At 38.0% G+C, this 61,342-nt stretch overlaps 4 protein-coding genes across 6 annotated transcripts in view; 2 read left to right on the top strand and 2 right to left on the bottom strand.

Annotated features, from left to right (window-relative positions):
- Positions 1–6,030: 6,030 nt before the first annotated feature.
- Positions 6,031–24,990, bottom strand: IQUB (IQ motif and ubiquitin domain containing). Its single transcript, XM_062491041.1, is given in 12 exon segments — positions 6,031–6,394; positions 8,613–8,798; positions 9,227–9,475; positions 10,845–11,021; positions 12,407–12,577; positions 16,979–17,154; positions 20,918–21,128; positions 23,041–23,196; positions 23,439–23,614; positions 23,722–23,871; positions 24,715–24,766; positions 24,769–24,990. Coding segments are annotated over 12 exon segments (2,043 nt in total). The 5' UTR covers positions 24,946–24,990; the 3' UTR covers positions 6,031–6,232.
- Positions 24,991–29,645: 4,655 nt separating this feature from the next.
- NDUFA5 (NADH:ubiquinone oxidoreductase subunit A5) lies at positions 29,646–33,819 on the bottom strand. Of its 3 annotated transcripts, XM_062491038.1 has the most exons (5): positions 33,757–33,819; positions 32,847–32,891; positions 31,213–31,329; positions 30,416–30,481; positions 29,646–29,853 (listed from the first exon to the last, which is right to left on the bottom strand). In XM_062491038.1, exons 1-5 carry the CDS (start codon positions 33,775–33,777, stop codon positions 29,752–29,754), a joined length of 351 nt encoding a protein of 116 aa, XP_062347022.1. In that variant the 5' UTR covers positions 33,778–33,819; the 3' UTR covers positions 29,646–29,751. The 3 variants fall into 3 exon arrangements, with proteins under 3 accessions (XP_062347022.1, XP_062347024.1, XP_062347023.1); XM_062491040.1 differs by lacking the exon at positions 31,213–31,329 and having other exon boundaries at positions 33,757–33,794; XM_062491039.1 differs by lacking the exon at positions 32,847–32,891 and having other exon boundaries at positions 33,757–33,794.
- Positions 33,776–46,345, top strand: ASB15 (ankyrin repeat and SOCS box containing 15). The gene is given in 15 exon segments (XM_062492499.1): positions 33,776–33,872; positions 39,738–39,782; positions 39,922–39,968; positions 39,970–40,075; positions 40,481–40,589; positions 42,501–42,607; positions 42,610–42,697; positions 43,264–43,437; positions 43,805–43,934; positions 43,936–44,018; positions 44,020–44,150; positions 44,153–44,273; positions 44,275–44,371; positions 44,952–45,103; positions 46,123–46,345. Coding segments are annotated over 15 exon segments (1,710 nt in total).
- Positions 46,346–55,551: 9,206 nt separating this feature from the next.
- LMOD2 (leiomodin 2) overlaps positions 55,552–61,342 on the top strand; it is a 6,325-nt gene continuing 534 nt past the window's right edge. The window contains exons 1-3 of the mRNA XM_062491037.1: positions 55,552–55,824; positions 59,660–60,973; positions 61,325–61,342. The exon at positions 61,325–61,342 is cut by the window's right edge and continues 534 nt beyond it. Coding sequence (XP_062347021.1) covers positions 55,552–55,824; positions 59,660–60,973; positions 61,325–61,342 — 1,605 coding nt within the window. The remainder of the gene's footprint in view (positions 55,825–59,659; positions 60,974–61,324) is intronic.

The following is a 61,342-nucleotide window of genomic DNA, read 5'->3' as shown; positions in this document are numbered from 1 at the left end:
TCTGAAATCTGATTTCTCAGGAAAAAAAATAATTTTAAGGATAGCAATAAAATATTGTCATGGTCCTTTTCGTCTCCATGTTGCCTTTACATTACACAGAATTTAACTCTTAACTGTACCTTTGCCTCTTCTCAAAAACATATTAGAAACCCTATCTGTTCCCTTTAACAAGCCAGTGTTTGTCTAAGGGTGCATACAGGTAAGACACCAAATCAGACCTCAAAGCCAGAGGTGGAAACAGAAGCACCTAGACAGAATAAAGGAATTGCAGAATTTCCAACAAAACTCAATTTTGCAGAAGGACAATATTTGACACACTAATCAGTTCACACACTGTTGCAAAAAACACCACCCTAGGCCCTATGTCAGATGCACAAATAGTCTGCAGGTCCAGTCACGTTCAGAAGAGCCAGTTGGGTTCACAAATCAGTGGTTTATTGAATGCAGCCTATATGTTTCTTTGAGACTGCCATTGGTGACAAATGCAACTACTGCAGAATATACAGCATTAACAACATGACTGCAATCACAAGTAGAACTTCTTGGGTCAATACTCAGCATAACTGATGACCCAAGACTAAGAACAGGCATCCTTTCTGCGGAGGGTGAGAAAAACAAGCCTGCCAATCTGTCTCTTAAAATTTTGTGTCAAATTCTCATCCCCAGCTGAGGTACAAAATTGAGGTACATTTTATACTTCATACTTTGCACTATTGTGCAAAGTGCTGTCAGTGGGACTGTGGTCAAACCTTCCGTTCCGTGTAGCTGAATCGTATGGAATATTTCCTGGTAGGAGGTGCACAAAACATTCGGTTTGTGCAAAACATTTCTGGGTGACAAGTAAAGCGCAGCCACGTGGTTTCTACCCCCTGTTCCTGTTCCTCCCCACGGCTGTGGCAATGCAAACCACAGGACAGGACTCCTCCTGGGGGCCGTACGTGCTCCGATCGCCGTGGGCCCTGCCGTGACACACCGAGCTTCGCCTTCTCTTCACTGCTGTGTGCTTCCAACACACACAGGAGAGGTGCACAGCTGGTGGGTGTACTCCGTATTCTGCCTTACAGAAACAGTCTTAAAACTTCTTGAAACATAACCACATTGTTTTTTTCTCTCAGATTACCATATCACTTTAGAACAAACTTTTAACTGAAAACAAACTGACCTTTTACTATTTTTCCACAAACCGCAGTTTGGGAACAACTAAAGTGAAGACAGCTTTGAAAAAAAAAAAGGAACATGAAGAATCTATTGAGTGGGACTTTAATTTGCTTCACTAAGTAAATTTAGCTCACAAATCTGCATATATTTTCTGCTTTTTTTTCACTCCTAAAAATTTTGGGTTTTTGCCAAACGATACATGCATGAACCATACATACAAATCATAAAAAAATACACCTACTGCAAAGAGATTTTAACAAAAATATTTTCTTTCATTCAATTAAGATCAAAGAGTTTTTTTAATCTGTGAATAGGAACCTAAACACAGTTTTTAGTAATGTGTGTTGGTACACACAGAAGCACACTGTTTACTGTTATTTCCACAGGACGTTTTCCTTGAAAATTCATATATGATCTTGAATCCAGGTTTAGAAGTGCTTTATTATGAAGATATTTTTAAATGCAACACAGATTCAAAATACTGAAAATCAAATTGCTGTGAAATCAGTATTATAAAATGGCAATGAAGAAGGAAATATTTCAATTAACATGCATCCCCACTTAACTACAATAATTTTATTGAGAAAAGCTATAATAATAAATACTTTGTACCTGCATTCTACTTCTATCCATTTCTCTGGATTTTTACATGCTCTCTTTTACAATTGTATGCCTATCACTAATCATCTGTATTTCTTATCCTGCTGAAGTTGAAGGATGGGTGTCAGAAAAAATAATTGGAGAGAAAAGACAAGACAATGAAACCCTAACGTCTTTTGCTAATGAAGGTCTTTTTAAATTAACAAACAAACAAACAAACAAACAAACAAACCCTCACCAAAACTCTCAGAATTCTACATTCCTGATGTAAAGAAATTGGATTCAAAAAGAAGTGTGAATGATAAAGGTACATTTAGGCGTGCAGGGTTGACTGTTGCAATCAAGATAAGCTAGGAGAACTATCTGTATATAGGTGACAAAATAACTCCCATCCATTTGGCATGCAAATTTCATCCTTAGGCAACAGGTTTGGGAGCTAACATGGTACTACAGCAGCATATTAAAGAACTTGTCCCAGCTCAGCTAACAGACATATTTAAATTTAGGCTCTTTAAAAATAAAAAATAATTAAAAGATCCCAAGACATGGATGATTGTGGTTTTTATCTCAGTTATTACTAGTATAATTTCCTATTGGAAAAGTATTTTCCATATGCCAAGTGGGAGTCAGCAACTACTTTGCTACCCTCAGGTACTTAATTTAGAATCCTGCTTTATCACTGTTCACAATCATTTTATTATCTAACAAAAGACCTAATATTTTGGGGGCAAGGAGGTGGAGAAAACAATTGTTCTGTGTTCTTCTTCCTTTGAGATGTGAACAGGGAAATTTACATCCTGAAAAATACATGGATTTTCCTCTTGAGAGTGGGGAGGCAAAACACAAGTGTTTCTTTGCAAATTACCATACTAATCACTTGTGGGAAGAAAGCTAGAATCTTTCCCTCTGGAAATGGATTGGGAGTGGTCTTGAAGGTAGGGAGAAGGAACATTTTGACTCATGCTCCAAAACTCCTGCTCAGAAGAGTCAGTCCTGTGAGGTAAGACAGGTTTTGGATTGGCCCTGTGCCTCTGCTAGTGCAGAAGGGACCATACCTGCTATGGGCTGATCCCCTTTGCCTGGGAGTGAGAGTCTTTGGGAAAGAACTGAGACAATCCCAGCACCTCTCAGCAGCCCTTCAGGAGTGTTTCAGCAGTATGGACTCCTCACCATCTCAACCTCTAAGCTACGATTTAAGAGACTTGATAAGCATATCACTTCAGCCACTTACCAGAAGTGAATGAAGGTTAGAATTTAACCTCACATTCTGTTCTTTGAACGGGTACAGACACTTTGCAGTCATTTGTTCTCATTATCCTGGAAGAATCTATGCCCCAAAAGGCCTTTTTTACCAACAGATTCTAAAACCATCTTTTGAGTAACTCTCTGAAATACAAGCAAAGATGATCAGCTGTGCTTTTAAAGAATTTACTCAGTTCTATTAGAAACTGACTCTTCAGATGAACAGTTTTCTTTTCCTGATAAAATGAAATAGCTTCTCCTAGAAATGCAGTACCTTTACTTTGATATTTTCAGTCAGCTTTCCCAGTATTCTCTACTGTGTGATACAGATAAAATTTTCATTCTTCATATTTGTCCAGTACCTTTTTTCATATCCTATACAAGGTACATAAACAGGTGAAGCAATACAGTAACTAGTAGAGAAAATTTTAAACTAATTCCTTCTCAAAACAGAATACAGTTATAAATGCTATGGGCAAAAAGTGGTAAAAATGTAATTGGTTTAAAATTCAGTAACAATATCAACAAAAAATTTATAATAATTAAAACTAGCAACTAAAGACCAGTAACATGAAAGATCGTATGCTAATTTCAATTATACTTTTTTTTTAATTATACTATTTAAATTATGTTGCTTTTACTTGGCTTTGCCCTAACAAATAATTCAGCTATCTAAAGTATTGAAAATACTTTTTCTGTCTTGTAACAGCTCACTTTCCATGCAACATGTCCTCAAAAACTTTTCATTTCTGTGCTTTCAAATACCATTTTTGGACAATGATTTGAAGGATGACATTAGTTAGAAGACACTTATTTTGTGGAATAGCATGTTCCAAATATTCAAATAGTCAAGCATCTAACTCACTACACTTCCAGCACAGGTTATTAACTATTTACACAGAAGTTTTCACAGTGTGACTAAATGGCACTGCCAGGAAAAAAGCTAATGATGGTGGTAAGTGGAGTTTTCATCCAGCTGGCACACAGTCACCAATGGGGTTCCCCAGGGCTCAGTACTAGGGCCAGTCCTGATTAATTTCTTTACCAATAATCTGGATGAAGGAATCAAGGGGCACCCTCAATCCTTTTGCAGACAACAAGCTGGGCAGGAGCTTTGATCCAACAGAGGGTAGGAAGGCTCAGCAGAGGGATCTGGAAAGGCTGGACTGATGGGACAAGGCCAAGTGTATCAGGTTCAACAAGGAAAAGTGCTGAGTCCTGCCCTTTTATCACAACAAGTCCACCCATTGCATTGAAATCAATGGACTACTGGCTTTTCACATTTATTTGAACTATTTCCTTACTTTTTATTTAAATCATCCTTCCGGAGTTTTACTTTTAAATTATTAATTTAATTAAAAGGCATTTTTAAAATTACCCTTTTAAAAATATGTTTAAGAAGGAAGGAAACAAATTTTATAAAGAGGCAGATTCCAATCTATGTGACTCATTGCCATTCAACTGACAATTTACTCCAAAAACTCCTTTTATCACTCCGAGAGAAATTCAGACTTAGCAGCCATTCCTATCTTAAGGCTTAGATGCCAGAAAGCACATAAGTCAGCTGGAATGCTCATGTGCTGCAATTCTACAATTACTTCAGTACTAAACTAAAATTCTGAATTTAATGAAACTAAAATTCTGAATTTAATGGTAAAATCAGTGGAAAGTTTCCACTGATGTTAAAATACACTGGTTCTATGGTTCACATTCTGTTGAAGGACTCAGTTCAGTTTCCAGCTGTTTGCTGCCAAATATGTGCTTATTTCTCTTTGCAAATGCTACCACTTTTTCCTAGGTGGTTTCACCTGTTAGAGCAAAAGGCTGGGTCAAAACCACATCTCTAATAGATGCTTCAAGAACCTTGCAACTTTCTGTTGGATTTTTTGATTTACACCACCTCGTGTTTTTCTCTGTAAAACAATGGTTGATCATATGATCAAAAATAAACTTGTTTTAATTATGGGGAGAATCTACTTCTTCAAATAATACAAATGCCTCAAAAATAAACATATTTCAACAGTCTAACGTGTAATTCAAATTCTGATATTTAAATTAAATACTCATAATAACTGCAATAATTTCAACATCTTGGATACAATAATTACATGCTGGCAGCTCCACTATGACCATCTAGATAAGCTTCAACATGTAAAGTTGTTATTTTGCACGAACGTTTGCAGGGAAAAGCAGTTATATCTGGAAAGCTACATCTATTCTGTTGTTCTGTAAGAATCCAGGGTTTGATGGGGTTTATGTGCTTAAGACAAGAAAAATAAATTTTATACAGTGCTATAGTATTAATTTTCTAATTAAAAGGTGACAAAGAATTAATAGAATTTCCACAACAGGAATATTACACTATAGACAGAATGTTCCAAGCAATGCAGGAATACACAGAAAAATAATCATTGCTCTAAAAACTGAGAATTTACAAAGCTCTTTGACAGCATTTTATTTTTTTAATGAGGCTACCAAACTTGAAAAGCAGTTAGATTAATTGATTGAGTGTAGGAATTGAACTGGCTGACATCCCAAGCCAGACCAGTGTTTTTGGTGAGGAGTTGCCCCTCGGCCCCAGACCTTGGAGGGCATTTGTTTAAGTTTATAATAGTTCCTAAGAAGGTTGTCAAAGGTTTTAAAACTGTTTATGGTAAAGCTTTATAACCCTCATTTCCCATTGGTTGCCTCTATTCCCAGTTATATCATCCCTTTTCTCCTCCCAGTTCTGGAAAGTTCTTGTAGCCTTGTACCCCCACTGGTTTATGTTCACCACATTGTTCCACCCCATCCCACCTTATTGGCCCCTGCCCCATATTCCTCCTCCCTTGCACCACTTTTCCCTTTACCCATTGGATTCTCACCCTGGACCCACCTCTCATCATCCCTTATAAATACCCTGGATTTTCCCTCAGCCTTGTCTTCTACCCTTAGCTCTTACAGTGTGTGCCCGTGTTTTGGGCCTCGTCCCACATTTTCTTTTATGGTTATTAAAGGATTTAGTTCCAGAGTGGTGGTGTGGACCCGTTCCTCATTTTGCCACCTTAGCCCTGATATCAGGGGACCCTTAGAGATTGGTCAGGGAGACTGCCCTCGAGTCTTGCGCCTTAAGTATTAAAAAAAACCCCGACAATTGAGATCAAAATATTTTAGCCTTAGTTTATTTTGATCTGTGTAATACAATTAGGGTATTGATGAAAATGTGTATTTCTTTAAAACCTAAGAACTTAGTTCACTTCTTTAACTTCGAAGAACTATGTTTTCTGCAGGAATTTGCATTAGCCTGATTGTTACTTCTATGCAAAAATGATGACATCACAGGAATCTGAGCAAAGTAGTTTTTTGCCTGGATATGTTTTTGTGCCATTTTGTAAATAAATGGAGCTTCATAAGTCTGAAAAGAAAAATAAATTCAAATTCCATAAATACAATTAAAATATCTAAAAATATGTGGTGCTTAATATTTTAGACATTATAAACATTTGGACATCTTTTAGACATTATAAATAGTGACCCTTTAATAAACTATGGCAGATCATTTATTTGTATATATATTTAATATTTTGTAGTTGTACAGTACTATCTTATAGCCCCAGTAATGAAAATTTCTCCTTGCAAAGTATCAGTCATGTTTTAAAACCAGAGTAACTTTTTTTATCCATTCATGAAAAAACTTATTTGTTTCTTTTTTTCAGGTGAGAACATTTGTACTTGTATTGGAAATTTAAATAAGGCAACACTTAGATAGCAACATTTGCCAGGTGAAGACTGGAGGGGCATTCCTTAATAAGAATCAGAGTCGTTATTTTCAACTAATCATGACAGCAAGTATTTTGCAGCATTTCAGTCAGCACTTGCATGCAGTGGTGACATTATCCCAAATTCCTAGTTATTAGTAGTAGTTTGGATGATGGAATAAATAAGCAGAATATTTAATTAAAAAAACCTTTTGCTATTGCTGTAGTCATCACTGTGAATAATCGCTATTAAATAAAATCACTATGAATAATTACTATTAAATAAATGGCTTAAGAGGACTTTTCTGTTTCAGTGAATGAAAAACAAGGATTCAACTTACTACATTTCACCTTTGCCTCATTTGCCTTATTTCACACTCTTTTCATTTTTTTTTTTTAAGAAGAAGGAAGTTGAATACTCATTACAACTGATTCACGTCTATATTTGTTGCAAGAGCTAAAGGAAATACATCATGGTTTTTATGTAGGCTTGTGCAGCTTACCTGTTCTGACCTAACTCCCCAGTCCACTGAAACCCGGGACCTAATCAAGTTAATGGCATTTTTTTAGTATGACATCTAAAATCATGGCATCAAACCACAGAACTGCTCAATCAGGATCTTTGCCTGCTGCAATGCTGGTAACAGAAACTTATGGATGCTGAGGAGCATCAGTAGATTCAGATTGTCTGAATAACTTTCTTGACTCACAGTGAGAAGAGTCAATGAGGGGATTTCCAGCTTGAAACCTATGTTACGTTCTAAAGCTAAAGCTCACATAAATGTGTCTGCTTGAAGACACAAGCTGGGTATTCACACACAAAATATAATGGATGACAAAATTCCTTTTGCCTTTCAAATTCCCTGATATATTTCATCCATAAAGCAAAACTTTAAAGAGAGCAATTAAATTGCTCTGTTTGCTCTTAAGACTTCCAAAAAGAAGAGCAATATTTAACAGCTGAAGCTGCATTTCTGATGCACCTATATTGTGTTAAGAACTGAATTAAGAACACCCTGAACAAAAGAACACTAGGCAGCAATCACTGCAGATCACTACTTACTGAAAGGCTCACTGAAAGGCTTAATAATCCATTATTAAGTAGAGGACAAACATAGCTCACAGGATTCTCCTGTGCCTTACAAAACCAAATACTCTTAATATATGATGTTCAGTAGAGAGGTATATCATAGACTAGCATGTTTGGATATGGAATTTGGGAGGATTGCTGTAAAAAAACAGTTTTTATTATGAGTTTAACACAGTCCTAAGTGGTTTTAATTCAGAAGCGAAATCATGCTTCCATTGCTTAAATGCCAACTATTAGGTTACATTGTAAGGGATACTCAGCTGATATCTATGTAAGAAAGTAGTGACAAATCTTATGACAAATGTTTAAGTTATAGAAAAGGAACCATTCTTCTATTTGATGAGAAATTTAGAAGATAAGAAACAAATGAGGCCAGAGCATGTGCAAGAGCACAAGCACACAATTGTCACAGTATTTATGTTTAGTCTTTAGTATGCTTTTCATCCAGGCTAGCTCTTGTCTGATCCGACCTGAAAGAAGAGCACATGCATTGCACTGCTCTCAGCAGGCAGCATGGATAAGGCCACTCAGCTTCTTGCATTTCAGGAGGAAGAACTGGGGCAAGACAGGGTTCAGGTACATGGAATGAGCTGTACTCGTCAGATGCCTTTTGGATTAGTGTCCATTTTGTTCAATAGTCCAGATGCAATCATTTAAATACTCACAATGAGCCAATTTAAACACGGATGAGTGTTATGACTAAATTTGGCCCAACATAATTAGTCACAGGATTCTATTAAAACATAACACAAATAATGTAAAAAATAAAGTCCATTGAAATTTACCTTCTGAAGGTCACACAGCTTAAGATGTGCATCTGCCTCTTCTCTAGTGAGGAGAATAGTGTTCCATGGAGACCACTCATGCTGCTTATCCCATCTAACCATAACCAGATCATACAGGTCACTGGAGGCACTGAGAGCCGACTGGCAGCTCCATATGTTCTCAATCAGGTACTGCATATCTGGAAGCTGAAATGAAAAACAGGGTTAAAAAGGAAGAAGCACATTTCATTCTATAAGTCTTGCACCCATGTAAAAACCCAAATAAAGCTTTGGGTAAAAAAATAAAATTCTATGCACATGCTATATGATCACTCATTTAAAAAGCATCTTGACATACATATATACTTTTTGCATAGTTGTTGGAACATCTGCAACATTCTTTGACCTGTCATCTAGAATTCTTTTTATTGTATAAATTGCAAACCACCTTTAGAAATACACCTATGCTTAAAGAGCTTAAGGGCTGTTTCTTTATGGTGTGGAACATCACATATCACAGGAAGAAGCTGTAGCTTTTAGCCCATTTCTCAACCTGTCAACAACATACACAAAATAAAGGACATATAGTCAAAGCCAGTGCTTACTACGAGTAGCAATGCTCTTTCCAACAGTACCTGAACTAAGAAAACAATTTTACTATCATCCTGATAATCAACTTCAGACTTTCTGAGATCTTCTAGTATAAGTCTGTACTTCAAATATGCTTCTCGCTGCCGAGCCTCATTATCAAGCCGATAACAGGAGCGACATCTGCCAATGGTGCGGGAATTTGCAGGAATGGGAAACTCAGTAGATGCTAAATAACTTTCACAGCTATGACAGAAGTAAAATTTTTTATAAAGCTTTAGGGGATCTTGTGGAACCTAAAAATAATAATAAAAAAGTTAGTTTACTACAGGGTATCTTTGTATTACTTGGATGTCACTCTAACACTGTCAGGATACCTTTTGCATATCTTCATACAAGTATTTTAATATGTAAAAGCTGGAAGTATTTATTTTAAAATACCCAATAAAGTGCTGTGATTTTTCTTTGATAGGATACCAAGAGTAACTGCATTTTCTTAGTGCATTTGCTAAAATCAGTTATATAAATCAACTAATTCACTTTTAAGCTATAAGAAGATACTAAACATTATGTTCTAGTGCTCTTCCTGGTGCTTTTATGTATGCAGATTGTCAGCTATTCTGGAAAGATGACAACACTGAGAAAACAGAAACTAAATTCTCCACATTTGATTTTTCATGCAGAATCTGCCCTTTATGGTGAAGATAAAACCTTGAGATTATGGGCATATTACTATTTTGGCATAGGAATACTACATCATTGGACCCACATGTCCAGAAACATCACAGGGGAAGAAAATAGACTAAACTCCTCATCTCCATATTCCTTCATAGGTTCTGGAAAGAATGTAATGTAGTCTGTGCAGAGGGACCAATCTGTAACTGGATAGTCTAAGTAGTCTGATAATCTTCAGTCCCTGCTATGGTACATCTACTAATAAACCTAGTGCAAAATTAATTGTGAGTTGGTTCTAAATCTAACATCTGCATCTAAATCTGACAGATTCTCTACTCTGGAGGTAACACTGACCACTGTAGGAGCAATACTCTTCTGACAGATGCAAAACAGACATTGCTACTTAGAGCAGCAACATATGATAATGAATCATATTTTTATTTGTAATCTGTAATCAGAAAAGAAAAACACTCACACAAAACTAACATCTTCTTGCACACAGCAGCAACTGATTCTACAACAGAAGGCCAGAATAGTTTTTTCTTAGGTGCAAGCTCATTGGATATGGGCAATGTTCTTCCTTTCTGGATGCATAGCATGCTGCCTCTTGACTAGTAGAAAAATCACCATTTCCTCTGTCAGTATATTGGCACCACTTTACTATTACACTATTACATTTTACTGATACCATTCCATAAGACCTACCATTTACAGCTTTCATATTTTTTACTTCAGCCACAAGAGTTCCTGGGCTCTCTCAGTGCTGCCAGCCACTTGTCAGGTACTTATAACCATGTCTATGTCCCATGCTTCCTAATAGGACTATATAAATTTATTTGTGTGAAACCTATGTATTTGCTACATTTTACTCTCTGAGGAACTCCACCACCAATTCTACAGCAAAATGTAAAATAAAAAAGCTTTCAATGTTTTCCATCCACCTTCTCTTTAATTCAATGGCCACTATGTCAGGCTGCAAAATAAGAATACCTTAAGTAACCCAGCAACTTCAGGGTTAAACTCTGGAATTTTGATATACTGAAGAAATAATGTACAAATTCTTTTCCTCAGTCCTTCCAAGTTGCATTCTTTCACCTCTCTTGACATAAGATCAATTTCCCTGTCAATTAATGCCACTATTTCCTGTGTTAATTTACACTGATGCTCCTGAAAAGGAAAAAAAAAAAAAAAAAAGAGAGGGAGAAAAAGGAAAATAAACTGTACAACAATAAAGAAGCAAACAAAATCATTCAATGAGACATGAAAGCAAACTATGAATTCTATGCCCATTACCATTCATACCTCTGTATGTTCATATAAGAACAAGTTCACAGAACTCATTAGCATCACAGGGAAAAATCTCTAATGAAACAACTGTAGAACTACAAAAGTGGGAATGCTTACAGATTCTGTTTTAAAGGGCCTGTATATGTATACCAAAGCTGTGAGGAACTGTAAGCCTGGAAGCACTAAAAGATGCTTAGCAAAGGTCCTCAACAAGCAAAATTTTTAGTTTTCAAAAGCCCAAAGAAATATTTCCTTAAGAAGCTTCCTTTGGCTATGAGATTGGAGGTGTAACATGGACGGGTTTAAAAAAAATGCCACAAGAAATCCCAAAAAATCCACCACACAAAAGGCATGGAGGACTTTGACAGCACACCTGGAAATTATTCACTTCAATATTTCAAATGCTTGGCAGGAGATTCACCAGAGAGAGAGACATAAGAGGTGAATGAGTTCAGTGATTTTTCAGGTAAAAGAGAGTGCTAATTTACAGAAATTCACTTGTTCACTACAGCAATATTGACTTGTATTAAGATGGCCAAAAGTTCATAAACCAGAAGTGCTCTCAATGCCATAGTGACTTTAAATCAAATGCTGGCACTACTAAAACAAACAGCAAAATGCTTGTTTGTTTTAATAAGACCAGGAAGCAGCATTCTATTCCAGGCAGATGTCAAGAGTACCATCCTGAGAGGACCTTGAAACTCATACTTTTTGTACATGAGTAAATAAATAAAACTAATACAAAAGACTAAAAAAAATGCAACCAGCTTCTACTTAATTGGGAACACTACCAGCAACAGTGGGGGTGGGGAGTGAGGGGCAAAGAGAAGAAGAAACATCAGTATTTGCTACCCATAAAACTGGTAATCCAAACAAATAGATATTTCAAAGAACTGACAAAAAATAAATTGTAATCACCACATACTTCCCTGCCACATTTCTCAAGATTAAGCAGTAAACTAAACTTTGTACTGAAATTGTATTATGTATTAATATATAAAGCAGTATAAAACCATGAGGCTAAAATTCTAACCCAACCTGAAGACAAATATGCACATGATAAAGTGAAATATGAATTTAGGGTATATCTGGAATGTAAATTACACTCACACACCAGGTAGCACATGAGGCTCCCTAGCTGCCAGCTCACCATCATGGTGCTTGTCCAGTAGCAGCAACATTGCTTATGTGCCAACATAATTCAGTGGCAGCATCTTTGGAAAGTACAGCTTCAAGCTAAACATAAATACAAAACTAAATCTTACCTTCACTGTACATTTGACAGTTAACAGCACAGATGTTCTCTCATCTTTTGGGATGTCCTTTGTGGTAATGCTGTGGTAGATTCCAAGTAGTTCTTTGCCTCTGAGTGTGCTCTGTGTATCCATTTCAGTGATTTTTCCATCAAATGCTTTCCACCTCCTAGGTTGTGCACACTTCAGAAACAATTTGTAGAACTCTGAGCTATTAAAATCTGACCACCAGCTGAACAATTGCACTATGTTACATCAAGTTTCATCAGAGCAAATAAGGACTTAAGGTTAATGCCTCACTAATGCAAAAGGCTAATTCTATTGTCGATATTGATACAGCACCTCTTCCACCAAGGCAAACATTCAATTGCATATTTTATTTAAAGCTGCAGGTCATAACAATTTTGACTTACAGGATATTAAAAGCAAATAATATTCTTCTACAAGGATATGGTCTACTTCTTTAAAGTGAATTTACTGACAGTAGTTTTAGAATACATTTGCTCTGTATTTCACTTTGCAGTCATAAATCCCTTCAAACTATCAGTAAAAATCAGTAGGTCTGTTGACTATGTAAAGACAGCAAATTTAGGACCTTAAAGTCTACTGCAATAAAAAAATATCTCCAGGAAACTGTTCTATTTATACTAGTTGCAGAAGGAATACACTTTGTTAGAGGTAAGGCAAGGTATGTGGTTACAGTTTATCAGACACTTCACCCAGCTTCTTGTTTGCTAACTTAACCACATGCCACATGCCTTATGCTTCAATTATCTCTTTGCACATCTTCAACTTTTACAGACAGTAGGAAGTTACATGATGTCACCTGCCCTACTAGGTCTGAAAAGTACAACCATTTTCTTCTTTGCAGAAGACTGGTTTTGCTTGCAAATCACACTGTTACATAAGGAGACAGGTATCCAATTCCAACAGAAGAAGAGTTTTCAAAAGCCTCTCCCCATCATTACATAACTCCATTTCCTTTTCTTAATGGGGAGAGGTATTTGAAACCTCTTTCTGTGTATTAATTATTCTCTTTCACTATATTTGGAATTTAAGGGTCACTAACACTCAAAAGCTTCACCTTGCAGTCTCACTGTGACCTAACAACAACAACACTTCATGTAGCACTCACATGCCTAGTAGTTTTCTGGACGTGACCCCAGCCTTGACACAAACATTATTTTGATGAAATAGACTTGAATTTGTGATAAGGAATAAAAATACCGAGAATATTAGAGAGCTAGAAGACATATGATTATTTATAACCACAGACTTTTCCTAACTTTATAATAAACAGACTAATATAATAACAGACTTTTCCTAACTTTTAAATAAATAAAGTTAGGTAAGAAAAGAAAAACAAAATTTTCAAAAGGATTTAACATCAAATTATTGACATTTAGTTTTATTATCAGTGGGGGTAGAACTCTAATTAAAGGATATATTGCTAACCAGAGGTGACATTTCAGAGCCAAAACTAAGAAATGCAATAACAAAACCAGACATCAGCTAAAAAAAAAACCAAAAAAACCCCAAAAAACAACAACAACAACAAAATAAAACAAAAATACCAACCAAACAAAAAAACAAACAACTCTTAATTACTTGGTGAAATGTTTGAATTTCTGCAAAACTAGATCAAGGCAATTTTTTTCTCTGTCATAAATAGGCAGCATTCTACTGTATCTTCATTTTGTTTCACTATCTCTGTACAATACTAGAAATTGTTTGAAAAAACCCCAAAATGAAACAAAACCTCCCCCCACACACTTTACAAACAATAAAATTCAGACCAACTTAGAAGGTCTATCATGCTGTCAAACTTTGGTATGTTAGACTGGGCCAAAGCACTGTTTTTCCTCTTCATTTTCCTCTTCAAGGAAATAACTTACAATAATAGAGAAAGGTCATTTGCCTGTGCTAGAAAAAAATCAATGGCCAGAGTAGACCCTACAAAATAATAAAATTAGATTCTTCTAATAATTTGCAAACCCAATGTGTGCAAGCAGTTTTGGTATCCCATTCTGCAAATGATCCTTAATACAGACCAATTGTGTTATCATCATTAATTCTTCAAAACTATATATGTAACTTCTGTATTTTTTTCTTACTACCTTATCATTGCTGGATATTACATAAAAATATGTTAAAATGTGAAGAAAAAATGCAGCATTTTATAGAAAAAAGGAGAGAATCTCAAGTTCTCTGATTTCAGGACTATTTCTCTGTACTCCAGACTGACATGAGAAAAACTACAACTTAGATCTTCTGCCAGCTTTCTCTTGTCTTTTGGTCTGCTGGCAGTGCTGTGGAATTTACAATAATCCTGTTATCTGTATTACTTCAGAAAGCAAGGCTACTGCAACTACACTCTGCCACCAATGCATAAAAGCAGAAAAAGCACCTATGAAACACACCACCACAGACAGAGAGAAAAAGGTAAGTATAATAAAAAAAATCCATAGGATGTCTGCAGAAATAGTACAAAGCATGAATGGTATGACCTGAGTGACAATTAATAATTACACAAATTTCTTTAAGTAAATATGATTGCTGTATAAAAGCTTAATCGTGTACTTCCTCTCCAAAGTGTAAATGCTGAAGAAGAATGAGCTCAGCATAAAGAATCCCCTAGAACATAATGCACACACAACCAGTAGCAACCTTCATAAGAGCACACATGCCTGTGGAGGTACATGCTTAAAGCAGCAAAGAAGGGAACAAAGGTTTCCATGGAGAAGCAAGTTTCATACCACACTGGCTATTGCAGCTTGCAGTCTTCAGATGTGAAAGATGTTATTCCAGCTCTAACTGGCAAGTTTCCAGGTCGACATTACCAGCTCAAAGTTCAAGAAAAAACTTAATAATCCCTTATCAAGCACTCAAAAGTAAAATTCATATTGTAATTTAAAGTGCTTAAATTGCACTGTTGCAGTCATAGCAAACCATCCATCTAATTTTGAGATTTACAAAATCATATTTATTTTATCTTTTTAAAAAATGCAGAAATTGTTACTTTTTCCTCCCTCTGAGTTAGAGCTATCTATGCCAACAGTTTAGAAGAGCACCCAAAATCCTACAGCTGACATGATAAAAAAGCATTAAAAGTTTCACTAGTTCAGAAGCTCGATAGATTTTAAAACTAAAAAAAATACAGACTCTTTCATGAAAAACATTATTTATACATATAAATAGGATTAAATAAATTCTTAGTAACTGCTTCAGGAAAAACTGTTCACTGTTTGGAAAGAAAAATTATCTGTTGTCTCTGATGTGTCTCCTGATTCTCCAAACATCAATTGTCACTGAGAGTTCTTGTGCTGAAGAACATTTTGTTTCTGATTCTAGATGTAAAAAAACTGTACAGCTTGTCAGAAGATGTGCTGGAAGTAATCTGTACAGGGTAGGACACTGAAAATCTGTCCTTATGGGAAAAGTAACAACAGTCAGTTCAGAGAGAAATGTATTTGCTTTGACTGTTCCGGGCTTCTTTTTCTTAGAAGGTGACAGAACAGACTGTAAGTAGTAGAAGCAAATATTAAACAGAAATGTTTCAAGGCTCTGAAAATATTCCTAATTATTTGGTTTTCTGGGGATTTTTCATTCTTGAAGCAATAAGACGGAAAACAATCACACCACAGCATTAAATGTGGTAACAGTTCCACCAGCATTTCAGATAAGCAACTTGTTCATAATCAGAAATGTAACAGATTTTATCAAATCATATTTAGAGTATGGTTCCCCTGCATCAGTAATGAAAAGAATGAAAAAAAGTCTATTTTGGACAAAACTGCCATTTTTACTTTTGATCACTAAACAGTCAAAATTTAAAAATAACAATAAAAAATTTAGATAGTTAAAGAGCATTTCTGTTGCAGTATTTCTTTTCATTATCATGTCATATACATTGAAAACAGCCAGAAAATAAACTACTACTTTTTTCCAATCACTGGATGTCTACCCAAAAGGACGTTTTTTGTACTTTACATTAAGATACCATTGAACTTAATGCCATTTTTAATCATCTTTGTGAATGCAGGCATTTTATTTTTTTTTTAATAAAGACTGGAAGAACACTTACCTTAAATATCATCCCCAAGTTTATACAAGAATGAAATCTCAAGTTAAAGTTCTAATGAAATTAAATTTAGTGATTTAGTAACTGAGTTCAACATCATATTCAAACTCTTCTTTATACAGTAAAACAGAATAATTGCTTTCTTTAAAGACAGACATATGAGGACCAGAGGCCTATGCTCCTTTGGGAAATTCATGACAAATTTACTTCCTGAAGGATAATAAGTTTATATTATTATAATTAATTACATTTATTGTTTATGTTTTTTTATAGTTAACAGATTTAATGATGCACTGTTCAACCTCCAATCGGTCTGATAGCTATGAAATTCTAAGCTTGGCATAAGAAATCTACTGAATTGTATTGATATGAACAACCACATAATTTACATTAGCATTCACATGATTAACTGTTTAAAACTACAAAAGGTACCTTTTGTACTTTGCAGGTGTCTTTTCTGTTCCTATACTTTGGCATTGTTTATGATCAGCCTGATTACTGACCTTATGCAGAAGGCGCAGTATTGATTTTTGTTGATTCTCCAGACTGGCATCTAGTTTGTGCATCCCAATGCAAGCAATGAGCTGTGTCTCTTCTTCCAGAAGTGCACAAAGAGCTGCCTTTCTTTCAGCTCCAGTAAGAGTTCTGTTAATTCGCTTAGTCTCCTCCTGCATCCATACTGCAGATACAAATATTTGGGGTATTTTTTACAAGATACTTACCAGCAAAACTTCTGCTTTCATATTTAAGAAACAACATAATTGACTTTTCTTTCAATATTCACTAAGAGCCAGTTTCCATTTTTGGGAATTGATGGCTATGGCTATTTTCAACACGTGCAAGAATGCCTACAAATTAATGTAAATTATACAGATGTTCTGTGAGAGTATGAGTGTGTTTATCAGTTCCAGACTGCCAATTTGTACTCCAAACTAAAGGATGAGTAGAGGGAAAAGAATCTCTTTGTGAAAAAAAGAATTTAGCGCCTGTAGAAATATATGATGAAATGGCTGCATTACTGTGGTACCACTAGCACTTAGTGCTGAGAATATTACTGCTTTTCCCTGCATTAATGAGTAAAATCTACAGTAGCTTGAAGTCCTCCAAAACTGAGATAAAACTTGACTGACAGTCACATTTAGCACTCCAGGTCTTATACTGGATATTGCAGTGGCATCACCTTTTGCCATCCAAGGCAGATGAATACACATTAATAACTCAACAGTCATTGCTTTAGTCTCCCTTTCCCCTTCTACAACATAACCCTCCAAGTGGGTGAAAGTGGCACAGGAGAAGCCACAGGATGGTCATGATAGCAGCACATGGATCAGTACATTCTGTGTAAGAATCTCACCCCCTGACACTTACACTGCTGATACGATATGCAGGCTACGTGACTTTAGAGAAATCTGCTTGTAAAATCAGCCTGTGTTTACTGCCTTTGCATATCCTGTAACAATTTCTGGCTTCTCTGAAGAGTCTGATACAATTCAAATACCTCTGGAGTTTTGTAGGGAATTTTATAAGATCCAAAACTTCAACATTCCTGAATAATACCTCCAAGTGTTGTTATCATCCCAGAACAGTCATTCAAAAGCAAAACCCAGCATAAAAGAAAACCATCCAATATGTGATGCACTGAAAAAGCCTGTAACATCTGGATCAGGTAAGATTAGAGGCAGGAGGAGGGAAAGGAGAAAGGCTTGTTGTCTGCCTGTGGCTTCTTATCTATGGTACCTTATGTTTTCCATTTTTAAATATTTCAATTCGTTTCCTTAAGGCCCTCCAAGCTGTAATATGACAGCTGTCTGACAAGTTCTGAGAATCCAAAGATATATATTTTAAATAAAGCCAATTCAGTAAGCAAGAGCATTACATATAATTAATTTACATGAAGTTTTATTATGCCTGAAGGGGGCAGCAATTTCTAAGGTGGAGCTAACAAACACAATAAGCAATTTTATACTTTCAGAAATGAAGAAGCTGTCATTCACCATGGGTACTCACCTCTTGATTCCCCATTTACATGTAACCAAGTTAAAACACTCCTCTTAGATTATCTGTTCTATAGGCAGAGATTTTACTCATTTTACTCATTACAATTTTTATTCTAGTGTTTATAAAGTAAAATAGTTCTTTTCAAATATATACTTTTCAAATAAATAATAAATGCCTATGCAGACTTGCTGAATATATAGATAGATCTCATTTGCACTATTTGTCATTTGTCTACAGGCAAGGTTTGTACCACCAGGAATTGCTTGTACTGGCTGACCCTGTAATAGTAACCCTGTTGTGATTGCAGAAATAACCTTCACAGATTCCCTGGAGGACAATAGTCTCATTCTATTACTGTCACAATGATTTAGCTTGTGCAAACTGTTGGCACTATAAGAATGCAAAATTGTTTCAGATCCAGGTAGGAAAAAAAAAACAACTTCCTTGAATCATTAAGTCTTATTAAAATGAAGAGCATGACTGCAAATCTCCATGTAGAGAAGCAACTAGCCAACACCAGTTAACAAAAACTTAAAAGTGAGATTGATACCAGATCATTATTTTTAACAAAGTATTTTTAAAAGTTTCAAATAGTGGAATTTGTTCTGAAGTGGCACACATCTTTTTCAGGTTGCCTAGATATGAAAATCCTGAACATGCTTGGCTGAAAATTTTATTGTTTGTTAATCCAAAGTCATTAAATTAAGCAACAGACACTTGCATAATCATAAGTTTCAAATCTAAAAATATCATGAAGATCAGTACTCTTCCATAACTTTAACTGAACTTGGTTGTTTCTACTGCAAGTAAGACTTTTCACACTTAAAAAAGAAGGAAAAAAAAGGTGGATCATACATCTGATAGCACACTATACTGGAAGCACTTCAAAGAAAATACTGCAGAAAATCAGATGCCAAATACTAAGACTTCTCATAAGTGGCAAGGAAAAAAGTAGTATTTGAGTGCCTTGGCTTTTGATTACTTAGTGAGATGCACCTTTAAAATGGCTTGACTCTTGGGAAGTGAAAAGCAAACTATCTACAAAGAAAAAGAAGGGGGGGTAGATAACCCCAAAAAAACCACAAATTTCATGAAGATACCATTCCAACAACTGCAAAGTTCAAGACAAGCAATAATTTTTACATTTGTCATGAACAGTGATATTTATAAACCATTTATTCATTCAGACAATGCAATTTGTTCAATGCCACACAAAATATGACAGCATTAAAGGATTAGTGCATAAATTGGCAACTCCTGAATCGTGATCCTAAGCTCTATGAATAACACATGCCACCAAATTCATGCTCAGTTTACCACTGAAGAAAGAGCAAAGATGGTTTAAGGTAGGGTAAGTGGCTTTGCAATGAAGTAGGATAATCCATTAGGTCAGTTCTGCTACAGGGACAACAATATCCAAACTACCAAAGAGCTACACCATAAAGCACTGTAGCCTAGATAACATAAAAGTTGTAACAAAATCACAGTACAAACCTCTGACTTTAAAAGAGGCATGGTACAAAACCAAAATATGTCTTGCAATTTCATTATATGCTGGTACAAGTACACAGCATCTGACTGTTTTTATTTTTCCAAAGGACATACTCTAAGATTTTTGTTCAATTGCACCATTAGATTCTTCTGAGGTTTTATGTCAATTATCTGCAGTATTCACATTATCTTTCTGGAAAAATTAAGAGGTGCTCGTGTTTATTAGACATCATTTATTCCAAGAACAGGAAATGTACAACTTTCAGAATGTCCTACAGAACTCCAAAGAGATTTTTAAAATTTTTACAACAGTTTTGTGAAACATGGAATGAACTAGAAAGGAGAAAAAACATCAGTAGAGGACAACTAAAACAAAAGGAATAACTTCTGTCATATGTTGCAGAATTATGTACAAAAATTTAATCCATTACAGAAAAGTCCATAGCAAATAATAAATTATGGATCTTAATACTGATTTCTTCACAGAATTGTTTTCAGCATCTTAAATGTAGAGTGATAGATAAAAGTAATTCCGATCTGAAAGAACCCTTTTTGTTCTCCTAGCTGACCTTAACTTTAGACATAAATAAATAATATTAATAAAACTGCCAAATAGCACTATTCTACAAGCCAGTTATATCTGAAAAAAGTGTACTGGTTTTGGCTCTGATAGTGTTAATTATTAGTCATAGTAGCTTGTAAGGTGCTGGATGCTGATAACAGGAATGTTTAGTTACTGCTGAGCAGTGCTTGCAGACCATCATGGCTTTCTTTCTGTTTCTAGTAATACATGAAAGTAAAATAATTATTTTCAAATGATACTAATTCCACAGTTTCTGCAAAGCAGAAAAACATCATGGAAGTATCTATAAGAACATGCAAAATCCCTACGTTTGTTTTAAACAAACTGTACTATTTCGTTGCTTTAAGGATACCTCTTTTAGAAAACTTACATTTCAAGTCATGGTACAGTAGCTCAAAGTCTTCTTTTGTTTCAGGGTTCAGTTTTTTCTCATACTCCCTTCTCAATTTTTCTTCTTTCTCCCTTTTTTTCTGTAATTCTTCTTGTGCCTCCCGTGCCAGCCTTAACCTCTTTTGTTCCTTCAGATTTTGCACTAAATTTATAGCATGCCAACGACGGAAATATTTCTGTAACACTATTACCTACATGTGATACAATACCAAAGAACAGTGAATTTAAAACAAAAGAGTATTTTGTAGCATAGTATTTTTTCTTAACTGTTATTTTCTCCAGATCCCTAAGTACATTTCCCAAGATTTTTCTTGTACTGACACTAATTTAAATGTTACAAAATCAGTCATGTATTATTAGTTTAAGCACTAGTATGATTCCTCAGTTTGGTAACTGCAGGAATTTAACCAGTGAGTACAGTGGATTAAATAGGTCCAAATAATCAAATCAAAATATAAACTACATTTAAATGTCCATTTTTGTTTTTCAAATCTCTCCTTAAAATGTCTTTTGCCATGTACTGTTTTTCTTCTTCTCCTTATCTTACTACCAATATACAGAGTGGAAATGTAGACACATTTGCAACATTTCTTTTAAGTTTCTAGTTACAAAAATCAACACATAGACACAAAATCAACTGCATTGTATTTGTGAACAAATAATGAAAATGAAATTACTAATGCTGTTATGACAGAAATGAAAAAAGAAAATTAAATCACTGACCTTCCCAAGCTGTGGCTATTGAGGACTGTGGAAATGTCTACAACATGTTAAGGGAGCATACTGCACAAGCCTCACCTTCTGCTGGCTGAGTTAGCACTTGCACAAGCAGGTTAGTCAGATCAACACCATGAGATACCCAGCATCGCTCAGCATTGAAAGCTATCAAGCACAAAGTCATACTAATACACTGTCTCTGGGAATATCCTAATCTAAAACTTCTCTTGAATAGGTCTTCAAACAGTATTTCAATATGGACCTATACTGCACTGTGCAAATTGATTAACATGAACCAGCACCAAGCTGACATCTCTCTATTGTGTACTGTAAATTCCTTATGGATGCATTACAGATTTCAGTAACTGTCACTAAAGTCCATAGTAAAACATATTCGTACTCCTGAGGGAATTGCCCCCTACTTGGGTTCCACTTTTACAAGCTGCTTATTGCCATCAGCTAAAGCTGACCAATTTAAGAAACTCTTACAAGAAATCTTCTACCCAGAAAATTTCAAACATCTTGCCAACCATGTCAGTACAATTACCAATACATTTATTCTCCTTAGATACTTGGGGAATCAACTGTTTCTTCGTGCAGTTGGATTCAGACTATTTTCAGCAATCAAATTAATAACTAGAGCATTTACAATGCAGTGCCTCACCTTACACAATTTAGGGCATACTTGAGTTGGATGTACAGTCATGGAATACAGAGTTTCAAAAAAGCAGTGTGGAATGCCTAAATGGCATCCTCTGCACAATGAATAGGCTGAATCTGTAATCTGAATTACCTTCATGAGGCAACCCAGTACACCAGGAAACCCCACAGACCCACTGCCTGTGTTTGAACAGCCCATTTCTATGTTAGTGTCAAAGCAGGGAGCTTGAACAGAATCCAAAATGGATCGGTTTGCCCAAGGTAACCTCCTAAATCTGATAAAAAAACCCAACCACCAAACAGACATCACAAAACTCAAAAGCTGAATGCAGATCTCCTAAATCCTAACCCAGTACTCCATCTATTTCAGGCCACATGTTAAGCACGTAGCTTAGGGTCTTCCAAAGAGATCATGAGAATGTTGATGGAACAATCTTGTTTTAATCCTTAAGGCTCTACGTGGAAACTTAACTGTTACTGTAAGATAGAAAACAATAAATTCAGAATTTTTAATATTTAAGAGATTGCAAGATATCAAATGTCACTAAAACCACAGAGCAAACACATGCTTCCCCTATATCTGAATGAAGACAAAAGATGAGCATAAGAAGACATTTGACAGTTCACTTTTAAATTCAGTCTTCGAACACTGAACATTCATTAAATATTCAGATAACATTCACAATATGTTATTTTACAAATAGTTTCAAACAGAGAAGGACTCACTGCTTCAAGTCTACGTTTATGGCATTCTTCTGCTGTAAAATACTTTCCAGGAGTTATTAGTTTGTCAGTCACGTTTGATACATAAAGGCCATTTTTAGTCATCTGTGTCGATGTTGTATTTCTTGTTTGTTGTTGCTTATTTTTTTCCACAGCCGTCTGGGGAAGAAATGCATGTCAGATTAAAAGAAAATACACAGACAATTTTTTCTCTCATTATGTTAAGTGGCAAAATTAGCTATTTGCAATAAAAATCACAAGACTAATGATATTTATCCACTAAATAGTTTCATTTGCACATTTATCTCGGATTTACTTCCTCTTTCCAATCAGAAATAGTGTCAACATTCTATTCCATTTGGCAAAAGCAACATTCTAAAATGACATTAGAAAGCCTTTACCTGTGTTTCCTTACTAAACAACTGAATTCCTTTGTCAGGTAGTTTTTTGGATTTTGTTTGTGATCCTGCATTATGAAATTCCACTCCTGTTGACATGTTCCTAAACCCACCCAGAAAAGGTTTATCATAGGTAGGTCTTTCAATTCTTACATCTACTTCTTGAAATGAGTCCAAACCTGTTAAAATGGAAGCACCAAAATATAAATATTGTTTCTTTCAGTAACACATCTAGATTAGACCACAACTGTATAAGTATAGATAAACGTGCAAAACCAGCATTTACCTCTTTGTACTCTGACAGTTATGACATCAGGCATGTGGTAATTCTGTTGAATGACTTTCCCAGGAAAATGTTTCTGATTCTCAGACTGGACAGTTTCATTAAAATAAGGCCCAGTCTTTCTAAGTGTTTCATTATCCTCAATCATGCTTGCTAAAAATAAAACCAAAATTCATTCCTGAGAAGCTTCTCAAAATAAACAAATAACTTTCAAGTTTACACCAGGATGATTTTATTATAACACTGAAACACAGCATAATCATAGTTTTTTCCACTGGAAAGACAATCTATTTGAAAGCTGAATTTGTATATATCAAATATCATTAGATATTTGTGATATCTAACGTAATACTGTCACCACATAAAGACATTCCTAGCCAGCTACTCAGAATAAGAGTAGATGAATGCAACCCAGCCAAGAGGAAAGTAGTTAGCAAGTCCATACTAGGAACTGTTATTCACTGTGCTCAGGTGCTGAACAGGATATGCTCTGTTCTGCTCTGAAGAACTAAGAAAATGTGGTCCTGTATTGGGAACAGGAACTGACTGAAGACACCCAGAACACTGAAGAGCAGGTGTAGGAAAAGATGGAGCATTTGGGGGACTACAGGAGAAAGACAAGAAAAAAGGTGGCAGGTAAGTTACAGGGGAATCTAAAGAAGGTAAAATAGTAAGGTGATTTCTATAATATTGGCTAAACTGTTAATTTAAATGCACATATAAAATATGCATACCTACTCATACGCATTTCTGGAAACAAGGATCATTCTATAAAATACCATCTAGAAATTACTACTAGAGTTTGAGATGAAGAATACATTTCTTACCTTTGGAGTATGTTTCATATGAGAATTTAAAAAGTTACTGCAGGACCAAATCCCAGCAAGTATGAACAGAATGAGGGTATGTGGAGGTGCAAGAAGCTATAACCAAAAAGAAAAAAAAACCAGTATCTCTTTAAACCATTGATGCCCAACATTTTAGCAACTTCTTTACCTGTCTCTGTCCCATTTGCCATATTCTGCTGGTCCCAGCAGGGTAGACTAGAATAGACTGCTGGTCCCAGCCCTTCTCTGACTGTGCAGTGCCTGCAGGTTCTAGAAGCAGAGGTTCCCCTGCTGGGTCCCCAGCCTCTCCAACTGCTTTCCCCTGTGAGGATACAGGTGATTGCTCCACACCTGACCCTTCTGATGTAACAACTTCAAAGCCATCTGATGCACCTTCCATTTCCTAAAGCATCAGTTGCATGCTTTAAACCTTTCTGCAAGAATAATCGCAGGATCTGTTATAAATTGTGTACTGGCACATTTCTACTACCGAAATTATGAGTAACTTACTGTCCTGAAATGCTTTTCCTGTATCTATTCCCAAAAGGCCTATTGAGAACAGCATGAGATCTTTGCTTCCACCAAACAGAAAGCACTTTTGGCATAATGCTGCAAGGCAGGTAGCCAGCACAGTTCTTTTTACCTCTCTTTTTCAGCCTAAAGAACAAGATGGTCCAAGAGGTCGTCACCCAGAGACAGCACACCATTACGGTTTCCCGAGCTGACACCGAAATGACACGGGCTGGAAGAGCCCTAAGCCCATATTCCTCAACATAAAACCACAACCAGACCCACACGACCCGGGACGCAACTCCCGGCGGGAGCCTGAGGATGCCAAACCGCCCGGGCGGGCGGCGGCCGCTGGCACGGCGCGCACCGGGGCCAGGGTGCGGCGGCCGGCGGCCGCTGGGCGCACGGCGGGACCCCGCAGCCTCCCGCCCCGGCCCCGGCCCCGTCCCCGGCCCCCACGGCACCTCCCGGCCCGGCGGCGCTCCGGGCGGGCGCTGCTGGCCCCGGCGGCGGCGCGGCAGCCACGGCAACCGGGCCGGGCGCCCGGGGAGCAGGAGCGTGCGCACTGGGGAGCGGGGCCGGGCCGGGCCGGGCCGCGCCGACTGGAAACGTACCGGGGACGGGAAGGGCCCGGAAGAGGGGAAAAGGGAAGCGGTGCGAAAGGACGAGCAACGAGCCCGCGCTGGCGGCCTGGAGCGGCCCCAGTGCTGGCACACCCGCGGTGACGAGCTCTTACCGGCCCATAGCGGCACTAATGCATGAAAACACCTTATATCCTTGTGCTGTAGGCATTAGCGGAAGTTGTACTAAACCCCCAGAACTGCTGGCTATCGAGAAAGTGTCTTGTGCGTGAATGTTGGCAGCCCTCTTGCTATACGCCGTCGCTTCGGAGCCGTGTGGCGCTGCCCACCCGTGACACGGGTTGTGCTCTTCTCCCCGGAGGGTCCGGGGTGTCAACACCGAGGCTGTTAAGTGGAAATTAAAGACATGTAAAGCAGAATGAAACCCGTTGAGTTTCCTGGTGTTTGAGGTGCCATTTCTGACACAACTCCTCCAAATGTTTTCAGCATGCTACAAGAAAACTGAAGGGACAGTCACATCACACAACTTTGGATGTGAAATATACAGTTCTGCCTTGCAGTTCCAGGACAATCCTTAAAAAAACATTTCAGCAGGCATTGAATTTAAATGGGGTACTCAATAGTTCTATGCCATGATCATTGTTCACATGTTTTCCAGACATTGTTTGGCACTTGAACGTGGGCTTCCTTCCCATCAAAAGGACAGCATTATACGCATTACCACGGCTAATGCTGTTTTTTCTAAAACCTTGTTTGAACTCCCAGAATAGGATCGCCATTAATCCTACAGAGAGAGACTATCATTTGTGTCACTTTGTCACTGTTATATAGCCGATTAAGCATTCAAACTAATTTTCAAGTTGCAATGATTTTTCATTTTTTTTTCCTAATGAAACAGCATATATGCTTTGAATATTAAAATAATAATAATAAAAATCAGCTTTCAGTCATCTCCTACTGGTTTTGGGTTTAGGTTCAGAACACAGCCACTCGGGATAGGTGAAGGAGCACAGATGGCAGGTTAGGAAAGACAAAAAAACGTCAGTACTTGCTCTGATCTGCTGATGGGAAAGTTTTTTTTCTGGTGTAACAGGCTGTCTCTAGGTCCCATCCTTGCAGATAAACTACTTTTTTTACTCACATGACTTCAATTAAATAATCTCAAAGCATTTTAAGATCCAGTTTTTTAAATCAAAGCTTGCAGTGATTTACTTACCATTTTACAACAGATGATAAAATTCTTTGCATCATCATGTATTTCCAACAATTAAAAGAGAAAAATCAAGCAAAATCATTAGTTAGCCTTCAAATTATACCTTGCTAGCATATTCCTCTTGGAATAAATTAGGATCTGTATGGAGGACACATATGTGCATTTGTGAAAGAGGGAAGATGAGAGTGTGTCTTTATCTGCAAAACTCAGTTTTAAAAGGCCATATATCAAATTTCATCAGCAGTGGGCCATGAAAAAAAATTGCTCCCATGGAGCACAGTTAATGAGCTTATAGGACAGCTGCTTGAAATCACATGGCAAATACATCTTTAGAAGTAGAGAAAATAACTGAACAAGAAGAGAGTTCAGCAAATGGAAGAGAACTCAGTTATGGAAGAATAGAAAGAATTCCAGTAGCTGCTACCATATTCCTGCCCCCCCCCCCACCCCCCACACCTCCAGTATTTCATGCCACTATCATTTATACTAGACTTCTGTTTTTTTTCAAAAATTTCATTTTGATTCCTCTCAGGTCACCTCAATACTTACTACTGAAATCCATTAATTTTCATTGCTCATGTGACAGCATTAGCCCTCATTCAGTCTGTAATCCCTTAATATTTTTCATGAGAAAATAGTGTTTGTTAACTTTAGCAAAGTCCTCTTCCGGAATGCCATCTAGCGGTTTTACTTAGGAAAAGACCAGCTTCTATCTCGGTCAAGACTGAAAAATCCTTCAAAATCAAACAATGAAATTAAGTATTTTTTACTTTTTTAATTTTCAAAATCTAAAAATTTCTGTAATTATAGTAAAAATAGTTGGGAAAAAAACCCCAATGCTAAAGGATGCAGTGAAAATAGTTTATGTAGTCAATACCTTAGGAATGCTGTTTTTCTCTTCTATTGACCTATCCCTCAACACCATTGCAAAAAATATAAATTTGTAATTGATCATTTCTAATAATGATGTCACAAGTAAATTTATAAGCCTAAAAACGATGAAAAAACAGCTGTGACCAACTATGTTGTGTGATGTTAAGTAGTGCATATATAAATACTTACTAAACTGCGTATTTTTGTGATACAGCTATATTACTGTCTTTAAACTTGCAGGAATGTTAATAATGGTCTGGAAAAAAATATCAGGAAAGGTAAACCTACACAGTATCCTTAGATCTAGTTTGGATATTTTTATTGGGATTTATAAGATCAAATCTCTAAACAAAAGCTTTCAAAAGAATCATAGAATATCCTGAGTTCCCAGATCACAGAATACTCAAGAGTTGGAAGGGACCTGCACGGGACCATCAAGTCCCACTCATAAATGAAAGGCCCATCCAGGGACTGAACCCACACCCTGGTGTGATTAGCCCCACACTTTAACCAACTGAGCTAATCTCAGAGCTCAAACACCCTCTGGTTGAAAAACATTCCCAATAGCAAACCTAGACTCCTCATGATACAGCTTCATGCTGTTCCCTTGGGTCCTGTCACTGGTCACCAGAGATGAGTCCCTCCTGCTCTTCCACTTACCCTTGGGAGAATGTTGAAGACCACAATGAGGTCTCCCCTCAGCCTCCTCTGCTCCAGACTGAACAGGCAACTGACCTCAGCCACTCCTATATGGCTGCCCTTCATCTTCCTTGCCCTCCTTTGGACACTCTCTAAAAGTCCTTGATCTTTCTTGTGGCACCCCGAACTGCCCCCAGCACTCAAGGTGAGGCCGTCCCAGACCAGAGTGGCACAATCCACTCCCTTGCCCATCTGTGATGCTGTGCCTGATGTCCCCAGGACAGGGTTGGCCTCCTGGCTGCCAGGGCACTGCTGACTCAGGTTCAACTTGCCACTGACCAGGACCCCCAGGTCCCTTTCTGCAGCACTACCCTCCAGTATCTCATTCCTGAGTCTGTCAGTACATCCAGGGTTGCCCCATCCCAGTGCAGAACAGATTTGTCTTGTCTCTCTTTAACTTCACATTGTCATGGCCCATCTCTGTAGTCTCTCGAGGTCTCTCTGCAAGGCCTCTGTGCCTTCAAGGGAGCTAAGAGCTCCTCCCCAGGTAGTGTCATCAGCAGATCTACTGAGTATCCCTTCTGTCCTGCATCTAAGTCATTAATGAAGATACTGGAGAGCACTGGGCCTAAGATGGAGCCCTGTGGGACCCAACTACTGCCCATTTACTGCAACACTTAACACTCAAGATGTTAATCAATACAAGTCTACACAAAGACTTTGTAAAATCCCAATACTAAGGTTTGTGCCACAGGTGTTATGCCCAAGTATGGTAACTTACCTGTTAACAAGAAACCCGTTGCTGCCACCAATTTGAGTAGCAGTCTTCCTTCTCCAATCTTCCCAGTGAAAAGGAAGCCAGAAATAGTGTTTAGTTCTGTGGACAGCAGGGTCAGCCAGTTCAGAACAGGGATTGAGCTGAAACCTAAAAACCTGTTCTTTCTTGGAAGCATTAGATCCCTCATGGCAGTGTCTGCATGGCCATTAAGACCCTGTCAGGGGGTAGCAAAAATACACAACCAAAGGTGCAACAAAATCATCGTACTTTTCTACAACTTGGATTTTGACTTCAAGTGGCCTGTAATGTCTGTATCTTTAACATACAAATACAGATCATAAAAAAAAAATCAGCATAAGGCACAAAGACCCTGTTAATATACAATACAAAAAAATTAAATAAACAAAAGGTTTAGGTGAAGGAATGCCAGAAAAAATTTTCTTAAAACCATTTTTGCAAGAAATTGGCAGCAGTCTTTAGACTGCTAAATATAAGTGGACAAAATATATTTTAATGAAGTGATTATCTTTAATTTAAAGACAACTGACAGTAGCAATAGATTAATAATTATTTTTTTCTTTTTACTTTCAAGAGGTTACATCATTTTTAAAATTATATTGGCCATCTCCACTGGTCAGAAGGAGGTTCTTCAATTAGAGGCTCCCATGGTTTCCACTGCATCATTTTTCTTGCCAGGAACAGCTCATTTTCAGCCTGTTAAAAAGCACCATACACAAAATCTTAAATTCTACACAACTGCCAAAATATTAAGTTACTTCTATTTTCGTTAATTACCTCAGTGATGTCACTATCTATTATGATCACAGACAACCACACATTTCACTCAAAGGAACTGTATGCTTTTGGGGGTTGTTTTTTTAAGAAAATCACATCACCCCCAAATACCCAAACAAATATTCTGCTCAGTGAGACATTCCCAATGACAACTTCAGGATATTTTCCACTCAGTCTGGATTACCCCCAATATTATTCAATCCTCTTCTACCCTTTTCATTGATTTAGACTCTGTAAGAAGCAATGTAGGTATACATGCAGATCTGTAAGCATAATGCAAGAAACAGTTGTTGTTAGGTTTAAGCAAGGTCATCCCATCACTACATGATGATTTGTTTTCAGGGCTTTTTTTTTCCTATTTGACTGTTCTACATCAAATGAATATACATAAAATTTCCAATTTTCTGAACAGAAGCTCAGCCAAAGGACCACTAAGAAACAGTGTTATATTGGTACTTCATCTCAAATTTCCCCTCTTTACCTGTACAATGACTTCTTCTATCTGACCACTATTCAGTTTTTCCTGTAGTTTTTGCACATCAGTCTCCTGCATGTTCAAATACATATAAAAGAATATTCCAGTGAGAAGTAGAAAGACCATAAAAAACATGAAAACAATAATTTAACCAGATCAGACTCCAGACTTTCTCAGAACTACTAACAAATTAGCTGGCTTATATCATTGTACATTATCAAAGAAATCTCTCATTTATTTGTTACTGAAAAGCAAATATCAAACCCTCAATGATAAATGCAAATAATGAATACTATTTAATGAATCCAAAGAAGTATTAGCAGATGAGGACTTTAGTTTTTATCTTGGGAAAAAAATCTTGTTCTTAGATTTTTCTACAATTATATGCAAGCTTTCAATTATCACCTTAAATAAAGAATACCAGTACTGCACAGTTTAATACAACAAAAAGTGGTCTTACATATTGAATGCAACGATTTTGCTGAGATACTACACTGGCAAGAGCACATATAGTTTTCTGTGCAAGTGTGTGAAAACGACCACTTTCCTATGAATCTTTGAGAAAAAACCATGTTTGTTTCTAATTTTCATAGAACAACAGCAGAAAATTAACAATCCCTTTTCATATGCCATCAGAATATCCCAGTCAATACAAAAATAAACCTCAATACTTCAGGTGTTTCTGAATTGATACCTGAAAGTTACACGTGCACCTGAGAAACAGCCAGACACTCCTAAAACTACTTTTCTCATCCTACAAAATTTTTTTACGTGCAGCATGAATGAAATAGCACTGTACTTACCTTTTTCACCAAATCAAATCGTTCATTTACAATCTGCTCAGTGTATTTCCTATAAGCTGCATCTTTGGGAATGTTTTGCAGGACACCAAGGATTTTTGTGTACAGTATTCGCAGACGCTGAAATGATCACAAGACACGGTTAAAATATGCAACTACAATTATTTAGCTTCTTGTCCTACTGAACCTACTAAGCTACTATCTATACACAAAATATGGTATTCAATCCAGAAGTGTAAGATTAACTAATAAGTCTGAGCCACTGAACTCCATCTTGGGTAAAGCAGAGATTTATCAGGACTGAAATACTACCTCTGTCACACTCCTCAAAGAAAAAAACAAAAAACAAACAAACAAAAAAACCACAAATCAAGTTGCAATCTGAAAACACCTGATGCAAAATGAAAAAAAAAAAACTGTAAAGGCCTTAAAGTGCTCTTAAAAATATGAAAAAATAAAGAGGTAAATACATTTCTAACCCATCAGATACTGATAATTTACCTGAGGAAGATACAAAGAGGTTATAATGAGGAAAAGAGATTTTCCTCATGCTGGTGCAAACTTCTGAGTAACAAACAGATTTAAATTAAACCTGAAATTTTTATTGCTGGATTTAAAGGCAGAGATAAAGGACACATTGTGGTGAATAAATTGACACTTTTGTACTGGGTAATTGTATCTACCAGACAAGGAAGAAAAAACAGGAAACAAAAAGAAGATTGGCAAAGAATCTGAACTTCAACTAAAATATTGTCCAGTACTTTACTCTTAGCTTTAAGCTGCTGAAAAAAACTAAAATGTACTAAATTCTTCTAAAAGGTGTATGACAAGGCTGTTGAGTGAGCTAGGATAATTTCTACCAAACAGTAGTGATTTTTTCAAGGGTTCTTTTTGACAGCATTCTTAAGTATTGGAGTCAAAAGCATTTTTGAAATAGAACTGTTCTACAGTAAGAAATTTCAAAGTGAAGAACTTTAAAAAAATTACTGAAGTTCTTTCAAACCTCAAAGTTCTTTAATGCCTCCCATTAAGAAGCATGATGTGACAAACATACTTACACAACTGCCCTGAGGAGGTAAAAAGAAAGCCACATACTGCTAAGAGAACCACCTAATGCAGTTTCCAAGTACCACTTCAGTACTCCCATCTCAGCACTGCTTGCCATCACAGGGCCTTGGCATGGCTTTGCACCACATGTCTAGTGGTGCACCACATGTCTCATGGCTAGTCTCTATCATCTAACACTAAGCTATGCCTTTAGTATAAGTTATTTCAGTACTTGGGTATGCAGCAAAGCAGCAAAAATATTTTTGCCTGTGAAGCAGGAACGATATTTGCAAAGAACTGAATTTAAAGAGTTCTTTGTTTTGGCATTACTGATGAAAGAAATTAAATATTGGTTCATAAAGATACTTACACTTGAGAGGTTTTTGAAATCGCACATGCCACAAAAAGCACATGTGTAAAATAACCTATAATGATATGCATTAAGCCTTTATCACTGTGGATAATTTAAATTGTTTCATTAAGATGGCATGAAATTAAGATACACTGCATACCTACACATGCAAACACATCATAAAAACTTTACATCTCACCGAGAGTTTCCATTACACAGAACTAGATGTGTGACATACCTCATGAGGGTTCTCAGCTACAGCCAATCCTACAAGTCCAGTGGTCTGCAGAGAGAGCATAAACATACTTAACACAGCTAAGCATCCATTTCCACACTAATTATTTTGTTTTGACTCAATATTCAGCTGACAAGGACCATTCCGTGACACAAGCCCTGCCTCCTGCTATATGCTCGTTATCCCAGAGTTCCAGTGCTCCCAGAGGGAGCAGATCATCTGACCAGAATCACAAAATATCCTGAGCTGGAAGGGACCCACAAGGATCATCGAGTCCAACTCCTGCCCTGCACAGCACCATCCCCAGGAGTCACACCCTGTGCCTGAGAGCACTGTCTGAACGCAAAAACATTTTTCTAATATCCAACCTAAACACCCCTGACATAACTTCCGGCCATTCCCTCGGGTTCTGTCACTGGTCACCACACACATCAATGTCTGCCCCTCCTCTTCCCCACAAGAGAAAGCTGTAACTGCAATGAGGTCTCCCCTCAGCCTCCTCTTCTCCGGGCTGAACAGACCAATGACCTCAGCCGCTCCTCATAGGGCTTCCCCTACAAGCCCTTCACCATCTCCGCTGCTCTCCTCTGGATGCTCTGTAACAGCTTAAAATCTTTCTCAGATGGCAGTGACCAAAAACGCACGCAACACTCAAGGTGAGGCCGCCTCAGTGCAGAGCAGAGCGGGACAATCATCTCCTTCGACCGGCTGTCGATGCTGCGCCTGGCGATGTGCCCCCGGCTCCGGTGAAGAGTGGCCCGGGCCGCCCCGCGCCGCCCCCGGCTGCCGGGGAGGGGACCCGGGCCCTGCGCTGCCGTCGGTTTTCCCCTCTCGGGTACTCCCTGCCCTCCCCCCAGACAGGACGACCCCGCGCAGGAGCAGGACGCGGCCCAAGGCCCCGGCGACGCCTCACCTTCCTCAGCGCCCCCGCCATGGCCGCGCTCGCGGCGCCCTCAGAGGACGCAGCGGAGGGCGCCGCGCTGCGCATGCGCCGCAGGGGCCCCGGCCGGCGGGGCGGTGGCAGTGCGCGTGCGCCGGTGGGCGCTGTGGGCGGGGCGCGCGCTGCCCGGCCGTGGGGTCGGCTGGGGGAGCGAGAAACAGCCTGAAAGAGAGCCAGGCAGAAAACTGGGGATTTAACTAAGGTCCTCGAGATAGACACAGTGGGACAAAAGAGCAGTGAAAAGACAGTTTAAAGTATTGGTAGAGGAAAACATGAAGTTCATTTGAAGATCCAGTTGTCCGTCTATTATAAAGTTTTAGGCTTAGTTGCTAACTTGAAGGATGAGCATTGCTTAGTAATACTTTGTAATAATTACGTTGTAAGTTTGTATGTTATTCTGGACAAATTTCTCTTTATAGTTCCTTTGCCCTCCTCTTGAGCTTCTGTTTTCCATATCTGGTAAGCAAACTCCACAAAGTGAGTTTCAGAATATCTGAGTTCTCCCTGGAAGCCCGGCCTTTGATGAAACATGCACTTCCACCAATCTGCAATTAAAGCCGAGTGACTAATACAGTTTATATCAGTATTCAGGGTTTGTGCTTCCCCACGCCTGGGTTCTTTGCAATTTCAGGGGAAAGAGCTGGAGTTTCTTTCCAAGGTACTGAAATTCTTTCTCTTTCCAAAATACCAGTCCAAAAAGTTCCTGCTTTTTTAAAATTGGATCAGCCTTGTACTATCTCCTTCTCTCTGATGGTCCAACCAGATGATCTCTCTCCTGATCACACTAATGGACCACAGCACAAATGGTTCTGCACCTGGTGATGTTTTAACACAGTTAAAATACATCATTCCGACAGTAGTTTTGAGTGGCTGTTCAGACAGCCTAAGCACTTAGGAGTCCTTGCCACATCCTAACAAAGGGTGGAAAATAAGTAGGCCTGGTTGATGAAAACGTTCATGTAATCAATCTCAAAGTGGTACTGTGGGAAATTCTCCAAACTGGTCTAAATCCTCTTTCAGTGCATGACTTATTTTAAAATATAACAAAGCTGAAATGTACTAAGTATTATCAGTGTACAGTCAACAAGTACCTGACTTTGAAAAGAAACAAACAACAAAACCCCAAACCACCCACATAAAATTTCACAGTTTATTTATTATCTGTTTTTCACTGTGGATTCTGTTAGGAGTATTATCCTATGTGTTAATATTCAGTATGTAGGTAACCTAAGAAGGCCTTGCTATAGCTCTCGTCTCATGTTTGTCTCACCAATGAGTTTATGTCATGGTATTGTGTCTCAAATTACTATGTGATTTGGTATCTGGACAAAAGTCTTATTTATTCTGCATGAAATATAATTGATGGATTTATATCTAGTAATTATATAAGAGTAGAATCAGGCACTTCATGCACAATGCATAATGTTATTAAAAATGTCTGAAAATCAAAACAAACCCATGTATGTAATGTGGATATGTACTAATTCTGATGATGTCCTGGTTATATAAAGGAAATGAAAGAACTGAAAGTAAATACTTAAAAGTTTTTTGTTCTTTATATGTATTATAAAGACATATTTTTTCTTTTTTAATTAAATAAGAAGATATCTCTTCATATAATCTCATGTAGTGTCTTAGTTAAGCTTACACTTTTGTGGTTCTATAAATGCAAGTGAGTCAAAAGTTATGGAGGAGTTCACTGTAAAATTTAATTTCATCAGAACAATAAAAGGCAAGCTGGAGTTTAGAGGGTGTTTCAGTTTGTTGTGTGCCCTTATTGTCTGTTTATTGTGGTGTAAATGGTAACTAATTGGTTAAAACCAGAACAACACAGAGGTTATGAATCAGCCATGTTTCCAGCTTCTTCCTTGTCACATGCCAGGGTGTAGCTTGCTGGGTACTGCTGTTCTTGATCGTACTCTGGGGTTTACTCTGTGTTTTCATCACTGCTGTCTGTGTGCCATGCTTCCTTTTGCTCAGCTTCAAGTTATTAAACTAATTAAATAAGTACTGTAATTGTCTGTCATTGGATCTATAAAGCTCTCCATCATGTTGGCCTCAGAGAGAGAGATTAATGTTTGGTGATGTCATATGGTGGGATCTGCAACTAGTTAAAGGCTAAACCTCAAATTTGCTGTGATTTGTGTAAATATGCTCCCATATGTTGTTAACATAGTACTTGAGAATAATTGGCAAATAATTAATTTTCTTAATGGGAGTTGTTTAACCAATGGGGGCACAGATAATCCTATATCCCTAAGCCTCGTGTTACATTTGATGAGATTTTAGAGAAGTCATGTGTAATACTTTCCTGAGGGTCGAGTCTGCTTATGTTACAGTTGTACAAGGTCAGACCTTAATTTATCTAGCAACTGCGTATTTAATTTTAGAAGTATCACAGGACACCTCAGCTTGCAGGGCACCATTCCTGGCTGTTCAAAATGCAGGCCCCAGAGTAACACTGGCAAGATAATGGGTTGAAATGGTGAGACTGTGGTGTTCTCACCAATTAGACTAACAGAGAAATAGTTTAAAAACTTAATACTTAAGAGACTGAGTTCAAATTTAGATTGCTAGTCATTATTTTATTGCTTTTAATAACCTCTGTGCATGCCTAAGGGCCTTCTATTTATGAAGTTGAGATTTTCTATATTTTAAGGATAAGAAATTAGAATAACATTAACTCTCATATAACTATATGTGTTTAAAAGCAATAAATACTTGATACTCTTCTTTCCAAGGAAAGATGCAACTTCCATGATTAGCGAGTAGTAATTTAGTAGTAATTTAGTAGTAATTTTAGTCAGTAATTTAGAGAGAATAACGTTTTTCTAAGTAAGACATAATGAAGTAATATATAGTTATTCAGGTATGAATATAACTAATATCAGAAAAATATCAGGCTACTCAAAATGTTGTTTTAGGAAAATACTCTTTGTAATATAAAGAACTGAAACTCATTTAGAGGAAAGGTTTGCAATTGTTTCCAGTGATCTGTGTGTGGGTCTGGCAATTGAGAAACTGCCTAGGGTGAATGGAAAGAGATTTTCCTGCAGAGCTTTTCAGCCTTTTCATTGCCACATCACGTAATGTGGTAGCGATGTTTCTGTTGCTGCGCAGTGTGTCGGCCATGCTGTTATGTTCCCCTGTGATCCTTGTGGAACATCCCATCCATGCTTTGGTCAGACCTTGTCAGCCCAGCACCGTGTCTTGCCAGCAGTGATATAACAAATCAGGCTCTCGAAGCGCGTGTAGACCCTTGGCAGTGTGTCCAGCACTTGTGCTGTGGGGAGCTCTTTGCCTTATACTTAACTCTACCCTGTCACAGTTACTTGCTACCTTACCAACCTTCTCATTTCACAATATATGAATTTTTGTGGGATAAGATAATTTGAAAGTAGTACACGCAGCAATCCTGAAACACTGCTCATCTGAGACCTTTCTGGTTAAGTTTGTGTTCAAGAGCTTTATGGTGCCTGTGACAAAATCACTCAGGAGAGTATAGCAAAGCAGGAGAACACTTTGAGTAGGGAAACTGCATAATCAGAGAAAATGGCCTCTAAACTGATTTATTCCTCTGATATTTTGGAGAGAAAGGAGTGGTAGAAAGGAAGTACATGCTAGTGAAAATAAAAGGATTTTATTACTAAAAAACTATCTTACTTAGTGTTCTTAACTCTTCCTGAAAACACTGATGTTGGAGCGTATTGATCATCTGGCAGGAGTAGACCATATGTAAACATTATTAAAAAGATATTTTAATTCACTAAACTGACTTTTTCTCAGAGTTTGCAATGTGAGGTTCTGATCTAAGGCCTATGTAAATCTTCAGGAGCTTTTTTGGTTCTGGCTCTGTGGTAAATATAATATGATGGGCTAGAATATAATTCTCAACTCTCCTAAGGATAGCAACTTCAGTTAGGCTGACAGGGCAGGAAGGTTCATCTGTGTGGCTCCAATAGGGTGATCTTGATTCCTTTAAAAAAAAGTTTTATCAATGACATGAAATCTTCACATGGAGGGTTTTCAAAATGAAAACTGTGAAAAAAAAGGAAGGTAACTTTTTGTCTTAAAACACTTGTGGAGGAAATGAGATTATGGATGTTACATGTTTTTCCTTAATAAATTATCTTACTTAAATTAACTTTCAGTTTCATTAGGAGCAGCTCTTAGCTGCCAACAAGATACTAATGTACTCTAAAATGTGCTTTCTTTTTAGCTGATGGCAGGCTGAGGTTGTAGTTATGTTCATTGATGGTACTTCTGCAACTGCTAGTCCAGGAGAGATTTTATCTTTGCTCTCTAAAAGGTTTGTGAGTGTTCATAAGAAGAGTGTATTTGTGAGTTAAATGATGGAAGCTTTAAGGTGCCATCAGAATTTGAGTAGTGTTAATGAAAATGAGAGGAAAAATGCATAAAGGATCCTTGCCTCAAAATTATCCTGCCTGTCAATGGAATGTATTGCCCACAAGACATGAGGGAGAGTGGTACTTGTGCCCACATTGTGGTGAGCAGTTTGTCAGTCTAACTTAGGTGTTAAATCTTCTTTTGGCCTGTTATGCTGAAAGCTTGACTATGGACACAATAGGAAGGGACAGAGAGCCTTCAGAAAAGCTTGTCCTTCATGAACAACATGAAGTTCTGTTTTCCAAGCCCCAAATGAAAATGTATTCATGAATATTCCCTTTTTCATTCTTGGACTCCATTGTTTTGAGTTCAGAGATGGCACTCAAGGCCCAAGTTATGTATTTTCTCTGTCAGAGAAAATAGGATTGAACTAGAGATTTTTAACATCAACTTTCAGATTTCTTTCCTTGCGGTTAAAAACCCAGGCCATGATTCCAGTACACATTGAAAGAGGTGAAAAACTGTTTTATGTGGGAATCTGAATCTGAGAGACCTTTAGTTTCTGAGTCCATCTGAATATAAGCCCTTCCTAATTTAATTTTGGTTTTCAAGCTTTATCATAATGTACTAAGTAGTAAGGTATTTGTGGATGGGATTATAATATTTGCAATGGTACTTTGAGTGACTTACTGCTTACAAGAGCAATGCAGAAACTAATCTGCAGAGAAAGTTGATTAACACTTCGCCTTGTAAATAAGTTTGAGAAGATTTCTTGCAAATTGCATTTTCAACATTCCTTCTCTATTTGTGGGATGACTTAGAACCACGATCACACAACAGGGACTTAGTACAATTGTGTAATATTTGTGCAACATTTTGAAGATAAGTGTTCAGTCTGGTAGAAAGAGCACATGACTGCACTGTGGGAGTAGTAGTTTAAAAATAAAAAAAAAAATAAAACATTGAACAGGACAAATGTACTAAGCCACTAAGATTGAATCAAAGAAATTATCAAAACCTAAAGTTCATTTGGAAAAACCTAGGTAGGTACAGCATGTATTAACTTCAAGCTTTTTTCTTTCTGTGTTTTACAGCATATAAACACTGCCTTTTACAGTGCAAAGCCCTAGAAGATGTTGTCAAGAGCACCATTCCTGACCTTCCAGTTATAATGAGAATTTAGTAGCAAGATGGTTGGTTGATGTGATATCATGAGGAAAAAGCATAGTGAACATAAGCCACAGTTACAGCTGGTGATACGAGCAGACTGAATTTAAGTTGATGACTATAATTAAAAGGTTTGACATACTCTGTTACTAATTCAGTGAGCATTTCAATGACTCTCACACCTTGAAAATAATAGCTGGCATGGCTTTACTATCGCCTGACCTTGTGTACCAAACTCATGTGAATGTCCATTAAACTTAACAACTGCAAAAGTAATGCAGAGTCCAAAGTCCCTTGTCTTCTTTACTAGACTGTGCTTTGGCAATATAAAGATAAAACAATATTTGTGGGTGTTTGTGGTTTGTTTTGGAGGGTTTTAACATATTAAGGATCATTAAAAGAGATAATTAATGTCATGAGATGAGACCATTTTATTGTAGCACCTAGTGAGAACAATAGGAAAATTGTATCATCCATGAAGCTAGGTGTCCTGGGGTGAAAACAAAAAAAAATATTTAAAAAAATAAATCCCCTAAAATAAAATAAAGTAGTCCCTTTGAAAATATGAGCTTTTGGTGTATTAGTTTTTCAGCTGCATCACATATATCTATTCAAGTTTCTAAGGTCAAATATCTGGACTTCAAGAACTTGTGAACATGACAAGTTCTTCCTTCCTTTACTTTGAAGGAAGCTGATCAAAGAGAGTGGTTTCCACTGCGCAAGGTTGCAGCTCGGCTAATTCCACAAGTATTTGATGTCACTTTAGATGGCAAGAAAGGTTAAAATTTCCCATAAGATAAGGGGAACAGCAAAGACACAAACAGGCTAGAACCATTAACTAAAAGAAGTATTACCAAGTCCTCCATGGAGCATCTTGTTTATGTGTTTAAATGCTCAGGCAAAATTTTATGGTTTTGGAAAAGTTGCATCAATTTACACCAGCAAATAAGTTGAACCATTTTTAACAATTTGTTCAGAAGCTTACAAGCAAAGCAAAAATTACTAGTAGGAATTCAGTGTTTGGCAGTACTGGTTAGGTTAATATAATTACAAGAACTTTTCATAAAAACTTAGCATTTAAGGATTTCTGATATATGTGTATGTGTTAACACCCTTGTGCTTTATTTTGTTTTATTTTTTTTTCATTTTCTTATGAATCAACATGGAAATACAAAACATATAGTGAAAAACATCATTAACTTTGCTAGCTTTGTGGAAAATGGGCAAATGATCCTGGAAAATGCTGTTTACCCCAATACCATTAATGACAAGGAGATAATCTACTTCTTACTGTTAACTCCTTACTCTGGTTTTAATCAACATGACTAGCCATTCTCCTCTGTTCTACTCAGCCCAGCACTCCTGTTGGCTTGCGTGGTTTAGCTGCTGGTCATTATTTTAGATGAAACTAAATGCCCAGCACCTGGTGAACACCCAGCATTCTGTTTAGCACTCATCAGCTTCAGGTGATCACTGAGATGATCTTTAATATGCTCCTTGTGTTTTAGGTGAATACTGAGCTGTTTCTACGAAAAGGGCACCAATTTTTTTACTCAAGGAACCTTCTCTGTGCAGTCATGTGCTACCTTTACCAACCTGGTCCTATTCAACCATCCTAGGGTAGAAGTAAAATACAAGAACAGTCCATTGTTTTAACTGGAATGTACTTTTTCTGGAGATCTGGAAGTTAGTGGAAATTTTTTTGTTTTATCAGATTTTTTTTGAGGAGTAGGCAGGTATTTTGATAAACCTCTCCTCTTGTGCTGAAAACAAGTTTCAACTGCACTGTAATACCCCTCTCTAAAGAAAGATGATTCCTTAGGGAGATTTCATATTATTGGTAGACTTAAATGCATTTTACTGTACATGAATAATTTAGCTATATTAGCTTCTAGTTTCTGTTGAATGTCAAAATATCTTCATGATTCTGAACAGAATAAATCTGTGAAATTAATATGAGAAAATACAATATATAATGCAATAATCAGTGTTGAAATATTCATTTATCTGACTTTTTATTAGCTTTCATCAGATGCAAATACTGTATTATATTATTAAGTCCGTGAGGCATTTATGAGATGTTTTTCAGAAATGTCTTACTGTCAGTTATTTTCAGTTGTAAGTCTGTGAAACTACATACAGCCATTACTTTTAATGAATCCTGCAAAGAGTTAACTAGAGCTGGTGAACAAGGTCTTTCCCCTTATAGTGACATTTAGTTTCCTAAATATTTCTCTATACAAACTCCTGAAAGTGAGGTCTGTCATCAATGTATTGTTTATGTGATCCTTTTTATGTTTTCCTGTCGCTTAGCACTGGAAAGGTGGATGTGGATATTGTTGTGCATCACACATTTCAATTCTAGTTTCAGTGAAACAGAGGATTGGGTGCTTATCACTTAATAGATGATGTACATGATTTAGTTACTCTCTTGAATTGTAAAACTCTGATGAGAAGTCTCTTAAGTAGAAGGGTACATGCTGAAGAAGTATCTGTCTACTGGAATGGTCTGGGCTTCCAGTTACGTTTAGTCATACTGTTCTTCAAAGCAGTTGTGGATAATTATGAAGACTGTTGCCTCTTGAAAACCTTCTTATATAGTGGGACATTTACAAAAGTTAAATTTACTAGCCCTGTGGTGCTGATCTTCCCCAGCTGCCCCACCAGTGAGTGATCTGCTATTACAAAGCAGGAATTCCTTCTTTTCAGAAGTAAAATAAGGCTCTTACTCAGCATCAGTATTGTATATGTAAATAATTTGCAAGAGTAGTTTTCCATAAAAATCGTGGAACCTCAAAACAACAGAATATGGCTTTTAAATATGGCAGATGTCAACTGTACTTTGGTTGACAACAACCACAGAGTACACCACAGGATTTGAGCTACCAGATGAAAAAGAAAGTCACAAGTGGAATTTTCTCAGGATGCTATAATGTTTGCAACAACTTTAAAAGGACCATATTTGAATGTTATGTGATTTTAATTTTTGCTTTCCTTGTGATATACCTGCTTCTGTATTCTCAGAATTAAAGCGGCTTTTGCCTTCCATGCTCCAGACTGAGACTTGAGCTGGTATTTGAGTATCTTGTTTTCCCAAGCAGATGACATTACTGTTTATTTACCATATGCTGGATTCTCAGATTTATAGGTATGGAAATATTTTTAATTTTCTCAAATACAAACACGAGGAAAAGCTTTTCTAGAAAAGATTGGAAAACTTGTAAGATGCGCATAAAACATTGGTCAGCAATGCAAGAAACTGCGAAACAGAGATGCAAAGACATTGCTGATGTTCTGAAGAATTATGGAAATATAATATTAAGGACGAATATTGAGTAACAGCACTGGGGGTTACAGCTGAATGTGGTCACTGTGATGTGCTGGAGCACCTTAATCACAATGATATGTAGCTAGGAAAAAAGGAGTACACCTCTGCACTGGCATACATCTTGCCTGACTGCTGAGGTCTTTCAGGAAAGAAATAGGAAATGAGCAAGAAGGAAAGGAGGCATAGGTGAGCGTTTCTGCTAGACTGGAGTGATTCTTACAGGTTTGTGTAATGTGTGTGAGAGGAGTGGCAGAGTTAAAAGCAATCCATTTTAGTCAAGGAGAGTTTGCTCTTCTTTCCCTTCTGTATTTCTCTTCACTGCCTCCTTCCCTCCCACCTATCTTTCCTTCCACATATGGTGTTAATTAATAAAGTATTTTTGAAATATGTCAATTTGAAGTCCTCAGTTGTAATGCTTACAGTCAAAGCAGCGCCCTCTCAGGTGAGCACTTGAACTTGTGTCTTTACATCTCTTATTTTGCTTTTGAGTTTTATATTTGCCACAAAAAATATTTTGTGCTTTAGTAAAGTTTTAACTTAAATATATCTGAAAACAAGGAGGAGACTACTCTGGGTTTGTTTCTGTGATGATCTAGAAATCACTTTGGATATAAGTATAGGTTCTGTATCCTCCTTTGAGGTGGAGAAGTCAAGGTCTTAGCAGATGATTGTGCATCAGTATTGTTTCAAGCAGCTGGAGGACGTATTCTAGATTGCACCGCTCTGCTTTTGACATATGGAGGAAGTTGCAATGTGCCTGGTGAGGCAGGATTGCTTCCCATACACAAAGTGGCTTGTGAGGGGCATTACCTGTAAGTATGAGCTTGGACTTTATGTTTTCTCTAAGCAACAGTGTGGCAGACAGTCACATCAAAGATAGCTGTAGTATACTTGCAAACATATATGTATATACATTTCTATTTCAGAAGTACCTGTGTTAGATTTAGTTAACTTTTATTTTTAGTATAAACAAAGCAAAATGCAAAACATGCTTATTAAGTGAAAACCACTGAAACAACTTAAACACAATATCTTATTTGACAGTGTTCAAAACTGGTGTTTCTGTGTTTTGATCTTTTGTAAAATGTCTAGGTGGCAACTAAGAGCATAGATGGATGAGGGTTATTTGCTTTCTGCAAGGAAGTTACTTCTGTCTAGTTTTGTTCAGTGTTTTTTTAGGAGCAGGAAGCATCTCATTGCAGCTACATCCCAAACTTTAATCCAGGATAGTGAGTCAAGCACTGTTCACTCTGCTGTAGGTGGCCAGAACCAGTGTCTAGAGCTTGTAATTGAAAATTGTTTGGATATCAAACACTCTCTTATCTGAACACGTACCTTCAAATACTTATGATGACAGAAGGGAGACTGTACTTTGTTGTGCTGTTTCTAATAATTCTTTGCACCAAAATATTGCTCAAAGAAGGAGCAAGTCTAAACAAGGATCCTTTAAACTGTGTTCTCATGGCAGCGAGAGCTGACAGCCATGGAATTGTAAAGCTGCTATCTTATGGAGAAGATGTCAACTGCTAATTTTGTTGGTCAATGATACACATTACCCCAGTGCATTTGGTATTCTTAGACTGGTGACATGATGCTGAGGCTGTTGCTCCACATTATATCATGGATACAATGTGGAGATGTGTTTGGACTTTGTGTCAGGGTATCTTTGGAAATTATTTTGTGTGGCCAGCTCCAGAGCATGGGCCTATTCCTGGTTGGACTACTTCTTCAGTAAAGGATAAATTAGTAAATACATAACTTCCTTGCTTCTCATTACTTTGCTCTTTTCATTAGCCAAATTTAAACATTCTGGTTTATGGTGTTGAATTAAGATCAACACACTGTCAAAATCCTTTTCTGAAAACTCTCTAAAAATAAAATTTCCATTTCTCACTTTCTAGTCTGAGATAAAGTGTTGTACATATAGTATTGATGGGGTTTTATATTTTCATTTATATATTAGAGATTTAGAAATGAAATTTTACAAAATCTTGAGGTAGGATTCTGGAATTTCTGTTCCTTTCCTAACCAGTGGAGTAGAGGTGTTTCTAAAGCAATGTTTCTGCTGAGCAAAACAATGCCACAGGTTATAGCAATTATATTTTTCTTATTGCCTTCAGGCCTGTTTGCATAAATTAAGGGTTCACAAAGGTTAAACGTGGAAGAGAATGACTTTTAAAGTAACCTACCTAGGTATCAATTTGATTATTGAAGGCCATTGCTAGGACTTTTAAGAAATTATCTTCTGTAATTGCTTTAAAATGTGTTATTTGGCATTCCTCTGCACAGATTTTGAAGTTATGTCTTGATGTGTTCCCTATTTCAGTTCTGTGAGTTTATTGCTGTCCCATGATTGAGACATTTGGCTGTAAAAGTGACTTGTGTTTTTCTGGATTACATGCATTATGTACCTCTAAGCACAAGAATTCAGTTTTTCATAGAAGCACAGGAAGAATGAACAGAGATACCACAGACTGGGTAAATATCTAACTTCCAGTTAATAAGGTTATGATTTATTAAAGGAAATTTTAATTGCTTATGTCGGGTCACATTGATCCTAAGTGTTGTAACATATTTTGTACATTAAAGATAATAGTCCTATATAAAATTCTTCTAAATTATTATTTTTAGGTATTTTTGCAAAGTGTTTGCTCCCAGATACAGCTTTTGAGTGTGCATGTTTCAAGGCTTGACAAAGTTTAAGGGGCTTTAGGTAGACTCTTTTAAACAAAGAGTAGATTTTGATGGGCAAACAAACCAGGAAATCAAGCAGCATATTCCCTTGGTTAAGAAATATTGTGACTTTAATTTGGGTTCCTTCAGAGTTTTGGCAGATCAGTTCTTGAACAGACTCATCCTCAGTCATGCTGTCATGCACAGCACAGTATGTTTCTGCACATTTAGAGAAGAAAAAATATCTGGCAGAATAAATGTAAAAATGTTTAATTAAAAATTTATTTCAGTTCCTCCCTTTGTTTTTCTACCATCCCTTCCATCTTGAGGAATGACAAAAAAATACAAACCTTTCCAATTAAGAAGATATTTCAATTGGTAGATGTCAGGATTACATAGGGCATAATCCATTTAGCTAAACCCACAATTATCAAATGATTGTGTTGGAAGGGACCTTAAAGATCATTTAGTTCCAATCCCTCTACCATGGGCAGGGACACTTTCCATTAGAGCAGGTTTCTCAAAGCAGTCTCCAATTTGGCCTTGAACATTTCCAGCGGTGGGGCATCCACAACAACTCTGGGCATCCTGTTTTTGAGAGATATGCTGGTTATCACACGCACAGATGTCCATACAAACCAAAGCTCAGCTCCAGTATGCTTCTGCCCTGCCCCCTAAATTGGCTCTTCAATGTTGTTCAGAATTTCTCTTTATTTGCTGATTGTCATTGTAATACAAAACCTAACTTGTGAGTCAGAGATGTAAATTCCACTTCCAAAGGCAGCTATATCAGTCCCTTGTGTGTCTGTCCCTTGTCATGACAGGTTCACTGAAGCAAATGGAAAAAGTGAAAATACCTGGTCCGGGACACAAAGAAGTCTGGGCCAGAGCCCTGACAGAAGGATGCCCCAGGTGACTGGTGACTTCAGGCATGGCCTGAGCACAGAGTGCCCCGTGAAGCCAACACAGCTGGCTGCAACTCCAGGCTCCACTGGCCAATACCTCCTGGACATAACAGGACGAGTACATGTGCTTCCTAACATATAAACTGATATTTCTTTGTGGGAATTCTTATTCAGAAAGGTGGGCCTAATCATAATAAATCTTAAATTGTGGTGATTTTAATTAATACAGTGACCACAATGCACAAATCTGGGCAATCGCATATCTGATACAATATACTGCAACCAGCAAAGGAAACATGATCAAATAAGGCTTTGGACAGGAGATTTTAAACCCTTTCTCTGGCTAGAGCCAAATTCCATTAGTAATTTTAGTTCACGGGCACAGGTTTATATTTAGGACTTCATTAAAGCATCAGGCAGTAGTTACATTGCCTGCAGCATCAAAGCATTCAGATGTAGCACTGAGCATTGCCACAAGTATTTAAAATACCATGAACTAGTACTTTGAATAACATTAGGTAAGCTAAAAAGACATGGTATTAGTTGTGCTTATCTTTTAATTAGTACAGCCAGGCCCTTTTTTGTTTGGTTGCTCATTATAGGAGGTGGACTGATTCTGCTTTAAAGCTTTTCTGTCCTCCATCACTGAAGTTGTTTATTTATTGAAGACTTCTGCCCACCCTTGCTTCCCTCCCATCCTACCCCCCACCCCTCTCAACACTAAAGCAAGTTCAGAATTATGAGAAAGTGTCTTTCGTAGTTTCAAAGCATCTGTGAACCGAATGGAGGGAGAAGCAAAACTTTATTTTAAATTAAATATGAGGTGAGATAGTAATGGAAAGAGAGCTGTTTTTCCCAGGTCAGGTTTATGGCACAGCTAGGAATTGAACACAACTCTTTTGACTCTCATATTTTGCAGCCAGACCATTTGATGCTACTTCTATGGATTTGACTATGTGGTGGTAGAAGCAGGAAATGTAACTGGACCAGAGCTGGTGATGGTGTGAAAAAACAAAAAGGCAGCATACCCAGCTGGAAGAATAAATTGGAAGGAAAAAAACCTTTTTATTTTCCCTACTTGGACTGTGATTGAACCCTTGCATCACTAGAGTTTGATTTTCTTGACTATTTGGGTGTGTCTGTTCCACCGCAATCCAATTCCATGGCATGCCTGCCCTCGGGTGATGTTGTCTATAAGTAATTAAATGCTCTGGCACTGATTCAGGCATGCTAAGGGATAGGGACTCCTATCAGTTTGGGGACAATGTTTGAAATCAGAGGTATAATTTGGTTTCCATTTCTCACAAAATCTGACACAAGCAGCTGCACCAGGCTGTGAGCTCTCCAAGGAGCCAGACATTCAGCAGTGGTTATATCAGCCTTTAGCCTTTTTGGCACCTGTGAGATAGACTTTGTGGCTGTGAGTGTTTTCAGAGCTCAGTGAAGGAGGGAGAAAACCATAGCCATGAGTCCTGTATAAGACCAGCTATTCCCTGTAGAAGCCATAATATTATGTGTGGGTCATCTATCAAACTCCATGCACTGGCTACCATCTAATTTTGGGGTCTGGCATGGCAGAGCTTGTTCTGGGTATTCAGGCGGGGGTGAGGCTGAGGCGGGAGGTGAGCAGCAATTTTACTGCTGCAGTCTGTGTTCTGGCATGGGCTCCAAAGTGCCTGAGCTGCCCTTTCTCAGACTATTGCCATCAGTACAGGAGTCACACATGGAAAAACACAGTCACAAAGTCACAGGCTATTTTGTGTCTACCTTGGGGTAAGGTAAAGTACTTGGGGCAGAAAAAAAAAATCTACTAAAATATCCACTGTTTGGCTATGGCTTCCATGGACATAAATTTGTGATGACTTATCTCTATAGAACAGGTCTTATCTCTTTTGTTTTTCCATCACTTCCAGGGGCTGCAACATAAGTCTTATGAGGAGCAGCTTAGGGAGCTGGGGTTCTCCTGAAAAGCTAGAAAAATATATTAGTGAATGGTTAGTAGTCATAAGAATAATATAACAGTGTAGCTCTGGTTCAAATTTTCAATAGAAATATCTACATCTAATTGGGCAAACCCATCGCCATTTTTCCACATGTGCTGTGCATGATAGATATTCCCAGAACTCCTGTAATCGTTAATATGAATTAGCAAAAAATAAAAACAAAGCAAAACCCCAACGTAATTACAGACGTAGAGAATTTACCTGTTTAGTACTGCTGCTTGTACTTAATTTCCTATGAAGTATATAACTTGTTTATATTGCTGGCATCTCTTTTTAAAAAAATCTTCATAAATACACATTGTTTAAAAAAGTGACAAAGGAAATGCTAAATATAATAAGTGTCTGTTTTCCTCTCAGTGTATAAAGAAATAGAGTGGGTTTTTTCAACTGAATGACAAGCCATAGGTTTTGGGAGAATTGTCTGGGACTCAAGTTATTAACAAAGGATGAAATCAATGCAGTTTTCATAATCACTTATAATTTAATAACTACCTGGTATGGACACACATATTACAGTGTATTTGCAAATACCACCACAAATAATATAGTTCTTACATTGATGGATTTTACCTATTTTATTATGCTTCTTTTTAAAAAGAGTAGTAGACTAACTGCATCCCAGTGAAATTACCCTTGCAAACCCGTTTTTTGTGCATACAGCAGCTCCTCTGTTACTTTCTTTGCAATACAGTGGCCTCTACTTCCTTTCCAAACCTGTTGAGCAATATTGCCATGTAATTCCAAACAGCTGCTGTGGTCACCCTATGTCTGTACATCAGTAGCAAGTGAAACGATTTCTATATATAGTTTGTAAATCTGTTGGCAATGTTTGTAAAGCAGACCAAGATTCTTCCTGAGGAATAAGAGCAGCTATATGAAAGCAAGAGCATTAAGACCATCCTTGCGTACAAAGCAGTTTATCTTTTTGGTGTGGCAGAAATGAGGAAAAGGTCAGTCTGCAGAGATATGAAGAAGCATTTGCTTTGGGCAAAACCCTGGCAGGAATAGTTTCTGCTGTCAAAGATAAGCAGCTTCATCTCACACTGTTATTAGAGAACATGACATTGTACTGACATGAGGTGATTAAAAAGTATTGGCTATATAAGAAGGATGGGAGTGACATTTATTCAAGAAGATTTACTTTCTCCTATTGTTTTCCTTATTTTAGTGTGATTCAGGTATGCAAAAGGAGCAACAAACCCCAAGTCTGCTGTGCCTTTGGCACCCAGCAGCATCCTCTCTGTATAATAAAATAGACCTCCAGGATCCATGCGTAGAGGTGCCTGTGCAATGTGAGCAGGGAGTTTTCTTTGTTTTAATTAAAGGTTGAGAAATTTGTCAGTTCAGAAATATTCTTATTTGCATTCATGTATTTTTTCCCCCCAGTCCTTCCCTGCAGTTATGTTGACCTCTTCACTCCCCTTCCAGGATGCACTGTCTTCCCATCAGCAGCACTGTCAGAGTCCATTCACTTCTTCACTCCCTCTTACTCTTCTGTCTTGATACGCAAGGCAATGCAAATATCCTCACCATTGAAATACATTAGATTAGTAGTTGCCCTGTGGCTTGTTGGTATATGGTGTAAAATTATGTCCCCAGCAATTGTTGAGAAAACTGTTTTCAAAACTGATCTGAGCAATAAGGTAGCCCACATGCACATGTTTTTGAGTGAAAGCTGATTACTATTTGTGATGGTCCAAGTTGTAAAACTACAACCTGGATCTGGAATCTGCCCTCCTGGTAGTCTAGGGTGTGTTGCAGGGAATCTGTGGGAAAAATCTCTCTTTGAGCTGGAATGCTGAATCTGATTCCCAAGCAAAGACTGGTTTTGAATCAGGATCGTCTTTGCACTTATCCCACTTTGTGTTCCCCCAACATGGATGACAGAAAACACCTTTTTCTCATGTGACTCCCTGTTTACAGCATCACCTGGAGTGATGAACAACAGTATCATCTGGTATTGAGAAAAGCAGCTGAAAAATTTTTCTTCAAATGCCTTTAGTGCATGCTTCATCCCATTTGCTCTGCTGATACCACTGTTAAATGTAGGTGATGACACATCCTTTTCAGGCACAGTACCGTGCACACAATTTTCACAAGTTATGTGAGTCTCCCGAGGGAAAGAGCTGCAGCTTGTCCCATCAGTCTGCCTCGTGGTCTTGTGTACTTGCCAGGCTGCTTGACCCTGTGTCTCTCCAGAATGGTGTACATACATATATATATATATATATATATAGCTTGCTGTAGTGGGAGGGGGAGAGCAGGCAATGAGGAACATGAGGGCAGGACAGAGGAGACATGCAAGAAGAAGTAGGAAGGAGAGGTCAGCAAACAGGCTTGCAGGGAAAGCAGGAGTGTGGGGCCTGTAGGACCAGGGATGGAGAAGGCAGCAGAGCAGCAATAAGGCATGAAGAGAGAACTCGGGCTGGTGCCTCAGGGTTTGCTCGAGTGGGCAGCACGAGTGAAGGAGTTGGTTGAGGAACGAGGGTTGCAAAAGTGGTGGTGGAAGGCAGGAGCAAGCAGCACTGCAGACGGGCGGCAGGAGACATGGGGAAAGCCCAGCGTGCTGTGGTACATTGTTTTTAATGTGCTCTATGGCAATTGGAGCTGTTCCTGCAGCGTGGGACTGAGCTCGGTATGAGCCAACGCATCTGTCTGACAGGCTGTTCTCAGGAGCTGGGACTGAAATAGCCACTGTCCTGTGCCTGAGGACAAGGTTGTACAGCCCTTTCTTTGCCTGCCTGTAGTTTTCCCTGCACTTAACTGAGTGGAAATACACATTTAACTCTGGGTTTGTTCTGCTGAGGGGTGAGCACCACCTGCCACATGTTGTTTGTAGCCTTTAAGCAGTTGAGCCAATATGCCCCAAGTACAGAAACGTGAGAAGCAGAACAGAGTTCCCTAGGCTGCTGATTGAAATAGTTAATTGCTTGGAAAGGCAGAAAGGACACTTAGAAGAGTTTCCTTTTGTAAAACCAAGAAAATAAATAAGTTTCCACCAGGTTAGGAAATATTGAAAGTCTTGTCTGAAATCTATCTGCTGAAAGCCAGGAACCCTGGGTGCCAAGATCTACAATGACAGAGTGAATCCTCCTCCTATAAAAGGGATGCTTCCAGTTCTTGTTTTCTCTCAGCTCAGGTTGTGAAGTGAACAAACTTTTTAATAATTCTGTCGAGTGAGAGATGAGTTTTCGTGGCCTATTGGTGGAATGGTAAATTCCCTGCACACGGGATTTCAGCAGGGTGTTAGGGATGTGAGTTTGGGTTTTCTGTTAGGAGTTGGCAAAGTACTTCATCAAATCATCACAAAGATCCTTTAGGTCATCAAGGTCAATTGTTAACCTAACACTGCTAAGACCATGACTAAACCATGTTCCTGAGTGCCACATCTACACATCTTTTCAATACATGCAGGGATGGTGACTCAGCTACTTCCCTGGACAACCCACTCCAATACTTGACAGCGTGGTCCATGAAGAAATTTTTCCTACTATCCAATTGGAGGATTCATCCTAAACAGCAGCCAATGTAGCCACTACAAATCTGCCCTCCTGTACTACATACATATGGTTCATGCTTTACTCACTGTCTCCTGTGATGGAAGAAAGCTCACTGTGCCACTTCACTGGCACACAATGGACTCTTCCTACACTGTTTATAATGGTGTGATTGAGAATGCAGCTGGGGAGATAGAACAGTTTGCTAAGACTGCTGGGCTTTTTTGCTTGCTTTTTTTTCAGAAATCAGAACATGTGTAGTGTGTGAGAAAGAAGACTATGGAACAGGAACAAAATGTTTTAGGTAAGAATGTTAATAACAGGAAAACACAATCGCTCCTGTCTTCACTCTGAGTTCCTCTTGGAAGTTGGAACCTGTGATCTGAAATGTTGTAAGGGTAGGCAGCTTCAGCCATGGCTGATGCCCACAGGAACTAAACCCTGATCAGCTGAAGTCCTCCTATAATGCCAAATATTGACAGAAATGGAATTCAAAATTCCACATTAGAGGGTACTTTCAGTCTTAAGATTTCTGCACCTCTATTCTTCCTTAAAAAAGTGTTAGCACCATCCTGTTCTCTGAAAAAGCCACTGAACAATTAAAATAATTGATAGCTTTACTATGCTGAAGAACAGGAGCAAAATAAAATGCTGAAAGGCTATTAAATGTGTGTGATCTTTCCCATGCAATGAAGAATAATAAAGGTTCTGAGCACCTGTGTGTCTAGGAACAAAGTATGTGATTACAGAACTATGGAATTAAGGACTATATTTCAGTGCTTGTCAGCAGGCAACAACAAATACTATTCCCACATTTTCTGACCTGTGAGTACTTGTCTTTACAGTTTTAGCATATCTTTTTTTTTCCTCTGTGTGTAATTTTTGTTCCTCTGTGTGTAATTTGCCATGTGCTACAGCCTTATTATTTTTATTAAAATTGTCCTAGAAAGTGTTTGTGACTCTTCACCTTTGGCCATTCCCATGTAAAGAATAGTTCCTAAAACATCACAAGTGTGTATATATAGGATCAAGAAGGGACACAAGCCTCTCATAACCTCACCTAACTGCCAATTTCCCCCCTGCTTCAGGGGAAAAATGTACAAGAAAGTACCTTTCCCATCTTTAATAACATCTTTAAATTATCTTATCTCATGGTTAGAATGGACAATGTTGACATTTTTTGTGGAAAAATATCACCATTGGGCCAGTGCTGTATCATGTCTCAGCAAGGAGTAGCATTGAAGGTAATATTCATGTTATTTAATCTTCCTTTGGAATATTATTTTAGAAGTGAATAATACATGGTGCTTTTTGAAGTTTCTTTGAATTTGGAAAATTTGGTTTATACATAGAAAACATTGAATAGACAATTCAGGTATCTGTATGTTTGTACAATGGACTCTCAACTCAGGAAAATTGAAAGACTTAAAAATTTTGTTGTACCTGACCAAAAAAAAAAAAAAAGGAAAAGCAGAAAGCTGAGATTTTTCTGGGAATCAGTATATTTGAATAGATTTAATTTTTAACAGAATATTTTTGTTTTAATATTGTACATATCAGTGTTGTACATAACAACATTGTACTAATAAATGATAGCATATTTCTAAAAGCATTTCAGTTTCAATCAGCATTTTCCAACAGAGAAGCTGTCCAGTTTACATTTCCTAACTCCATTAAAAAATGTTTTCAACAAAATGTTGTCAGCAAAAATGCATTCAAGAAAGATAACTTTATTGTGCTGCTTCTCTGGCTGATTCCAATGATAGCAATGTGAACCATTGTCCTAGACATACTAAAGAAATAAAATTGCTTGGAGTGCAGCTATATACAAATAATTAATGCCTATGTCAGCTCTACAAAAAAGCATTAATGATGCCAAGTTACAAGCAAAAAGGTACTTTTTATATTTTCCTACTCTTTCACATTTTTCAGAATTTGGCCCAGGCTTCATTCTGCAGGTGCAGCTGAAAGACTGAACAGAACTCCTATGGATCCACTGATTTGTCTGTGTGCACTTGGCCCATCATGAGACCTTATATATGAAGGTAAGACCTTACCATAAAGGTATAAGGGTGAAGGTAACACTCATAGCTCCATAAGCCAAGCATCTGCCTCTGTTTTATTTTATCCAAAGATTCTGTCAATGTAAATGACTTTCAAATATTTATTTTATATTCAGGTGTATTCATGTTCTTATATCTGCTTTATTAATGTATTTTGTAGCTTAGGAAAGACTAAGGTTATAAGCTTTCATACCCTTTCTTGATCAAGACAACTGCATGAAATTCATATAGACAAGTGATCAAAGGAAAAAATATAATTTCTTTATCAAATCTTTATGAAAATCATGCTCAATCTCCTGTCTTTACTGTCAGTAAAGCTGGATGCATAATAATGAAACTAAATGAGCAATTTGGCTAAACAACATACATCAGTTTGGGTGGCCAATCCATACTGATCTAAAAGAGATTATATTGGACAAGAGCAATACTTCAAATTATGTTCACTTGCATTTCCATTAGATATTGGCTTGACTATCTAAAACACACTGTGTGTTATCATATAAGAAGGTTGATATATGTTGTTATAGATGTGTTCCTACTTCCATGTACCAAAACCTTCTCTCTTCGTCTCCCTCCCTCTCTCTCATAACACAGGTTGGCAGGTATTGCTGGCCTGCATGTTTCAGAAAATATTGCCAGTTCACCATCATTCACTGCTAAATAGAAAAAAAGAAGAAAACCAAAAAACAACTACATCAGAAAAACAAACAGTAAACAGTACAAAGTTTAATCTTTCTTTTTGCAGTTCTTCTTACTGAAAGATGCCTGTAAATAAAAATAATATCAGAATAATAGATCATCTATTAGCAGAAGCTATAATGTAGCTATACATTTAGAATAAAGAGTTGAAGGGCACTCTCCAGCTGTACATCAGTCAGTGACAGCAAGCCACAGCCATTAAAAGAATAGCCACTAGAGGCCTTCAGTTGCTTGACCCGTCAGAAGTGATGAAGGTACAGCCTCCCTGCCCACCCAGGGCATGTTACCCTTAAATCTCTGGGTGAATTTGTCCTTTCCCCCCAGCAGAGCACATTTCTCCACGTTAAAAAAAAAAATCGCACAGGTGCTCCAAATGGGCACGTCCAGCTGATTCTCACTCTGATAGTCCTAGAAAAAATAAGGGAATTAATAAAAAAATCAGCTGTGTGACTTGTTAAAGGCAACATGTGACATTGAGGGAGCAATGCTCTCCACAGCTGCTGGCACGCTGACCTCCTCCCCTTGGCTGCCTTTCCACCGATCCCAGCCGCCTGCAAACACCTTGGTGGGATAACAGCATTCCGCTAGAAAACTGTGAAAGTGAGAGGAAGTCCACTGAACAACGGCAAGGGTATTTTATTTCCAGCCCCTGTGACAGCTCTGGATTAAATGGATTTTCATTGTTCCTTCCCTACTGCAATTTGGACACGATGTCAGTGTAAGTGTGCCTGGGGTTTTATTTGGTGCCGCCCCCCCCGTCTGCGAGGCTGGTATTCTCCCACTAGCTGCCTGCTCTAAATATGGCCATGGCCAGTGTGTCAATAATCCCCCTCTTTAAGGGACTTGCAAACATTAGTGTTGGGACATTCTTGCTGTTCAGATGTCTAGCTGACGTCTGATGCTTAAAATGGAGCATGCTTTCATCCCTTCATGCATTGTCGTAAGCCCCCGATGATGACTCTTAAAAGGGTGCCTCTGGCTATGCAGGGAAACAGTCGCTGACCACACCGAGACACAGCTTGCTTGCTTCAGCCTTCTTGAATGCCTGGTCACTTCAGCTTTGTACCAGCCTGACCAAGCAGGACCATGTCTACCTTTGGGTATAGAAGAGAGCTCAGTAAATATGAAGACATTGATGAAGATGAGCTCCTGGCTTCTCTCACTGAAGAGGAGCTGAAGGAGCTGGAGCGGGAGCTGGAGGACATAGAGCCTGACCGTAACCTCCCAGTGGGACAACGGCAGAAGAGCCTGACAGAGAAAACACCAACAGGCACTTTCAGCAGGGAAGCACTGATGGCCTACTGGGAGAGGGAGACCAAGAAACTCCTGGAAGAAGAGAGGTTGGGTGCATGTGAGAAGGTAAGATGCTGAGGCATTTGCTGTTTCCTAGAGGTATTTGGTCCTATTCTTCATTGGCATGATCTCACTGACTGATTTATTTTCATTCTCTTGCATTTTTAAGAACATTGTTAGCCCTACCTCTGTGCCTGCTACAGCACTGAGTATTAGCTCAGAGCAGTTTTGCTCTCTCTGGATGTACCTTAAGTGCTCAGTTCAGAACAGAAGAATGTGCCTTAAAAACTAACATTAGTGATTAGAATAGGGAAAAATTTAAAGGGCATGTTGGAAATTATTAATAGATAGAGATGTGGGCTTTTGGATAGCATTTGATATTTTTGAGAAAGCTACACAAAATGCCCTTTCCTTTCCTTAAAAAACAGCCAGTATTGATTTCTGAGATACATGTAAGAAAGATAATTTTGAATACATTTTATGTCAGAAGTTGAGTAAGTGGATGCCAGGCTTTGTGCTCACTGTAAGAAAGCAGCTTGTGTTGCAGTCAGCAGCTTGTGTTGCTTTGTTCCTTCTGAGGATCCTTGGCATGCTTCAGGAGTCTTCTGGCAACTGTTGTCAGAGGGCAGCTGTACATTATTTAAAAAGTGGCCTGGGATAGAGTCATCAATCAAACCATTTAACTGCATTCCCAAAAAAACCCAACAACCTATAGTGTTTGTTAGGCAACTCATCCCCCCCAAAAAATTTTTAGTAATACAAGCCATTTCCTGAACTGCAAATGAACAGTACAGCTGGGCAGGAGAGAAGGGCTCAGTCTTGACAAGCAGTGAGCACTCTCAGTCTCAGCTGATGTCCACGTTGGCACTCCTGATCCTTGCTAAAAGTATATGTGAGAATGAGCCCAACCAAAAACCAACTTCTATTTTCATGATGGCTCCATGTAATTTCAAAGCAAAGTGGCGACTTGGGAATTTTTAAGCACTGCTTCATACCAAGCTCTTACTCTGTTTATAGGTTACATTTTCCCATGTGTAAGCAGAAAGTAATACAACAAAGGCAAAGACAGCAAAACTGAACTCAGAATCTCTAGCAGCCTTGAGTCAGGAGCTTATTTCATTTTCAAGGAAATAATTGTAGTTTATATTAGTTTATATTAGTTTTTTATTAGATAAAATATCTTCTTAGAGGAAAGTCAAATGGATTAAATTACCCTGCAATATCCAGGATGTTTTAACATGTAAGTATTTTCTCTTGTTTGTGAATGGTGGTATAACATCTTTGCAGGCAAGAGCTCAGACCAGTAGCTGTCATCAGACCATTAGTATCAGCTTGCAGACATTGACTTCACTCCCTGCTTGTCAGTCCTAGAGAGTAAATGGCAAGATTAATCTTTATTTCCAGCTTAGCCTGGAACTTGAAACCTGGGCAGTTCTAAAAAACTTGCTGAACAGGTCTAGTTCAGTATCTTATACAATGGCAGGATCTTTTTTTTTCTTTTTTTTTTTCTTTTTTTTTTTCATTCTTTTTTTTTTTTTCTTTTTCATGTATATACAGCATTAATGTTGGGTACTAGCTAAACCTCCAAGTCCTGGCAAAAGACTCTATACATTTTGATCTGAGAAAAAATGTCCTAAATGCATCCTCAAATAAGAAAAGTTTGATATGCTGATATAGAGGTCACAAAAACTCTCTCCACTGAAGGCAAGAAGAATGCTCCTTGAAAACAATTTTTTTCTTGCTTTAAACTGTCTGGAAATTATGCATCTTTATCTAAGATAGTTATTCATGCTCCTTCTATAGTAAGTGGTGACAGATCAGCTGGTCCAAAAGGCAAACAACGTGCAGATAGCCTTTTAGGGTGAATAACTTGTCCTCCAGAGGTGTTTACCTTTGCACTGACCCTCAGTCCTAACTTTTCATCAAATTACTCCCACAAATTAAGGTGAAGTCCTACAGGCTGCCTGCAGCAGTCCTATACCACAGTGCTGCCATAGTAAGAATATATCTCTGTATTCAATTTCAAAATTATCATGCAGATTATTGTAACACCTGACAATGTACATGACAGGCAACTAAATTCTGCATTTGACCTCAGAAATGCCACTCAAAAACAAACAAGCAAACAAAAAAACCCAAAACAAACAAAAACAAGTATGTTTTTATTAATCTAGCATCACTAAACATATCAATAGTTCATTTAAGGGCACCTCCCTCTGCTCATCTGTAGTATATATTCCTTGAAATATAAAACCAAAGCTATGAAGACAGGGTTTTGGATACCTGGGGTTTTCCAGTCTTAAAGCCCACACATATACAGAAAATACAGATAAAAATCTTAATCCCATAATAAACCTATAGGTAGCACACTATCTCTCAGCATAAGGGCCTTGCTGCACATGTTCTACAGGCGAAGCAATGGGGCTGAGTCCTACAACATCTCTGTGTGCAGGCCAGTGCAATCAGACCCTGCAAGACCCAAAGGTACTGAAGGCTCAGGAACACCAGCCAGAAACAGCTCAATGTCCTGTTTCATTAAGAGTCACAGTTCTGCAAACATTACAATTAGCATCTTTCTTGCATATGTCCCAGCACAGAATTATACTGAAAATTGTGAAACAGTACCATGCATTTTAACAGTTCTCTATTTTCAGAGCCAGATAAGTAAGCAAACCTAAAACTGCACACCAGTTGTCTAAAAATAGGCTGTCCTGTTAGTAACACTTTTGTTTTCCAGAAACAGAATCACTGTCTCTGCAGAGTGTACTCACTTGGGAAAATACACTCTAGTATTTTACAGAGATTAAAACAGAAATATTGTTAAAGTAGTGCATACAGAACAATTATAATTCAATCAAAATTTTATAAACATTTTCAATTGTAAACAAAAATGCATACCTATTCCAGTACACAAAACATGACATAGAAGATCTTTTTGAGCCAGAGGTGTAAGGCTGGTTGTAGATTCTGAGTTCTGTCACACACCATAGATCCCCATCACACTCCTGGAGTCCTCCATGTGGAGAGTGAGGCTTTTCTGGGGTGATGATCTTTTCCTGCTTCTCTGCAGAGAAGTCTCTTTTGCCACTGCTAAAGGCAACAAGCAGAGCTTGGGGGTATGGTTCTAAATTTGCCTTCCTGGTACCCACCAAACACACTAAAATAACCTTGTGTTTCAGAAAGGCAATGTATTTTCTCTGTAGAGAGAGTTATAACAATTTACAGTATGGCAGCTGACCTGCAACAGCTGGCAGTAAGCACTGGCTTAGCTCTTGACAAACACCAAGAAATTCAGGGGTTATTGACATGTGGTTACATGTTACCTGTGGGAATGCATCTCAATCCTTTCTTCACAAATAGTTTATTTGTATGTAGAGCCCATTCAGTACATCCAAAGTATTTTTGATATGACTTCTGTAATTCTGTATTGGTTTGCATGCTGGTATACAAGACTACACATGCAGACAGTATTTGTATTTTAAATCATTGCAACCTTCAATTTTTTAGCCATACTAACATATGCAAGGGAGTCTGAGATGTCTAATCCTTATGAAATGAAGAAGCTCATTGCTTGTGTTTATTCTGAATTTGTTGTTGTATGTTTCTGCTGTCAAGGATCTAAATTACATCCCCTTGTAGATATGCCAACACATAGAAAACCTAAAGTATGTCTGTGTCATAGTACCTTGTATCAAGTTTTCTTTTGGCAGAAATAATTGACATTGGTAAAGTACTTGTTAGATGAAACATCTTCTGTTCTCTGAACTGTATCTGTTTATTTTTAGCTTTCAATGTTAACTCATATAGTGTGAGTATAATTGTTCCTCTGCTAAAAGGCAGTAGTTACATTACTTCAATCATGTTTAACATCCACACCTACATTCCTGTTCAGGATTCTGAGCAAGAAGAAGACAATTCAGAAGAACTTCAAGAAGAATGTTTCACAGAGAGCAATAGTGAAGTGTCTGAGGAGGCATATACTGAAGAGGATGAGGAAGACGATGAGGAGGAAGATGAAGATAAGAGTGATGATGAGAATGATGAAGAGCAAAATGCTGCTGCTGGCAGGCGTTCTGACCACATCAGACACAAAAAGTGTAATGGTGAAAAGGACAATGAAAACTTCCTTAATGGCCATGATGGAAAAGACAGTGATAATCGGAGCTTAAAAAGCAGTGCTATCCACCCTTGTGGAAATCCAACAGTAATTGAAGATGCTTTGGAAAAAGTTAAGAGCAACGACCCTGACACCACAGAGGTCAATCTGAACAATATTGAAAACATCACATCACAGATGCTTATACAATTTTCTCAAGCCCTGAGGGACAACACAGTGGTAAAGTCATTCAGCTTGGCTAACACCCATGCTGATGACAATGTGGCAATAGCTATTGCTGGAATGTTAAAGGTTAATCAACACATAACTAGTCTGAATATTGAGTCAAATTTTATCACAGGCAAAGGCGTGCTGGCCATCATGAGAGCTTTGCAGCATAACAAGGTTCTAACAGAACTGCGGTTCCACAATCAAAGGCACATCATGGGCAGCCAGGTGGAAATGGACATAGTCAAACTGTTGAAAGAGAACACCACTCTGGTAAAGCTGGGATACCACTTCGACCTTGCTGGCCCAAGAATGAGCATGACAAGTATCCTGACAAGAAATATGGATAAACAAAGGCAAAAGCGCATGCAGGAGCAGCGGCAGCAAGATTCAGGTTGTGATGGAGCTATCAATCCAAAGACCAAAGTTTTGCAGAAGGGGACACCTCGGTCCTCACCTTATGTGTCACCTAAAAGCTCACCATGGTCTTCCCCAAAGCTCCCTAAGAAAGCACTGCCAGTGAAATGTCAGCCTTCAGCACCTGCACCCCCACCTCCCCTTCCCCCCTCGCCACCTCCTCCCCCTCCTCCTCCCCCTCCTCCAGTTATTCCAGAGAAGAAGGCACCTACCAGGAATATAGCTGAAGTCATCAAACAGCAAGAAAGTTCAAAAAAAGCCTTACATAATGGACAGAAAAAGAAAAAAGGCAAAAAAAGCAGAAAACATGAGAACAGTATATTGAAAGAAATTAAAGATTCTTTAAAATCAGTCTCAGACAGAAAATCAGAGGAAGGTTCACGGCCCTCCACCCGGCCATCCACCCCACAAAGGTCTCTCCATGACAACCTCATGGAAGCGATTCGGGCGAGCAGCATAAAGCAATTAAGGCGGGTAAGTAAGGTGGATCCTAGTTCAGTAACTGATTGTGGTCCAAATATAGCACAAGCTCAGTTAATTTTAGTACACACATTTAGTTAAAAAAAAAAAAATCTTAGAAATGTGACCATAATGAAGCACTTGGGAGGAGGCTTCTCTCCCATTAGGCTTTTCTCAGAACAGACATTTCTGTCTGATTGTGATTTTGACAGAAAGCGGGGTACATTTCCGGGCTCAGTCTTGTTGTGGGAGATGATGTGTAGCACAGAGCTCTTGGCAGTGTATATCTGGCAGAAATTTCAGGTATTTTGCCATCTAGACTGTACAGCAAGTGTAATGAATGTCCTTCCCACCCCTGTTTCATAGGTGGAGGTACCAGAAGCC

The sequence above is a fragment of the Cinclus cinclus genome, chromosome 4, assembly GCF_963662255.1.
Source record: "Cinclus cinclus chromosome 4, bCinCin1.1, whole genome shotgun sequence".
Classification (NCBI taxonomy): domain Eukaryota; kingdom Metazoa; phylum Chordata; class Aves; order Passeriformes; family Cinclidae; genus Cinclus; species Cinclus cinclus.
This window is presented reverse-complemented; position numbering and strand designations above follow the sequence as displayed.

Excerpts from the sequence above, each read along its gene's own strand:
- NDUFA5 (XM_062491038.1), bottom strand. The coding sequence starts at position 33,777 with ATGGCGGGGGCGCTGAGGAAG. Across the intron at positions 32,892-33,756 it reads TGGCGGGGGCGCTGAGGAAG|ACCACTGGACTTGTAGGATT; the intron begins GTGAGGCGTCGC and ends CTCTCTCTGCAG. Across the intron at positions 31,330-32,846 it reads TAGCTGAGAACCCTCATGAG|CGTCTGCGAATACTGTACAC; the intron begins GTATGTCACACA and ends TGATCATTTCAG.